Source organism: Anguilla rostrata, chromosome 6, assembly GCF_018555375.3.
Source record: "Anguilla rostrata isolate EN2019 chromosome 6, ASM1855537v3, whole genome shotgun sequence".
Taxonomy (NCBI): domain Eukaryota; kingdom Metazoa; phylum Chordata; class Actinopteri; order Anguilliformes; family Anguillidae; genus Anguilla; species Anguilla rostrata.
The window spans coordinates 23,985,719-24,044,848 of NC_057938.1; the positions used below are offsets into that span (position 1 = coordinate 23,985,719).

Sequence of the window (59,130 nt, forward strand, 5' to 3'; positions counted from 1 at the left end):
CAGTTTAAATAGCAGCCTGAACTGTGAGCTGCAGCGACTTTCGGCTGGATGCAATTTCATTAGGAGCTCTGCTACACTCCCACACACACACACACACACACACACACACACACCTCTGAAACTCCGAGGCAGCACAGCGATGACATTTTTGTAATGAGACTTCAGCTGGAGAGGCTAGCGCAACTTCACATATATGTCTGAGAAAATGTCAAAGGCTGCCAGAGTCTGCAGGCCATGTGTGTGTATTGATGTGTGTGTGTGTGTGTGTGTGAGTGTGCATGCATGTGTGTGTGTGTGTGTCTGTATGTGTGTGTGTGTAAGAATTGAATATTGAGTGCCTTCAGTTAATGTGCAGAAATGAGCCTATCAAGAGCATTTTCTAATCCACGTAACATTTAAGTAATACAGCTCGACATGAGATTATTTACCCATCGGTGTGTATCTGTATGTCTTTGTCCCAAACATCATGGCACTCTCTGTACATCAGGGACAAGACATTTACTTTGCATTTTGGCATTTAGCAGATGTTTTAACCCAAAGGGACAAGCATTCATCTGTGTGTTTCATTGTGTGTATATATGGCTAAACTGGGAGTGTGTGCATGCTTATGGGTGTGCACGTGAGTGTGTGTGTGTGTGTGTGTGTGTGTGTGTGAGTGTGTGTGTGAGTGTGAATGGAGTATGTGACAGATTTTTACAGGCAGCCTTTCATTCCTATGTGCTTTTTTGCTCAAGGGCTCAAGAGTCAATATAGTTATTGATTGCACCACTTTCACATTCATATATTTTTATTCACAAAATAATGGTTTTATACAATTCATGTCATACATGACAGACAAAATAGTTCTAAGATAAATTTGGCAGTGCTTTGTTCTACTTCTGATAGGGGTATTTCAAAATGTAGGGCACATTCAGACTGGACTATTCAGAGAGCTGAAAATGATGCCTACTGTTCCTGATAATGAGGCCGCCCTAGCAGCACTCCACACATTTCAGCGAGTCACATCGGTCCTTTCATGGCTCCTCCACCTTTTGGTTGACCAGGTGGACCCTCTTTGATGCTTTCAAATCAACTCTGGAGCCCACACCTGTTATAAGTAGGCATGCCATGCTGCACAAGAATATGTACAAATCATACAGTGTATGTGCAAACAAAAAATAAGATGTGTATCAAAATACCTTAAATTTTTTAACATAAAATATCCTGCCTCTTTCATAAAATAGTATATTTAGTCCTTCATAGTATATATTTACAATTCTCATGCTTAGAATTGCCTTCATATCATATCTGTATTTTTGTATGCTACATATTCTCCAGCATGTTATAATACAATGTTCCCTTTCGGTTAGACAGAGATGTACAATAGCACTGGTGTACTGAATGTATTTTGGTTGCAGAGGAAGCTGTGGTTTTGCACCAGAGCCATGTAACATCTTGTCACATTGCCCCCTTCAGTACAGCATTTTCTCCTGATTCATTTTTAAAAATCTACTTAAATTATTCACTGCACAATTCAATATGAACTGAATCTAACAATATGTGCACCTTTTGTCTGTCCTGTTTTCATGTTTGATCCTGATTTTTTTAAAGTCTAAATATATATTTTCACATGGTTTCCCAGTGTTCCTTAATCTGAACAGCAGGTCAGAGCTGTTAGCCATGTGTCCCACATAATAATCCCAGAGGAACTGAAGAAGGCCCATATTTCCGTTCACTGCAGTAATGAGTCACTGATAAACTGACAATTCACCACAGAAATGAGTCACAGATAAACTATAGACTATTCCATCAAGTAACAAGTCAGAGGCACCTTTTCTCTGAGTGACAGTGTAAATTATGCACTTTTTGCATTATTTGCTTTATGATAAAAGGCAGACAAACTATTCCCCCATATGTGCACTAGCCAATGTCTCCTACAGTATCTAAAATGAGTATTTTTTGGATAACTGGTACAGTAAACATAAATGGACCTGGGACAATATAATGTGTGGTTCTTTAAAAAATCACCACAAAGCTAGTTACATACATAACTGCAATTAGATTGGACACACTTTTCTTATGGCCACACCCTATTTGCTACAATTCAATATGAAGCCAATGCAAAGGCATTTATTTTTTCAGTAACCATTGAGAGGACTCCTGCAGAAAAAAGTTTTCATCCTTGTGGTACTTACCGTAAAATGGAGAAGAAGATACTATAATATGTATACGTTTATTCTGTCTGAAATTTAATATCTAAATTTTCAGGGAAAGAGGAGGTATTTCAAGGAATGGTACATACAGTAACAAAAACCAGTATATTATGATCAAAATCTTTTCCAAGTGCTTAGTCCACTCTGGATAAAGTAATAATCGGGAAATTTCTTATAGTATTTTGTTCCTGGTTATTCAAAATAAGCATTCAAAGGAAATATTTCCATAACACATCACTGTAGAAAATAAATGATTTAACTTAGATAAGATCTGGTGATATTTGTGTGGGGAAATTTGTGTGGGGAGACAGTGTCCCTGAAGAGAGTATTCCTGGACATAGTGTTCCTGGAGTTCCTGTGGATGCCATGTCTCTCAGGGGCTTGGTGCTCACTACCGCCCCCTAGGGATAGGATTCCTGGGGGAACTGGCAGCAGGCACTGTGTATGACAGTAAAGACAGCATGGCAGATACAGAGACATAAGGACATTTCCATCATTATTATTGCTTTAACATTTCATATTACACATTATACAGGATTACATACAAGTGAAATTAATATTTCTATGCCATTAAACATGATGGTTAATGCAAAATCAAGAACCTTATATTTTTCAGTATTAAACAAACGCTGAGAGACTATTCCTTGTGTCTTCTGACAAAATGTCATTTTATCAAACAACCTCCATTCCCCAAAAGGAGTGTACCTTTGCAGTTCACTTGCAGTAGAACCTCACACAATGTATCAGTAATCTTGCCCTGGGACACAACCCTCCAAAAAGCCTGTAGATCTCCCCTGTGGGCGATAATGCCTTCACTGCAGCAGCAGGGAGGAGGATGAAACGAATAATATGACATATACATATGAGTGCACATCTCTAACAGAACACAAGCCCGGGCCTATCCTCATAGAATGACACCTAGGGCTGTTCTGTTAAAAAGAAAAAAAAGAACAAAATCTTGGCAGAGGATCTGTCACATATCATACACCAGTCAGCTTCACAAGGGACATAAATACTTGTGTAATTAAGCCTGTGTTGGCTTGGGTCACTTCCAGACGACCTGGGTTAGAAAATACACCTGATATTAATTAAAGTAAAAAATAAAACAATAAAATTATTCATGTCTCCTCTCTTCCATTGCATAGGGAATTTAAACTCTTGCCACCAAGAAGCTCCTAAGGTCAAGTAAGAATATGTATAAAAAGTATTATAAATGTCACAAATTCTGTTAGGGTCCTAAATGGGAACTGGGGACCAGTAGTGGGTACCTCTATGTTTTTGCTGTAGCTCTGGCCCAATTTTTAGGTCAGTGTTAAAGTATCTGTATTTTAGGATTTCCTTGTCTTTTAAAATGTTTACTGTATTTCGTAGTTTTGTATGTTTCTTTTTGTGGAAAATCCAAAGGATAATTTCCTGTGTATGGACCATAACCATATTCGTATTTGTATTGGCTGATTCCTACACATTAACTTAAGGCACTCAAGGTTCAATTTTTACACATGTACATACAGACACATGCACACTCACACACACACACACACACACACACACACGCACACACACACAATGAAATATGTTGCATAACACTGAACAGCTTGAATGTCTAAATTAACATGACTATTGCAGTTATATTTTCTATAAAATTTATGTGACACACATGCATTCATGTGTCAACAAAGACAGTTTTCTAAACAATTAAATGTGGCAATGTGCAATTATCTTTGTTCAATAATATATGATGCCACAGTACAAGAACAGTCCTGTCCTATTTTGGTTCTAACATACTTAAAGAATAAGAATGAGCAGAATTATTTCTCACATTTCCTTCAATGACCAATTATGTTAAGATGCCTGTGAAGATGAACTAGAAACATGCTTGTTGTTTGAGCAGGGGAGAACAAGATCTGATCAGCCATGTCCACAGCTATTTGAGCATATATAAATTTTCCCTCAAAGTCTAAACTGATCAGACATAAGTTAGCTGTACTTGTACAGTACATCAATGACAGTGTGGCCTCCTTTCCTTGCCAGAAATAACTTCCTATATTTAGGTCTGGGCAAGTGTGACACACATAGTTAAGGCTGTGTGCACTCGAATGTATGGGTCCTACATTTGCCATAATACATTTTAACAAAATGAAGACAACTGGAACCTGTTCTTACAGATTAAACAGGAAATGTTCCTGGGAAGAGGCTTGGTGTACACAATCGCACATTCATCCCAATGCACCACCATGGCCTCTGACATGTTTATGTGAAACAATTACTCATTGTTGTAAATCACTAGTAGTTAAATAGATAGCCATACTAAATAATTCCACTGCATTCAATGTTAGGTATTAGACATATATCAATACGATTTTGGGCCATGTTAGTCATCTACAAAAATGTGCTATAAGGATATTTTGAAATTAGTTGTGATTATCTCAGAAATGTGGCTTTAAAAATCAAGAGGCAGCAAATCAGAATATACGCACAGGATGTTATTTAAGTCAATAAATGATATACATGTATTACTATATGGTGTTCTATATGAGACAATAAGAGACACATAGCTCATGATATCAAAGAGAGTTGCAATGAAGCAGGAATTAATAAATCTGATTGGGACTGTCTGCTTACATACTGTATCAACCCACCAGCCAACCAAATGGATATGTAACTGAGGTATCAAGTACAATTAAGCTTCACTATCAAGTAATTAAAATCCCACTTCAAAAGTCACCAAGTCATTCCAAAAAGTCTGCTTGTGACTTAGTCAACTATTCAACTGTTACTTGGTTATACAATCTACCTTGTCTCGCAACAATGTTAGTGTAAAAGAGAAATGAGTAACCTGTCAAACCTTTACCCACCCACATGCATGTTTCTCCATCACAACCAAATAATACAAAACTAGGCAGGCTTTTTTAGTGAAACCAAAATAGTAGTAACCCCCACCCCCAGGTAAATGTGAGATCCTGACGCCACACTGCACCCCTGACTCTCAGCATAATGCACGTTAAAGTAAGCATATGTGCACTCTTGCACGAGACACCATAATGCACAGTAAGCCTTTCCCCAGCAAGTTCTCTATACCCCCCCTAAATAACTCAATTCCTTTCACTACCTTGACCGTGAGATACAACAGGAGTGCCAAAACACACACACACACACACACACAGCACACACAGCTGGCCCATGCTACCCATCTTCTTGTCACTGCTGTGAACATATTTTCACATACACAAAGAGTAGTTGCTTGACAGGTCATGTATGTAGTAGAGCCAAAAATTCAGGGGGTTTTCAAGACCAGGCTTGATACGGTGCTAGATACTATCTAGTTGCAGGGAAACCGAGCAGTAGGTAGACTTTAGTGCAGGAGAATGGCTAGCATTATCTCATCATCATGTTATGTTATGTTATGTTATGTTATGTTATGTTATGTTATGTTATGTTATGTTACGTGAACTGTGTAAATACATAGCCAAGATGCATAAGGGTTACAGTGCCCTCCATAATGTTTGGGACCAACACATACTCCACACTTTTAGATTTGTAATCAAACACATCATTTAAAGTACACATTCTCAGTGTTTATTTAAGGGCATTTTTATACATTTTATCTTCACCATGTAGAAATTACAGACCTTTTTATAAATAGTCCACCCCATGTCAGGGTGTCATAATGTTTGGGACAAATGGCATCAAAGGTGCATCAGTTGTGTTCAATTGCTTCCATAATGCAGGTATAAGAGAGCTTTCATTGTCTAGTTTTGATTCTAGCCTTTTGATTGTCTTTGGAGTCTGTTATTGGCATTTGTCAACATGAGGACCATAGTTATGCCAATGAAAGTCAAGGAAGCCGTTTTGTGGCTAAGAAATATGAAGAACAGCAGAGACAGACCAAACCTTCCTCGACCAAACTTTGACAAAATCAACTATTTGGAACACGATTAAGAAGAAAAACAGTACTGGTAAGCTCAGTGATTGCAAAGGGCCTAGAAGGGCAAGGAAGACCTCTAAAGTTGATGACCAAGGTATTCTCACCATAATGAAGAAAAACCCCCAAACACCTGAGAGACAGATCAGAAACACTCTTCAGGAGGCAGGCGTGGATGTGTGAGCGATTACTGTCCCCAGAAGTAGTTCACGGAAATGAACTACACAGGCTATGCTGCAAGATGCAAACCACTAGTTAGCCACAAAAACAGGATGGCCAGGTTAATGTTTGCTTAGAAGTACCTAAAAGAGCCTGACAATATACCCTTTAACCACATGTGAATTGTTTGATTACAAATCTAAAATTGTGGCGTTCAGAACCAAATGAAGAAATATACTGTATACGTCTTTGTCCCAAACATTATGAAGCTCACTGTATATAATATATCCATATACTTAATGTATCTGTATATAAGTGTGTAGTTAATAATGGCTCATAAAAGCAGGGACACTGGGAGTGGTCTAAGTTTTTAAGCACAGATGAAGACTTTGTTTTGACTGACCCCACCCTTCTTTACTCTTCATTTGTGTTCACAACTACCCAGGGATGCATGAAGTGTTTTAATGAGAAAACACTAAGATGGTGAGTTTCTGACATCATTCATGGGAGTCTTTTTTTGGGTATAGGGGGATTTTATGGCAGAGTTCACTTGTAAAAGAGCAGTACACACATCCCTGCTGCATTGTCCGAGTCTGTGATCTTCATTCTGTAACCTTGGTCCAAGACCAGTCTGTTCTACTCACTGTGCTTTGGCAGAGGCAGACACTGTACATTATATAATATCAGATATTTATTTGTGTTTGTGAGGGAAGCACTCTTGTCATGTTTCACAGTGATGTCATTCACATTAACTGAAATACTCAGCATTCTGCTGACAGCAAAATAATGACTGTTTATTTTTGGAATTCAGGCACTGGTGGTTAGAAATGTTACAAAAACTACTGGATTGCACTTCCTCCATAAATGCTGACAACCTGGTTTTGAAAGTAGGGACAGTGTATGCCCGGAAATACAGATACAATGCCTGCTCATTTCTGTTTCCAGTGTGACCTTCACATATGTTTATTTGGCCTTATTTTGTTCACATTGATCAGTCAGAAATTATGTTTCAGTTCTGTTCAACACCTTTATAATTTTCAGGTGTTCCACTGGAAATGCATTATTGCTGGGTGAACCAGGTGGTGTCCATTTTTTTCAAGCAGTGCTGGTGTAGGTGCAAACTTTCTGTCCAGACCAGCACTTAAACACCTGATTCAACTGATGGTCTATGCATGGTCTTTATTCAATACCTTGATTAGCTGAATCAGGTTTTATAGTGTGGTTAGAAGCAGAGTTGGGTCAAATACGTATTTGTTTTGGATTGAAATACTTTTCTACACTTCACTGATCTTGTCCAAAACAAATATGTATTTGACCCAGGTCTGGTTAGAACAAAAACTTCATACTTCCATACTTTTTTAACACTGTTTTGTCTTTTAACTCTTCATTGTCCCCAAATGCTTTAGTGTCCATGATTAAGTTTCTACATTTAAGACTGACAGTTATATATATACAGGTAACGACATTCCTCTTGAATAAATATGAACTAAATACGTTGGCATTTCAGGTGCAACGTATTTATGCCCCCCCCCCCCCCAGGTGGTCAATAATAGGTGCTCTCACTCTATGTCCAGGAATACAACTGCTTCTGTTGCTTCCATATTGTTATCCTGTCCTTGTTCTTACCAAGTTGGACAGGTGACATCTTCAAGTATTTATTTTTTGGAAAGCAGAGCTATCTGTGTTGGTTTGAGCTACTGTGAGTTTTGCATTACGTTTTGTGTAACGTGGCATGGCCTTGAGAAGTACAAACATAACACATGTGAGTTTATCTTATTAATGGCGAATTACTTTACAAATTATCTGTAAAAGTAAGATGTTTTTTTAGATGAGAAATTCAAAGTTTCGTACATGTGGTTGATTACTTGTGGAAAGTAATGTCGTGGATTGGGGGGTGTTAAATGGTGACTTCGTGTCACATGGTAGTATTGAATGTGGGCTAGGCACAGTATGTTTGGGAGGAATGTGTCTCAAAACTATGGTGATATACTCAATGTACATATGTAGTGCAGTGTTACAACAAGCACGGAACTGTCCAGACCCACGGCGCAACTCACTTCCGGCAGACACGTTTTAGCTGGCAGCACCTGCACATGCGTCCCACAAAACGTCCCTGAATGGTCGTCCGTGAGTGAGTGACCATAATTCAGGTCATCCATGAGTGAATGAGTGAGTGACCACAATTTGCCATGCGTAACCCACGGTGGCAGTTCCTGCGCGCCGTGGGACAAATATGATTTCAACATTTGATACACTACCATGAAATCTTATCAATACTTGTTTCAGGATGTTTTTTTGTTTCATATGGTAGCAATTTCCAATGAAGGTTACATACATAATAATACCAAGTATTAATTAAACCTCCTGGTGTAAAAACTAAGGAAATGAATCACAAAAAACAATGTTTAAGGTGAAATGTTTGCATTTGCAGAAAGCCTCAAAAGACAAGAAATGAAATTGATCAGCCCTAATGCTAACATCAGCCTGTATACATGAAGGTGTATCAGCATATATCTTTGACAACTGCTACAGCCCTGTATATGTCCACTGTACCTCAAACAACATGTATTCATGAATGTAGTATAAATTAGGCTCTTTGAGAGAAGGCTCAAATCTGCCCAGTGGTGAGTATATGTTGTTAGGAGGCCATGGTGTCTGCTGAGGGTGGGGCAGTATAATAGAGAAAGGCATAGAGATGAGGGGAATCTGCTTCTTCCATCCATACATTATCTATATCCGCTTATCCTGGGCAGGGTCACATGGATACTGGAGCCTATCCCAGCATACATTAGGCGAGAGGCAGGAATACACCCTAGACAGGCCGCCTATCTATCGCAGGGCACGCACACCATTCACTCACACACTCATACCCATTGGCAATTTAGAGTCTCCAATCAGCCAACCTGCATGACCTTGGACTGTGGGAGGAAACCAGAGTACCCAGAGGAAACCAACGCAGACACAGGAAGAACATGCACACAGAAAGGCCCAGGCCGGGATTCAAACCCACAACCTTCTTACTGTGAGGCGACAGTGCTACCCACAGTACACCATCATGCCGCCCTGGCTTCTTCCAAAAAATTTTGAATTCTTTCATCAATTCTTATTCTAAACCAATCCTATTGGATTTCTGTTTCACTGCACATGCGATTCACATTAACATGAGGAACTAAGGTGTACAGTATGCTAAACGCAGGAGCAGTGACTTGTTCTGTCGTGATAGTACAGTGAAAGAATGCACAGTCTCACAGTAAATCAGCTGGAATCACCACCTGGAGCATAGATATAATCACTACTGAACTTGGTGCGACTGCCTTAGGACTGTATAGCTGAGAGAGGGAGTCCAACCTGTCTGTGTATCAGGAACCCCTTTTTTTACAAAGCGGTATCATAACAGGGAAAAAAAAAAAAAAAACATTTGTGATTATGGTGAGTGTGGGCTCGGCAAGTTTGTAAAAACGTGACAGAAGTGCAGGGTGCATTTGGTAGGTTGTAAGTATGTTTGTAATTTTTTGGTGTATTCTCAGACAGAAGGCTTGTTTGCAATGGGGGTCGGGGTTACAGCCAGTGTTTGTTTGTCATGATAGCTGGTTACAATTGGAGAAAGGTGACTTGTTTGTGATGAGTGTATATTTAGACTCATTTTGGATGGAGGCACTTTTGGATATCACAGGCTTATTTGGGATGGGGGCTGCAGTGGGTGACAGGAGCAGCCTGCTGAGGCAGCAGAATTTCGGCTGATGGTGAGACGAGCTCTAAATGCCACAGTTGTACGTTTCCCGCCAATCTGATGGAGCCATTGTCTGTTTTGCAGCCACAGGATCAGTGTGTCTGTGACATGAATCACCCCAGACTGCTCATTCTACACCTCTTTCCAGTAAGCAGCTCCACACAGCCCTCTGGTGGTGCAGATTGGTATGGCACTGCCACTAACTGTTCAGCATTTAGAATCAATATTACATTGCGTGCCCTCCTCTCTCATCATCCACGTTTTAACCTCTGTTCTCTAGCATCCCCTCCCCATTTCATTCATGGAAAACATCCACCTGGTTTCTGACTAATATTCAATATACTGGTTGATGAGCTACTCATTGATCATCACTTTTTTCTGAGTGTATCAGGAATCGCCTCTTTCTGTGGATACATGAGGGAAAATAGCACTGGGTTTCTGAGTATATCATAGGGATCATACTGTTGGATTTCTGAGAGTATCATAGGGATCATACTGTTGGGTTTCTGAGTGTATCAGAGGGAAAATAGCGCTGGGTTTCTGTGGATAACAGAGGGAAAATAGCGCTGGGTTTCTGAGTGTATCAGAGGGAAAATAGTGCTGGGTTTCTGAGTGTATTATAGGGATCATACCGTTGGGTTTCTGAGTATATCAGAGGGAAAATAGCGCTGGGTTTCTGAGTGTATCATAGGGAAAATAGTGCTGGGTTTCTGAGTGTATCATAGGGATCATACTGTTGGTTTCTGAGTGTATCATAGGGATCATACTGTTGGGTTTCTGAGTGTATCAGAGGGAACATGGGAGGGGGGGGGGCTACCAACCTGTTGCAGGGCACACATACCATTCCTTCACACACTATGGGAAATTTAGAGTCTCCATTTAGTTTACCTGCAAGTCTTTGTACTGTGGGAGGAAACCAGAGTGCCCGGAGGAAACCCACACAAACACAGGGAGAACATGCAAACTACACACAGAAAGGCCCAGTCCGGAATTCGAACCCGGGACCTTCTCACTGTGAGGCGCCAGTGCTACCCGCTATTGGGCCACTATGAAGAACAGCTTCAGTGTGCCTTGGCATAGATTCCACAAGTCTCCGGACCTCTAATGGAGGGATGGAACACCATTCTTCCAAAAGATATTTTCTCATTTTATGTTTTGATGATGGTGGTGAAGAGAGTTGTCAAATACAGTGGTCCAAAATCTCCCATAGGTGTTCAAATGGGTTGAGATCTGGTGACCGTGAACGCCATATCATATAATTCACATCATTTTCATTCTCATCAAATCATTCAGTGACTCCTCATGCCCTGTGGATGAGGGGCATTTTTATTTTGAAAGAAACCACTCCCATCAGGATAGAAATGTTTTATCATAGATAAAGGTGATCACAAAGAATAACTTTGTCTTGATTTGCAGTGACCCTTCCCTCTAAATGGAAAAGTGGACCCAATCTAAGCCAGGGAAATGACCCCCACAGCATAACAGAGACACCAGACCCCGTCACTGTAGGGGTCAAACATTCAGGCCTGTACCTTTCTCTTGGTGTATGCCACACATGCACCTCACTGCTCACTTGTCAAGAATGTTATGAAGAATGACTCATCTGACCATATCGCTTTTTTCCAAATCTCTGTAGACCAGTGCTTACGGTTTTTGCACCACTGAACTCTCAAAGGCGCATTTGTCTTTGTAATGAGGGGCTTACGCACTGCAACTCAACTACAATATCCCTCTCTATGTAGTTGTTGACAAACTGTTCTTGCTGACACTCTAACATGTCCTGTATTGACATTCTCAGTCACCTGAGGAAGAGTTGCTCTTCTGTTTTTCCTTACATATTGCATTAATACACAAGCATTACAGTCATTGAATGTACTCTTTCTACCACAATTTCTGACCCTATTTACTGATGTCTTTCCCATAGATCTAAATGCAGATGTTATTTTAGTCACTGTTCCTATTGAAACACTAGCCAGTTGAGCAGTCTTTGTGACTGAAGCTCCTGCCATCCATGTTCCAATAATGAACCCTCTTTCTAAGTCACATAGATCTTTTCCTGTTGCCATCTTGATACAAAATCGAAGTCAACTGGCCATTTTTATACGTGCCGTGGAAATGTGGGCATTCGTTATGCTTCTCCTTATTCAGGTTTTTCCTTTAATTTGTCACCCTTCTATGTACGCATACATATATATATATATATATATATATATATACACAAATATATAGAAAGTTTGTGAGCGTAGACATGAGAAGCACAGGGCCGGGCAGGACCGTTTTAGATTGACAGAGAAATGTATGGCTTGTGACAGAGCTGAACAGCACGGAGGTAATCTCTCAGAAATCCGCCCTTTGTCCGGGAGCTTTGTGGCACGTCAGCCGGCTCGCGCCCGAGTCGTGCGGCAGGATGCCTTTCTGTCTCTGTCAGGAGGATTACGGGCAACGCTCAATGGAGGGGTTTTCTGCAGCGACGCCAAGGCCTGCCCTCCATTCAGCGCTAATGAAACAATCTACAGACGAGTGCACCGACACCCAGCTCTCCGGACCCCAGGATTGTCTGGGATCATCACTTTTTACAGCCCGTCTTTTTTTTTTTTGTTTTGTTGACGGGGGTGCATTTATTTACGGACTAAGTGACAAGGGAGCGTGGGAGGTTAAGCTGTGATTGGCCGGCTGGGGAGCGTAGGGGATGGTGCTGTGATTGGCTGGCAGGGAGCTATGGAGCATTGGAGGCTACACCGTGATTGGGTTTCAGGGGACTGTGGAGCATGAAATGCAGTGCTGTGACTGGCTGGAAGGGGACAGGGGAGCAGAAGAGGTGCAGTGTGGGAGGACTTTACTCACAGATCTCTGCATGGCACGGACATCCCATTTAAACCAATCCCACTGTTATCCATTCCTAATGGGTTGTTCTATAGGTTCATTGAAAGGATTTTAAAAATGATACTAACAGTAGGATGGAAATATTTGGATAGGCATGGATAATAATTCTGAAACACATATGTTTTAGAAAAGTGCATTCTGAGTTTGCATACATTTGATACCTTTTTATGTTCTGTCTCTGTATGCAGCATGTCCCTCAGCAGGTACAGGTCACAAGGACATAGAGAATTTGGTGTAGGATACCCAGTAGGATGTGCTTGTCTGGTTTTCACAGCCAGTTGAGTGATAAGAGGTAACCCAACCTTCCTCTCACAGACTTTGACTGACAGACACCTCTGCTCAGCTTATGGCAGCTCAATTCTCAGTTCTTGCAGTCTAGATAAATGGCCTTTACTTCCTCAAATAACTTTTTATTTTTTTAAATATCTATTCTTGTTCTGTGTTTGATGTTTACATAACATATAATCAGCAAGGTTGCAAAACAAAACCAGTTTTGCCTGTAATTCTATTACCCAGCCAACTACATGAAAGCATGCACTCACTGACTTATTAGTTAGCTGGCTAGCTGTGTACCACAACATTGGTTGCAGAACCCTAGTAATCAGAATGGAGTCATACTCACACACAACCTCCCTTGTGTTCTCAAACACAGTACTGGGACTTAATGTTTGTTTGTTTTTGTTGCAATCAATTTGTTGATGAATTAAAAGGCCTAAAACGGTGCTCTTTCATAACATGCTCTTCCTAAAAACAGTTCTTAATATTCATAATTTCCTTAATATTTTCCTCACACTCAATAAAATATTACAGATTCAGATTATTGGATCAGAGTTTTAGACATAATGTGAAGAGGGTAAATAATTCCACATGACATGAAAAGAGTCTAAATAAAACACTAAAGCTTAAAGCTTTGTTTCCTGTTCTTAAAGTAGAATTAATTAAGCCTGTCATATACAACCATGCAGACGTATTTGTAACTGCTCTGCAAAGCCGGCCGGCTGGCATAAACAAACACAGTTTTTCAGGGCCACAGCCATCAAGGGGCCAAACAATTCAAGTTTAAGTTGTGGGCGTGATTTATGTTGGTGCACTATGGGGCCACAATAACATTCTTGTTTTGGGCCACCAATACCCTATGGCCAGCACTGCCGCTCTGCGTACTAAGTGCGATACAGTCTATGGTACAGTTGGAAAGTACCATTCTGTGTCTTGAAGAAGTGTGGCACAGCTTATGGTGAATGGGGAGCCTACCACTCTGTCCTGTGGTACAGTATGTGGTACAGGAGGGGAGTACCAGAACTCATAGAAACCATACAGTACAACATGAGTTGTATGGAATACCTCACATATAATTAATAGTCAGACTTACTAAACTAAAAATATGGAAATTCATTTATCATTTTATACCTAGGCTCACCTGAACCTTAATATGTGTTTATATGCTCCATTTTTCTTCATACATATAACTATGACTTGGACTAATTGGGTATTGATTAATATGGTAGGTGGTGACTGCCATCAATTACCAAATATGATTCACTGTTGATATTGCATATTATGTTCAGCCAAAATTGCTGCAGTCATATCTGTAATGGTATTTTATTAAACCTCGTTGTGCATCTGATTTATTTGGATAAGTGCATCAACAGGTGATGATGTGAGGAATGTGAAAATGGGAATGTTTCAATGATCTGCCCTCACTATTCTACAATTCCTAGAGGCGATTTCTCTCTACATCATAGTATTACCAACAGCTGAATATCAGTCCATATGCACAATGGCCAATGTGGATTCCCTTTCAAACCCCTTTGGATGTATTTCACAAGTAATTGAATTATTAAACGTATATTAAATGAAACATAATTATTTTCATATAACAGTGCTGGCACAAATTATAGAAATACTGTGCTTAAATTAGAAAATGAATGCTCTCAAAACTTTTATTACTTTTATCTGTGCACATTCTGTTGTTTCTCAAAGCCATTTTCATCCAAAATGTATTCAAAAGTTATCTTCTTGACCACGAATAGTAATGACATTATTTGACTACCAATTATTTGAAATAAATTACACAAGCCAAAAAATAAAGGTCTTTTATGAATATTATCATTTTATGTAGAAAAATAGTGGACAAAGAAATACAGGTTCAAGGTGATTATAAAATTTCCAACAGCAAGGTACATTAGACTGCTCAGTTATGTAGGTATGACCTAATACATATAGGAAGGTGTAACGCTTATTACTTGTTTAACACATATGCTTATTATTTATTCATTTTTGTTTTATGTACATATTGCATTTATTACATGTTACATTTATGCCAAAAACAGAAATTGCTCTAAAATATTGCTTTAATCATCACAATCACTTTATAAATGCAGTGTTTCCATAATCTGTGCCAGTACTCTAACTGTATACATTTACAGTACAATAGACAGCCTTGTATTTAAGAGAACACTGTTTAATGTAAAAATGTTAATGTTTATCCCTCGAAGAACTTGCCCGTAAAGCACATCAGGTAAAATGGGAAAAAAGTAATCAATTTTATATTTGGTCATTATATATATATATATTTAAACATATCAGCAGAGGAGCACATTCTAGAATAATCTATCTATATTTGAGTTTTTAAAAAGAGAGTAAGAATCCATAATATGCATGTAGCCTATATAAAAACAGTAACATTCTGTCTGGATCTGGAGGTTGAATCCTTCCAGAATATTAATGAATAACTCAGACAGGGAGAGATGGAGAGTGAACCAGGCTAACGTGTCTCAGACAAGGTGACTAAAGTGACATGAATACAGTCCGAGCCTCCACTTTCCTGTTCCACAAACCCAGTTTCACACACTTCTACGAAAAATAAAGCCTAAAAAAAAAACTTCAGACAGCACACGGGTAGACACATTTTCTTACAATAAACCAAAAATACAGAAAAACGTAATTTGCCTTTCAAAATGTTCCTGTTGGTAATTACTCTTACTGTCGTACCCTTATCATGAATAACACTGATGGAATAGCATTATTCCTCCACGGTGCAAACACTGAAAAGGTAAATATATATAGTTTAAAAGTCTGTTCGTGTATTGAACTGAAGCAGCAGTGCTGTTTTTAATTTAATGTCAGCTGTAGAGATGTATTCTTCCCATTCTTTCAGTACATCCACAACTGCGCCTTCATTATGTCTTTTGCGGAAAAAATATAATATTTTCCTCCATCATAAGGAGTGCCATATATTGAGTCTTGTCTTGTCCCAGCTTTCCTGTGAGTGTGGAATCCTGTGGGTTTCCTGGCCTGTTTGGCAAAGATCAATAAATGCACGCTGATCAATAAGCTCAGGGCCCACAGTTGAACAGCCCCACAGAGCACTGGGGCAAGTTCTCTTCTCTTCTGCTCCTCACAGGATTTCCACACACCATCTCTGGTTCAATTTGTGTTCATCAGCTGTATTGAGAATGACTTGATTCCTGTCGTACTGTTGACCCCCTGAAAAGAAAGGGAAAAAAAAATGAACCACAGGATATTAGCATCATCTCATTAGCAACATTCAACCTTTTTAAGCACTGCTGATGGTCATGTAAAGCAGAGTTTTAGTTGCACTTTTAAATAAAACCACATGGTGGAGCTACGGGGACAGAATGCAATTCCAGTCCACTGTATATACAGGACACTGACACTACGCTGACTAACTGGTTACCAAAGTGAAAAAAGCTCAAACAAGTATATCCAATGAGTAATACTTGACACATACAAAGTAAAAGTGACTTGAAAACATGTTAAAATGAGACAGCTGAAACACGAACAATTGCACAGCAAATAAACATTTTAACAGAACTGCTAACAATGATGACTTAATCATTTGAGAATGGAGGCACCTTTATAGAGAAGAATTTATACATTCTCCATGACCCATACGGAAGCGACTGAAGTTATTCAGGTTGATGTGTAGCTTATAAATACACTGGAACATTTAAGGTTTTTAACTTGATGTCTCGCTTATAAAAATGTTACTGGATTAAAGCTTAAATGTTATCATAAAATCATTTCACAAGTGGTGCTTATGCTCAATTTATAAAAAATAACTGAGCCTGACAAAGTTGCTTACATTGGTATATCTGCATCTTACACACGTGGACATGCTTTACCATTACCCCTTCTTGTGAATGCATCCAATAACAGCTATTTTAAATAAGTCTGCATTTCAACATTTTCTGCACCCTTCATGTCTAAAATGAATTATAAATTATATCTTATACTAATCACAGTCCACTACAGGGAATTTGCAAGCAGCCCTCAAACATACAGCACCTCCACAAAACCAGCAGGTAATTAACTTACATTAAGTATAAAGTGAATGTAAAGAGAGGACCACAGCCAAAGTGGACATGCTTTACCATTACCCCTTCTTGTGAATGCATCCAATAACAGCTATTTTAAATAAGCCTGCATTTCAACATTTTCTGCACCCTTCATGTCTAAAATGAATTATAAATTATATCTTATTCGAATCACAGTCCACTACAGGGAATTTGCAAGCAGCCCTCAAACATACAGCACCTCCACAAAACCAGCAGGTAATTAACTTACCATTAAGTATAAAGTGAATGTAAAGAGAGGACCACAGCCAAAGTGCAATTCTATAAATAACTAGTTTTTCTGTGTAAGCATCTATTAAAGATACAATTTGATCGTAAGACCATTTTATAAATGAAGCCCCAGCTCTTCAACTTGTATTATATAAGTCACGGACACTGTAAAGCACAGAACCTATTAGAGCACAAAACATGTATTTCACTAGAGTCACATTATTGTAAGGCACAAGTGTGGAATACTGGCTTTATGCAGCAGCATTGTAGTATTTTCCATAAGGACTCCACAAGGGCATTCAAAGCAAGGCAAAACTGTGGCATTACTTGAGGCAGTTTTTGTTTAACAGGAGCATTATCTGCCAGGCAGACAGGAATGGATTAGGAATAATTCTTAATCCATTCCTGTCTGCCCACAGCACCCAGAATGCACCATAAACTGAGTTTGGCATAAAATAGGGGGTTCCCCGGTGTCCTGGCTAAATTCCCAACCTGGTATTCTCAAACTTGCCACCTAATTATCCCCTGATTTAATTGGCTAAAAAGTGTTCTCTCGCTCTCTACCTTAGCTAATGTGTGGTGAGTATTCTGGCACAAAATGGCTGCCGTGCATCACCCAGGTGGGTGCTACATATTAGTGGTGGGTGAGGTGAGGTCCCACTCATCATTGTAAAGCACTTTGAATGTTTGGACAAGTTCTACATAAATGCAATAATTCATTCATTGAAAATGAGGAGATAAAATATACAGCTTCACTAGGAGTTTGTAGTCTGTATAGCAACAGCACCTTTAAAAGAGTGAGTAGCAACACATTTTGCAAATGTAATTTTCTACAGTACAATCTATGCAGACAGGCAGAAATGCATTTTGTGTTTTGTATAAAGGACATAATAAACTTACCTAGTTATTATACTATATTATGATTTCAAATAAGCTTATGATATTCGTTATGAAAACAAACGCCTTCACAACTCTGAACCCAATGAAAAATCTACAGGATATTCTGCACAGATCCGTGGGACAGCGTTTTCCACTTCCATCAACTAAGCCAGCTTGACATTCTCATGAAAAAGTGGTTTTGTATTTGTGGTGTGGGGATGGCTACTTAAAGCAAGTGCATTTGAGATCAAAAGATGAATATGAAACAATCAACTTATATTTCACAGTATTTATGTGGATATATGTTTTATCATTTTACATAAACAGCTGTTTTTGTGTTGAGTCCCCCCATTCTCAAAAAGACAGGAAGTCGGGGCATGGTTTTGACTTACCTTTGATCTCCAGCACCAGGTCAGGGTGGTTGCTGCAGCGGATAAGCCCGTCCTGAGTGATGCTCCACAGCTGCTTCTCCTTCTCAGGCTTAGACACAAAGGTGAGCCTGCTGCCTGCCATGGCGATGCTGCCACCTATCTCTAGGCAACAGCCCTCCAGCATCTACCACACAGGGCAAAGCATGAGCACAGCGGCCAGGATAAGACCCTCATCAAGACCGTTCCTCACTGAAGCTGTCACATGACCCCATCCTGGTTCTGTTCCTCACTGAAACTGTCACAGGAGCCCATTCTGTTCCTCACTGAGGCTGTCACATGACCCCATTGTGGTTCTGTTCCTCACTGAAGTTGTCACATGACCCCATCCTGGTTCTGTTCCTCACTGAAACTGTCACAGGAGCCCATTCTGTTCCTCACTGAAGTTGTCACATGACCCCATCCTGGTTCTGTTCCTCACTGAAACTGTCACAGGAGCCCATTCTGTTCCTCACTGAGGCTGTCACATGACCCCATTGTGGTTCTGTTCCTCACTGAAGTTGTCACATGACCCTATCCTAGTTCTGTTCCTCACTAAAGTTGTCACATGACCCCATTCTGGTTCTGTTCCTCACTGAAGCTGTCACATGACCCCACCCTGGTTCTGTTCCTCACTGAAACTGTCACAGGACTCCATTCTGTTCCTCACTGAGGCTGTCACATGACCCTATCATGTTTCTGTTCCTCTCCAAAGCTGTCACATGACTCCATCCTGGTTTTGTTCCTCACTGAAACTGTCACAGGACTGTAATGTCCACCCCACCTCCACCATTGTCATAAGGATGTACCTTGTTCTTCAGAAGTCCGTCCTGGTACATCCAGACTTGCTCAATTCCACCTGTATCCTCTAGTGCCAGAACACGCATCAGCTGAATGTCTTCCAGGGTCCCCGACAGTGACATCAGTAAGCCTGTCGCATTATTTCTCAGACGGAAGTACACCTTTTTCTGCAAAGACAACATATTTCACATGTTTCATCTTAATCAGTTGCATATTGTACTGCTAAAACTGAGAAAATAGCAATTTTCTCCAAAAATCTATACGGGGGCTGTTTTGGGATTTAAACTCTCTTGATTTAGAAAAATATATACTATATGACAAAAAGTATCTAAAAGTTGTGAATACAGTTTTAATACTGTATTCACAACCTAAATATATCTTTAAAGCATTAAATGATGAGGCATGGATTTATAGAGCCATTCTTTTACAAAAAAATGTGTAAGATACAGCAAAGCTAATGCTTAATGCTAATCCTGTAATTGTCTGCACTAAGAAAGTACATAAGCAAGCTATTTCTACCACACAGTCAAATCCATAACTGAAAGTTCACATGAAAATGAGATTTCAGAGGCCATAAATCATATACACACATTGAACATATATGGAGATGCTGGCAGTAGCTTTTGAGGACGTTTCCCAACGTCAGTGTTTAGTGATAGTCTAGGCTTAGCAGGGTGTATTTCACTTAACATTAGGAGTTCAGTAAGTATTGAATCTTCTCTTTTCAACAATACATAAAAATCACATTGCGTCTCAGGGTCAACGCAACTGAGTCTAAGAGCACATCACATATACATACTGGGGAAGTATTCTGCACAGAGCACATAAGTAGGGCAGCAAAAATCCAGAAAATTTCTAGATGTAAGGAATTCATGCAAATTTTGCGTATATTTTATGCACTGGGGGGGGATCCACAGAAGGATAGTGATGATTTTGCACTCATTAAACTGCTGCCCTGCCAGAAAAAGTTACATTTGATTCGCAAAGCACCCAAAATAAATGAAAAGACATGCAAGTGCTCTACCAGGGAAATGACACAATGTTCCATCTGAGACATGAAAATTCAAATCTACATACATGGCAGCAGCAAAACGACAAATTTCATGGAAATGAGGCTCAATGCAGGGCTTGTCACATTTACAAATTGGCAATGCCGATGGCAAATTACCTGTCGCAATAAGCGTGGATTTTTTTTTTAAGATGACCTAAAACCTGAGGGTACTGTGCCGCAGTCTTTTCATATTTTAAAACAATCATCACTATATAAGGTATACCATGCATACTTTTCCTCTTCCACAAGAGCACCGATCTTTGTGTAAATAAGTGTGACTGCAGCAGGTTGGATGCACTTGCTTGGCGGAAGCTAACGTGACAACAGCATGAAGCAGCATCGTCGTTAACTTGAACTAATCACTCATCTGAGAGGTCATCACGACTCAGCTTTTCATTTTTATGTGAGTATGAAAAACAAGCGGAGCATTAAGACCAAAACATAGAACAATTGTGAAAGTCTTTGAAGATTGATTTTAGATCAAAGATTATATTGTTTGCACATGCTTTTGTTATTGACAAAATTCTCAAGATCCCAAGCTAAAGTTACTGTGAAAAATCAGCAAAATGTTCTGAACCATTGCAACCCTACACACAGATACTGTCAATATTAACACAGGTAAAGTATACATTTTTGTCTGCAGAAAAACAGAGGTTTAAGGGCACAGGACACTGCATTCCATTTCATGACTCAGTTGTTTTTGTACTACACTGCCGGTGCAATATGTTGTTCTGTCCAGCAGGGGGCCCAACAGAATGGATTTTGGAGGCAGTGCGCTGTCGTGTACCTGTACAAGTGGCCGCAGGGATCCTATTCGCTGCCAGCTGCTGAACAAGCACCAATCGTTCACCTGGCTGGGATGCAGCAGGATCTGACGTCCGCGAAAGTTACACCCCTCGTACAGCACCCACCTGAGAGACACACCCACACCCATGACCACACACACGCATTTTTAGTCTGAGGTGGCATCTTCTTAGCCTCTGGGCTCACAGCCATATTTTCTGGCTCATTCTCATCATGCCAGAGGCAGGAATCTCCCATACCCCCAAGAGAGGGGTGTTGGTGCAGTCTGCATATATTCTCCACCCCCGTAACCACAGTTAGCACAACCCGGATGAATTTGGCACATCAGTGGCATGTTTCCATAGGATTCGGAGCCCTAGTGATAAACTTCCATACTCTCCTCATGTCTCAATATAATACTCAAACTGACCCAGAGACCCAGATTTCTGAAGGAAACAAATAAATTACTCATATGTTTGTCATGGGATAGCGAGTTGATATAATAATTGATAATAATATATGATAACAATTAATCAATTAAAGTTAGTAAACCAACCGGTGAATACTGTATACTAGTGGTTCTGTTATCAATCTAAACGTCCTGATTTCTACAGGTACCACTGAAATATGATTCTACCCTGAATGGTAAATGACTGCTTTCCCTTGGTGACTCCTGCTGGGTACATGCTAGCGCTGCCACCCGACTGCTGTATGTATTTTATTTTACTCTAGAGAAAAAACAAAGTCTGAAGACAAATGAGACACACAAAGGCAGCAGAATCACTCGGGGAGCTGCGATCGTCTAGTTAATGCTGCCCACAGCTACATTATTCCAAGCTGATTTCTCAAGAGAAAGACCTCAGTTACAGTTGGTTGACTTCTATGGGATCCCAAGAGGAAAGTCAACAGCTGGGTGTGGTGTGTGCTACACAGTGCGCTGGCCAACACTTTACCAACAATGCAAAGTTGATGGAAAAATTTAAATAGGACTGCGTTACTCACATCCCTCCATCCACCACCACTGACTGGATTCTGCCGTCACATCCAGTCAGCTGCAGGTTCACCACGGCCTCATTCAAAACCACCTTCTTTCCTGTGAAACTGGGCTTAGAGAAGAGTGTGACAGAGGGAAGAGAGAACTCCTGAGGGTGCGAGAGAGAGAGAAAGATAGAGAGAGAGAGGCATCATCAACCTTGCGATATTGAAGAGAAATGAACAGATAAACTCTTTCAGATATATCATTTCTTTGTGTCATATAAATGATGTGAAGAAACTTCCTGTGAGAAGCAGCTTATTAGTTTGAGCAAATACTGTGATTGCAAGTTGCGCTAACACGCTTTTCTCAATATTGATTCTGCAGTGATTCTGCACGCCTAGCCTGCTATTGACAGGGAAGTTATCCGCCTACAGAAGTAAGCTGAGATTCAGTTTATGGGTTTCTACAGTCAGCCAACATCTGAATGTAGGCAGGACTAGCGTATCTCTGAGAAGAGAGACATAAGCCAAAAGTGATATCATTGAATTTCTGAATGGTGATCAAAATCAGTAAACATACAAAACAATGAACAAATACAAGAAAAAATTAAACGACACCAAATTTATATATCGTACACATGTATTTTTGGCAAAAATTCAGGACATTCTTATTGTTAATTTCTAATTATTTTTACTGATTGGGTAATGTTAATCAAGGCTATGGAAGCATACTTGTTTTGAACACTCACTGACAATTAGAGAGGTTTAACACATAGCTTGTAAAACCAGAACATGTATGGAAAGCTGATCCTGACCCAGAGTCATTCACTATGAAACGTAACGCTTTCAAGCTGGACAGCCACACTGTTTACTTGAGACAAGGTGGTAGCTGCCAAAACCCGACTATGCAAACAGGCTCTCTGTTTGTTTTCAGTCAGTGCTCAGTCAGCTAATGTGCATGGAGGCTGGCAGCTCATGCAGTCCTTGCAATGTTGCATGAATCCTAGGAAGGCACAGGGCTGTGATCTGCACAAGCACACTGTGATTCTGCACTGATCGCATAAATAACACACAGCATTAATGCATTTCCTCCAGAATAGAACCGATTCTGCCCAAACAACGCATTGCATTTCTGAGCTTTTCCTAGTGCAAATCACGTCTGAATTACGCAGTGTTTATGTGCTTTTCACTGTAAGGATTCTACCCTGATGTTAGTTATTCCAGGCTGCCAACTAGAGGTACAATCTTTTCAATACATTTTTCAAAAATCTGTGGATTTAGGACTGCTACCTGCCATTATTGGTCTAAATATCACATCAAATGAATAAAATGACATGTTCGATTCATACTAAGTTTGTTGTTTATATAGGCCATCGTTTGACCTGCTCCATATACCTCATCGGCATTTTATGTGCACGATGCCAGCTGTGTAGCTCACCTTGTACTGTAAGACACAGAGCACCTCAGAATGGAGAGAACGGGTGTAATGTAATGTAAATGCTTTCAGGATAGCCAATAATATGCTTTCACAATCACTCAGATTATCCAAAATAGCATTTCCAATATATTTATATTATTTTGGCAGCCCCCCCGAATAGATTAGCCCCTGCCAAAAAATATTTTTTTTGTATTTAACCTAGACTCATGGCATTCCAATTTCTGAACACAAAGTTTGCAGTGTTTCATAACAACAGCGTGAGCCGTGAGTCGCACAAAATTCCCATCCTCACCACAACTCCCCCCCCAGACAAAAAAAAATAGAGTGGACCACCGCAAATAAATTCTCAACATGTGGGAAACACTGAATAGTATCGCTCAGCAGGATCACGTGGCCTCAGTGCAGCATAATGTGCAATAAATTGTTATTGCTATTTTGCTTTATACACTACATGAAATTTAAGTAATTAGAGCTCATGGCTCCGCCTCCTCCATGATGTGAAGCTGCAGGACGATGAAACAGGGCTAGGAAGGTACGTGTGTGAAAGGTGATGAGGAGTGTCTCTGTACTCACAAAGCCAGCAGTCTGCAGGGAGCAAACGGCGGAGTCGGGGTGTATGCAACCCATGGCCTTCAGGTTGGGGTAGTCTCCCTCCTCTAGGACGTACATGCCACCATCCATCTCCACACCTTCGAACCCCAGCCAGCTGGAACACAGCAGCGGTGTAATGTTACTCCGGCTGCCATTTTCACTGCCTTCAGAGCATGTATCTGTTCTTTCTTTTCTCAGGGTGAGTCAGCAAAAACTCTGAGTTCTGCAATTTGACTGGTTCTGTGAACATCACACTCTTCCTTCTCTTGTCTGCAACCAAAAGGGTGTTGTACATTACAGCTGTACAGCACTGTACGATGTGTCGTGCTTGCAACGTAAATTAACCAATTTACGATGATGTTTGTTGACAAGTTAGGAAATTAAAACACTTAAAATACTGTTTCTGTAGAAAAGTTCTCTTCCAATATTTTGATAAAAAATCAAGTTTCACAATTGCAAATGTTTAGCAATTCACAAAAACACAATGAAGAAACCAGAGAAGAGCGTAAATATCTGGGAATGGTCACAGGCATTCTTTGATAGTTGCAACTTCAGATTTTATTTTCTCATTCATACTATGCTAAATATACAAATATATATATATATATATATATATATATATATATATATATATATATATTTACTTAGCAAAGCTATTTTGACTTGCATTAGCAATGTCCTTTCATTGTCTTAATCCAATGCACTTCAGTTTAAGGCCTTGAACTGTATTCAGACATAACATTACAGAATTGGAAAATGGCATATATTAATGTCCTCAAATCAAGTGAAATGTTTCACATTTTTGTTCAACAGGGAAAGTGGGAGGGGAAAGGATATCAGTGTCAGAGAAAGGAGAAGAGAAATTGATGTAGAAAACATTCCTGTGCTACTCACCTGCCTGACAGCACTTTGCAGGAACCCACAGAGAATCCCTCCGGCAGCAAGGGGGCACTGTTTTCCAGAACATGAACATCACCCTGGAACTCAGGCTCAGAAAATAACTGCACCTGAGGCAAAAATAAAATATATTTTTGGATCAATTTGTCAACTTTTGAGTTAACTTGTCAGCTTTCACTTTATGCAGGTTTATTACAGTCCTCCACACAAACATGTGACTTCATAAAGTGGACATTGGCCATAACAATTACATTTTCTAAGATATTTTTTTGAAGAAAATTGAAAGCAAAATCAGTTTAAAAAGCAAGTTACTCACCTTAAATTTGGCTACAGCACCAAAATCATCCTGAAGGATACGATACGGATAAGAACAAGATGCATACAGGGTAAGAACAAACATAATGCCACAGCAGATAAATAGAATCAAATATAAATACCAAAAGGTAAAACACTGTACGGGCAAATATATTAAATGACTTATAGAAGCAAGAAATACAACTCTAGGTCAGATTTACTAAATCACAACAAATTAACTTGATAAATGTCGCACTCCATGCTCAAAGAAAACTAACTCTCTATCTGCAGCTATTCAAGCTCATATAAGAACAGTTGATGTTACCAAGTATGGTACCACTGCGTGCCTTTCTCTTGACACAATCTTTTACGATTTTCAAGGCCTTGTGGAGAGTAACTACCCTTGCCTGGTAACCCCAGAAAGTTAATCGCTCAATCTACAGCCAACCCATTCCAAAATATAAAAATAGATAAATACATCTTCCCACTGTCTCCCTGTGTGCAATCTTTTAGCATTAAGAGCTACACATTGGCAAATTGTCCTGAGACAGCTCCTAAATGTGTTGAGTGCAACAGGGAGGATTTTGTACATGAGGGCCAGTAAAGTCCATTTCCTATGTTGCTGGATGTACAAAATACAGAAAAAAGCTTGTCACATTATCTCATATCTGCTGTAAATAGTCAGACACAGGTAGACATTTGTTGCTTTATGATATCTTTGGTAGCTAAATACATTTTGGAAAACACAGGTTACAGCATGAAGTAGTCATATGTGCAATGAACACACTGAATTCAGCTGCTTAATTGAACTATGTGCACGTCATCACAGTGTATACCCATCTCCACGTATGGAACGGATATCAGATTTTTTATAGGACACAGACTGCACGAGCATTGTAAAGATGCTCCTTACCAGGAAGACTGGCTGTAGGGATGCGATGGTGGAGCTCTGGCCACCCCAGTCCTCTGGGCCGCAGTATTGGCCTTTCTCCAGAATATATGCTGCTCCAGAAAAGCCCAGTTCCTCAAAAGCCACCCACCTGTAAAAGAGACAATTCCCAAACAACAGGTTGATTATGAAACATAAGTGAATGAATCATTGTGTGACACTGTATTTGTAGTTCTAAAGTCCAATAACAGGCACTGCAAATGCATCATGGTATTTGTAGTTCTAAAGTGCAATAACAGGTACTGCAAATGTGACATGGTGTTTGTAGTTCTAAAAGGTCCCACACAGATACTATCCCCAATCCTCAATGGTAATTTGAGTGTAGACATCTGCAGTTCTCCACTGAAACATGTGGTGATAGCAGCCTACTTCTTTTCACGCCGCAGCCCGTAGCCAAGATAAAACGAGCGGAGTTGAAGTAAGACCTTTCATATGCGCCTTTGGCATACAGTTCATACTGAACCCTCCTGTACCCTGGATCGCCCTATGGAGATTCAATCCAAGACCATGGGATTCTCATGCTTTTAATGTCTCTCTTCTAATATCTTTACCCTGGAAAGACAGAGTCAAAATTCCTTGTAAAAATTCCCCAGAGTGCAGTGCCATCACTATTCTCTAAACAGCACCTGCCCTGACCTGAGCACATCAGGTAAATATGTCTGGCCCACAGGGGGTTAGCTGCTCCTTCTTTAATCAAGATTCATGGTTATCTTAGATCACAGACAAGCTGCTGTCTGCAAAAATAAGTCAGAACTTCAGACTAAGAACAGTGGAAAATAGTTTTTTGGCTTGAATCTCAAGTCTCAAGTCAAATGTTCTCCCAAATAAAAGCCAAGAAAGGTCAGTCCGTTCTATAGGGCCATCCGCTGAGTGCTGTCTTGGCCAAACACCTTTCTTGAGTTTAACTTTCAAATACTTGTCAAGCTTAAAAGAGAGAGATAAAAAAAAAATTTAACCTGTGCCGTTCCCCAGTGTACTGTCCTACATAACTGCACCTGAGCATCAATGGCTATAAATATTTGAAATATGCAGTGGAATGCTGAAGGACTGCTTCAAACCAACCACTCCTGGTAACGAAATACAGCAAAACATGGTTTTCAATAAACACCCATGCAGAAGATTCTATAGGCTTTCATCTGGATTGGTCTTCGCCATACCATGTGCTGACCATTAAAAGCAGCCCTGGAAAAAGCCATGGAAATACTAACCTGCACTAATTACATGATGGTAGTACTGTAATGTTCCTGTTCCCTTAACATACTCAGAGTACTACTACTATAATGTTCCTGTTCCAATAACATACTGAGAGTACTACTACTACTATAATGTTCCTGTTCCAATAACATACTGAGAGTACTGCAACTGTAATATCCCTGTTCCCATAACATACTGAGAGTACTCTTACGGTAATGTTCTTGTTCCCATAACATAATGAGAGTACTGCTACTGTAATGTTCCTGTTTCCATAACATACTGAGAGTACTACTACTATAATGTTCCTGTTCCAATAACATACTGAGCGTACTGCAACTGTAATGTTCCTGTTCCCATAAAATGCTATCATGTAGAGATGACTGCTATTGTACCATTCCTCAAATTTCTGCTACTGTTGAATAATACTCCTGTTCCCACAACATACTCATAACATGTTGAGATTGCTGTCGCTGCACCATGCCTGTTCTCATGACATGCTGAGATTTACCCTGTACCGCTCCTGCTCTCCGGCTGTTGTGTTTATGCCCAGTGGCACAGGGTGTGGCTGTCAGATGACTAACTTTGCTGTCAGAAGAAACAAGGCGTGAACATCCTGGGAACAAAAGCCCTGTCCAAACCTGTCTCTGGGCAAGGCCATCCCGCATAGCACAGCTGAGTGGTTATCTATGCAGTACACAGCTGAGCAGGCTGAGGACTGCCAGAACCTATTTTCACCAGAATGCTCACATGCGCATCCTTTTATAACTATAACATAATCTGGGGTCTGCTAGCTAACGTTGAATATCAAGTGGGCTCTGATGGCCAAAACTCCTCCCAAACTGGCTCAATTTTGAAGCCATTGAAGCCTAATTCATACTTTGTTGCACAGCACTCAAAAAATGTTGCTCGACATGAATGAAGGTGTCACATGACGTTTGCCAATTATACCTCAGACGAAGGCCTGTGGGGAGGGTTCTGTTGTCTCTATGGCAACAAGATGGCAAATCTCTTGACCATTTCTTTAGATAATTGTTCAATTACACTGCCTGAAAAGGGATGATGGTGCCTGTGACAAAATAATATACCAGAGCTGTAGAACATTAAGAAAAAATGTCATGCAACACTTTTCTCAGTTGAAAATACGTTGTTATTGTCGCATGACACTTGAGGGAACCGTCGTGCGGCAAATTATAAAAATATAAAATATTCAATGACAACCTGGCTCTGCTGGAAACTGTCCGGGCCAACTTGGCCAACAGCCAACTCGTCATAGGAACCAGTTTTTTTTCTCAGCAAAACTCAACATCATGGGCTCTGCTAACTAGCATACCATATAAATCTAGCCTGTAAAAACGATGGGCAAAGCTGCATTTCAAGCTGTTTCTGCGCTTTCCCAAACAGGACTCTTTGTACAAACTCAGGAGTTATTTAAGATGAAGGGGAAGAGGGAAGAAATGACGGAGTAAAAAAATAAATAAACGATGAGCCACAAGCTTGGCCAATTTTCCAGCTAAGCGTGGTCATGTATGAGTCACCCTGAGGTAATTAACTGCACAGTACCATTCCTCTCCTGACCACGTCTTCCAATTTAAACACACAAAACAGTCATACTCTCCAAACTAAAGTTATTGTGGGATTATAATGGAGTGAAGGAAGAGGCTATGAGAGAAATTAAAACAAGCTCACGCACACGCCCCCGATGACGTCGATGGACTGTGTCTTCAGCCCGTACGTGGTCGGCTCCATGTTCACCATCGGTCCGAAGAGGTCTATGCTGAGCGCCCTGTCTCCGAAGTCCCTCTCTCTGAACAGCTTCAGGTGCGGAGACTGGAAGTCCTGTCGTGGAAAAGGCAATAACTAAAACCACAGAACTAATAGTCCCTTTCTGAACGACAGAAATCGGTGCTGATGGTCACACTTAATCCTCTCTGAATCGCCAAAATCATAGTTATGACCAGTGAGCATTTTTGCATCATAAAAAGATGATTCAGAACAGGCACACTAAGCTGAGAGACATGTTTATATTATGATGGAGGGATTACTAGTGCCTTTACATACACAGGCATACATATAATGTGCTATCTGGATACATACACATTTAAAGAGCATGTTGTATCTGGATGTATACCTATTAAAATAGGATTCTTTTTTTTTTAAACTTCGCCCATGGTAACCCCTGCATATGTTTTTTTTAAATTAATCTTTTTTTCCTTAAATGTATTTTATCACAATGCATGTATGGATTTTTCTAACTGTAATGACCAGGTGTAGACACTTTCTTTGTATTTGATTACAAAAAACAAAACTCCCTTCTAAGATATGAATACGGGATACTTATTCTTCACCGCACTGCATTCTGACAGATTGTGTCAAATACAAAAATACTAAAGTGGGAAGAACTCTGCTTCTGTTTAATACTAGAAGTGTATGTACAGAGGCATTTGTGCTATTGGCTAGGGCTGTCACAATCACCATCTAAGCATCATACAGGTTTTTTTTTTTTTTTTGAAAATCCACATAATTAAATTTTCATCAGCACAGTCATGGCTCTCTTAAAAACATTTAGACAATTTTTCAGTTTTTTTTTTACATAAATATTGCCTACTAAAAAGCAATCTTACGTGTATTTTAAATCATAGAATTAAATATTTTTTCCTGTTTTCCATGATTTTCCATTTTCCAGTTTTCAACAACTTTACCACGACTGCTCCATGACTATATCAAATATTTTCAGCAACAAACACCCATCTTAACTATAACAATTTGTATTGCCAAGATCGCATATACGGTAATATGCTAATTTTGGCATACTTTTGGGCTTGATTTTCCCAAAGCGGTCTTTTGAGCTTGTTTTCTAAAATCTGGGTGCTTGTTTAGAAATGTAACAAGTGACCTTGTCAGCATGGATTATGGTGCCTACGTTCAGCATGGGTTACGAAACGGTTATAGTGTGGTTTACCCTTGGTCAGCATGGGTTACAGTATGTTATAGTTTGTTGATATAACGGTCAGCATGGATCATGGTATGGTTATAGTGTGGTTATGTCTACCAGCTATACAGGTTATGGTACAGAATGGTTATAGTGTGCAGATACATACGGTCAGCATGGATTACGGAATGGTCATAGTGTTGTTATATCTAAGGTCAGTAAGGGTTATGGTATGGTTATAGTGTGATTATACCTAAGGTCGGCATGGGTTACAGTCCAGTTATGGTATGGTTATACCTATGGTTAGCATGGGTTACAGTATGGTTACATTGCTGGTCAGCATAAGCGACGGTGTAGTGATGATGACAGTCGGTGTGGGTGCAGTGCTGTTATGGTGTGTGGACATTGAGTCAGTGTGGATTATGGCGAGGTCATGCTGTGGTGATAATGGATGCAATGGGGTTACACTCACAGTGAGTATGGGTCGCAGTGATAGCAGTGTGTTATTGGCACCTCCCCAGTCACCGCAGTGAAAGTATTCTCCTTCCTCCAGGATGTACTGGTGACCTTCAAAGCGAGGCTGGCTGTACCCTACCCAGCTGCAGGGCAGGACGGATGAAGTGAGTGGGTCAATGCAAAAGCTGGTGGACAGAATGCCCTTGCGCACTCATCTACATACAGATGCCGCTAAGAAGCATGTGAAAAGAAACATTTTCAAGCCTAAGTTACTCTGAAATTCATACAATGTGAAAACGGCACTCACAGTCCGCCAAGAATTTTAATGGAGCCCACAGAAGGGATTTTCCGTGTGGGCGAGGTCGGGCTCTCTGCATTTGAATCCTCGTTCTCCAGTTTTCCTCCAAAACTAGCTAGTTGGCTATCGACTTCCAAGCACTGGCCCTCGAAACCAGGCTTTTCATACAGCAGCGCCTGAAATATGAGATTAATTAAATGGAGGCCTCCGCAGAGGGAGAAGTCTTGATTCAGGAAGTGATTCAGGGCAACACGGTTATGCCGTGGGTGTGGTGTTCCTATTCCAGATACATGTTACAACAAGCCAAAAATCAACACATTTCCCCCTGAGGAAAAATGTCTTCATGCTATTCTTTAAAATGGAGGGATACCAACTCTGGGTATCACACATCAACACAAAGAACCATTTTTCAAAATACATATGACATCGTAGACCTCAGCCAACTCTGAGTGAAAAAAAAATGAATGCATAAAATCAGAAATACTATCAATAATGACATAATAGCACTGTGTTAAGAGTAGTACCATGAGGATTAACAGCCCTTATCAGGTACACTTATAATAACGTTGCAAACAAAGCCATTCACTACAGTGCTATTTTCTCCCAGAATTTCACTTGCTTTATACAGTATATATTTTGAGAGAGTGTGTATCCAACCTCCAACCATGAACTGAAAAAAAGGAATGTAATAAAAGCACTCTACCTTTATTTCAGCTGTATTTTCCACCTTTAGTCCACCCTGAAAGACACAGAGGTTGCAGATTAAAACTGTCGGAAGAGCTTTTTGTCCCACATACAGTTAATAATTGTCATAAAAATAGATGTCCCAGCAATAATTAAAAATACGCCTTAATGACACTATGTGGAAAAACTAGAAAAACAACAGACTTTGTAGTCCTGGGCAGGTCCGAGCTGTGAGAACTACAGGGCAGGTCATAAAAGGTCAGGACAGTTGAACTTGGAATAATTTGTCATATGCAGGAGGCATCAGACGATGTGAGGCAAACAGTCAGGTGACAAGGTAGGACAGAACAGGAGAACAGGAAGAAAAAACTAAAGGAGAGAGATGTGCTGAGTCAAAAAGAGAAAGGAAATAACACGAGATGCTTTGAAATAAACTTTTTGCATACTTATCTTTCAAACAAGCTTTACCTTTTTCTCAGGTGTTTAACTTTATTTTCCACTGGGGTGGAAATTGAATGTTGCCCCAATAACTCAAAACAAAAAAAAAGAACATTTACCATCGCCACAACCAAACCGTGTTCCTTGTAACATGGCTCCTGGGACTCACCATTTTGAGGGGCCGCAGAGATCCAACATAGGGTGTGGGGAACCCCCAAGCCTCCGGACAGGGGTACTCCCCAGGCTCCAGCACTGACAGCACACCTTTGAACCCTGGATCAGCAAAGACCATCCACCTAGTAACCCACAAACAGGCATGTCACTGCTTGCATCCGTTTAGCCTCAAAATGTTTTATATAACAACAGGACCCAGCAGGTGTGAGTGAACCAGACACTATTTGAGCCTATGGTCAAAAGATTCAGGTGCCTACTAAGGCTGTGTAAATTCACCATCTTATTCAGACTTGACAATTCAGGAGCAGTCACCCAAATATGCAGGTTTCTGAAAATATTGTCATTCTGGGCCTGAATTATAAGGAACCTGTCATTACAGTGTACTACAGCCGTCAGAATTTGATTTCTAAATCTTGATGTTCTTCAAATATGAAATTAAATTAATTTTCTAAGGGTTAAAAATAAGTTCAAATAAGTGCTTTTTTGTGGTTATTGAAAGGTAAATGCATGCCATGTTTCAGAACGTCATTTCTTTTACTTCAAAAGATCCCCTTTCCCACTGAAGAATAGTCAATCCAGTAATTTAAAAAAAACTACCATACCATCACTGATTCATGTTTTAGATGATGTATGGAAAGCAAGTGGCACTAGTAGTTGACTAAGTGTTTTTATGTTATGATGTGATAGTCAAGCTTTTTCTTTACTTCGGGTCATTGTTGCAAATTTGAATATTGTTAGTAAATTTACATTTAGCAAAAAATGGTTAACCTTTGTTTTGTCACAATCTTTTGTCACGTTACCTTCCTTTGCCTTGTAGACACAGCATGCATAACAGGAAGCAACTATAACGATTCTGTACATAATATGCCAACACAATAATCAATAATCAAATTTATTTTATTTTACAGAATACAATATTTACATTTTTGTCCAGTTGACAGCTATACTGTGTATAGGTCAGAGATTTTGCAGTGATATGAAGACCATTGCCAATGTAAAGATAACCAGAGGCGAGAGGTCACCAAAATCAGGGTGTGCAAATATTCAAAGGTCAACACTGAGATGACTATAACCTAGTGTAAATTGCCAGCTGAGTGCAGTAGATAAAATATCTGCCATTGGGAGTCCTGAGTGAATCATAGATATGCTGTGAGTGAAGTCCTGCATAACAGCTGCTACTGTAACATGGAGAGAAAGGGCTGCCCCTTTAAGAGTTCTTCCCTCTAACATTTAACAGCGCTGGCACAACTCAGCATCTCCATAAACAAACCCGAACAGACTGTGCCCTTCTAATGTGCACAAGCACGTGAGGAGACATCTGGAATGCAGAGTGAGATATTAGGAAACTACATTCAGACCGGCTGTGACTCTCAGTATAAACCACAGGACTCACACACATTCTGACCAGCTGTGACTCTCAGTATAAACCACAGGACTCACACACATTCAGACCAGCTGTGACTCTCAGTATAAACCACTGGACTCACACACATTCAGACCAGCTGTGACTCTCAGTATAAACCACTGGACTCACACACATTCAGATCAGCTGTGACTCTCAGTATAAACCACTGGACTCACACACCTTTGGACTGGCTGTGACTCTCAGTATAAACCACAGGACTCACACACATTCAGACCAGCTGTGACTCTCAGTATAAACCACAGGACTCACACACATTCAGACCAGCTGTGACTCTCAGTATAAACCACTGGACTCACACACATTCAGACCAGCTGTGACTCTCAGTATAAACCACAGGACTCACACACCTTTGGACTGGCTGTGACTCTCAGTATAAACCACAGGACTCACACACCTTTGGACCAACTGTGACTCTCAGTATAAACCACAGGACTCACACACATTCAGGCCAGCTGTGACTCTCAGTATAAACCACAGGACTCACACACATTCAGACCAGCTGTGACTCTCAGTATAAACCACTGGACTCACACACATTCAGACCAGCTGTGACTCTCAGTATAAACAACTGGACTCACACACATTCAGACCAGCTGTGACTCTCAGTATAAACCACTGGACTCACACACATTCAGACCAGCTGTGACTCTCAGTATAAACCACAGGACTCACACACCTTTGGACTGGCTGTGACTCTCAGTATAAACCACAGGACTCACACACATTCAGACCAGCTGTGACTCTCAGTATAAACCACTGGACTCACACACATTCAGACCAGCTGTGACTCTCAGTATAAACCACTGGACTCACACACCTTTGGACTGGCTGTGACTCTCCGTATAAACCACAGGACTCACACACATTCTGACCAGCTGTGACTCTCAGTATAAACCACAGGACTCACACACATTCAGACCAGCTGTGACTCTCAGTATAAACCACTGGACTCACACACATTCAGACCAGCTGTGACTCTCAGTATAAACCACTGGACTCACACACATTCAGACCAGCTGTGACTCTCAGTATAAACCACAGGACTCACACACATTCAGACCAGCTGTGATTCTCAGTATAAACCACTGGACTCACACACATTCAGACCAGCTGTGACTCTCAGTATAAACCACTGGACTCACACACATTCAGACCAGCTGTGACTCTCAGTATAAACCACAGGACTCACACACATTCAGACCAGCTGTGACTCTCAGTATAAACCACTGGACTCACACACATTCAGACCAGCTGTGACTCTCAGTATAAACCACAGGACTCACACACCTTTGGACTGGCTGTGACTCTCAGTATAAACCACAGGACTCACGCACCTTTGGACCGACTGTGACTCTCAGTATAAACCACAGGGCTCACACACATTCAGGCCAGCTGTGACTCTCAGTATAAACCACTGGACTCACACACATTCTGACCAGCTGTGACTCTCAGTATAAACCACTGGACTCACACACATTCAGACCAGCTGTGATTCTCAGTATAAACCACAGGACTCACACACATTCAGACCAGCTGTGATTCTCAGTATAAACCACAGGACTCACACACATTCTGACCAGCTGTGACTCTCAGTATAAACCACGGAACTCATACACCTTTGGACTGGTTGTGATTGTAAAACACCACAGGAATGACAACCTGATAGCAGGTTTCTCTATTGCCTCTGGGGCCATAACTCAAGCACATGACTTTATAAAGCCAGCTTGGAACTGCAAGCAAAAGGAATTTGGTTATTTGCAGATGGGAGACAAATTCATATTTTTAGATGTTATTAGCTCAAGCCATATGCTAACATCATCGTCTGAAATAAATAAAATAATTTAAAATTGTGACATACTACACACAAGAATTATATGAATGTTTATTGTGTGCTAGATGTGTAAAATGCATAAAATCCATTTACTTTCATGTTCACCCTTTTCCAAATTTTCTTCCAACAACAAGAAGACTTTCATAATCCATTGTTATGTCAGGACCACTGTCATCAAAGTAAGATCTTTATTAACAATAAAGGCAATACAGTTTTGTTTGGCGGTATGGCTCTGTTCTGGGAGCTCTCCCACCAACCACGCAGGCCATGTGGATAAGGCCGGGAGGCCAGCAGCCAAACCCCCCTACAGGGGTACACACAGAACAGATCCAGCAGCAATGCAAATTCTTAACACATAGGGACGGAACTGGGGTGGTGGAGGGGATTTGCAACACAACGTGCAGATAGCTGCATGCAGGAGGAGCAGCCAAATGAGTAGATGGGGGCTGTTTAAGTAGACCGCCCTGTTATGTGAATGTACTGTGATACGTGAACATCACTCAGCTGAGCATCAGCTGATTCAGCCGGAGCGGCTTGACTCTCGTGGCCTGCCAGAACTATGCGATGCTCCATTTTGGGATTAGCACCTAGCTGTTGACATGTGTTACAACCACAGTACGGCCAGGATAGATCTTTTCCTCTGACTCGTAGCAGGGTTCTCTGGGATGCAGGAATAATTAAAACTATTTCAAGATGCATTTGTTTAACTAAATTTTTAATTTTATTGCCCATGTGTTCACTTTTACACAGGTTCAGCCACATCACTGACTAGGGATCACTGCATGTAAATCAGAGTGCGAGAGTGCTGGAGTGCTGAATTTTTTAAATGTATTATGACTCCAACTTCTTCACTGAAAGCTGAAAAGCACAGTATGGGGACCAAATATTCTAAAAATGTTAAATACCAGGTAACAAAGTGAGGTCAAAGGGGTTGCCCTCCTGCTAAAGCACTGGGTTACTGCTGCTATGGCCACTCAGAGTCAGGTATTGAATCCTGACTGTGGCTGCTGTGGCTGGCAGCCCTCTAAGGAAAGTGCACAACTGGTTGTATCATTGTCCAATAAGGGAGGGTCTCATTCAGCAGACCTGTACTTGACTCATCGCTGGCCAGTGGTTCCACAGGCCGCGTGTATAGTTTCCTTCTCATCTGCTGTTTCCAGCTGCACTTAAATGACACTCTTATGCCCCACACTGCTACAAATTCAGAGTTCAGACTGTTGGACATCTATGTACTGGACTACTGCACACTTACGTCCCAGAGTGGATCTTGATGGAGGCTGTGCTCTGTGGAATTCCAAATGCGCACACCTCCACTGTATCGTCCTCAAAGGTCAGTTTCCTGCCCATCCCCTGCAGCTCCGTGAACAGGTCAATTCTGGGAATGCTGTAGTCCTGGGAAGTATATAACACACATTGCATCAGATGAACAGACACAGTATATCACACAGCATCAGGACCGTGGGCAACGTAACATGCACTGCATTCAAACAGCCAACAACATATCATGCACTGCATCAGAACAGCCAACAACACACCATGTGCTGCACCAGAACAGCCAACAACACACCATGCGCTGCATCAGAACAGCCAACAACATAACATGTGCTGCATCAGAACAGCCAACAACATATCATGTGCATCAGACTGCATCAGAACACACACTGCATCTGAACACATATACAAATGCAACACATAATCAGAACAGCCACAACAAAATATACACGTTTAGAAAAAAGGGGAGGGGCATGGAAGACCATCCATCCACCCAGCCATCCATTCATCTATCCATTATCTACCCCACTTATTCCTGGTCAGGTTCATGGGGGGACTGAAGCCGATCCCAGCATGCATTGGGCAAAGACTGGAATACACCCTGGACAGGTCGCCAACCCATCGCAGAGCACGCCCACCATTCACTCACACAATCATGCCTACAGACAATTTAGACTCGCCAATTAGCCTAAACTGCATGTCTTTGGACTGTGGAAGGGAACCAGACTGGAAGACAATGACATTTACGATAAAGTTATAACCTTTCTTCTTGCTCAAAATCAATACTTAGATGACAATTTGGAATTGGTTCAGATTTATGCAGAGTTTAGCAGCACAAAACCATAAGCAGAACAGAGAAGAGACACTCACTTTGACAACCAGCCGGATAGACCCAATCACCATTGGGACTGTAGGGACAGAGTGGGCGGACAGCGGTTCATTGGCCCACTCGTTCACCAGCTGTACGGTGCCCTCCTCCAGAGCAAAGGTCCGGCCCTGGAACCCAGGCATCTCATAGAGCAGCCAGCTGGAAGGACAGCAGAGAGACATGTCTGGAGTGGTGCAGGAGCATAGGTCAGAGGTGGGCTGGAAAACGGGTTCTAGTTGTGTGCAAGAAGATAGCAGCATTATCTAGTTACGGTCTCGTGAAAATGCAACAACTGTCTGTGTTCATAAAGCTTCCAAACTATTCAGTGTCCCCACTGACAGCATTCATGTTTATTATTTTTTTATTATTTTACCGAAAAAATAAGCATAAACCTAGATGGTTACACTCCATCCTATGAATTAAATTCATTCCAGATTGCAAGCTTGCGGTCTGAAGTCTGCAACCATATCCATGAACGGCTGTCAATGTCAAATCAAATGAAAATATTCAAGGTGAAAAAGGGAATTTAAAAGCTTTATGTTGTGGTAAGCTCTCTCTTTCAAAAATGTCAATTCCATGTCTGAGGGTCAGTTCCATCAGTGTGTTTCTGTAATCAAAGTAAAGTAAGAGCATCATTTGATGTCTTACACCAACTGTTTGTTTGCAAAGTATTCAAGGAAAGGCCAAAGTTCCGGAAAGCCATAGACACAAAACCACGTATCAAAATCAACTATTTATAAGAATCATGTATATGTTGTATATTTTTAACTGTAGGTGAAGCTCACTTCATTAAAAAAAAAACATTTGTAATTCTCAGAGTTGTAAACTTCATAACACAAAATAAGTGAAGCCTTCAGACTTACCATCCTCTTACCACTCTTACAGAAATAACAGGTGACAGTTTCAATGAGGTGGCATCTGGCATGTCCCGAAAGATCTCAAAAGCCTTTCCAGCTAACTGAGCATGCTCATGAATGACAATCTATAAAGACAGGAAGAGACTCTTGGTGAGGTCTTTCACGTGATTTTAGGTGGTCACCACCAAGTGAATACTCACATTTAGAGCATGTTAATGTTAGTGATGTCAAGCTGGGAATCTCTTACATTTAAACATGTGGACATCATTATACCGCTCTATGATATCCCATAATTCAATGCCATACCAAACATTTGAATGGATGAATTTGGTACTAAAAGACTGCATGTGCATCTTCAAATCTCGTCACGTAAGAAACTCTAGAAAACTCTACCCACCTTTCCTGGGCGTTTGTAGACTCCAGTATCCTCATGTGCCTGCAAAGAAACCACACATGTTAAATGTTAATGGTAAATAAATAAAAGTAAATACATTATAAACATTTCAGCATCATCTTCATGTAGCCCTGCCAATAGGTTCTGCCAGTTACTGACCCGAAGCATCACAATCTCTTGTGTCTATGTACTGTTTTGCAGTAATGCACCAAATAAGCATGGATTGCAGAAATTTACATATTTGCTAGACACTGCATTATACTATTATGAATCATACCACTGATAACATGACAATGAGTTGACAATGCAATAATCATTGTCAAATAATTCTCCAATGTTCAAAACAGCATTTTTTCTTGCATATCTGTCCTTTATAAGCCACTATTTACAATTCAATTAATTTATATAGATGTAAACAGTAGTTCTGCTTTATTAGGGGTTTGCTTTTGAAAATGGCATTAAACACAAAAATGTCAGACAGTCAAACTTATTTTTTCCTCTCTTCCTTTGTAATAGCACTCCGAACGGGCCACGAAGCCACTCACATCAGCATTCATGTTGCAGAGGCCCTGCAGAGGAGATGGAGCCTCGTAAAGGCATGGCCCAGGGGCAGCAGTGGGTTCCCTGTCCAGCATGTGAAGGCCTGTACTTAAGGAGGCATCCGTCCCACCAGGTTCAGGAGCACTGACCCCAAAGTCAGGCTGAAACATGTATGAAGAACCATCACGTTAGGACACAAATCATGACAACGAAACGATAAAAAGGTTTTCAGCTCAGTGAAGATTAAAAACAAGACAGTTATGAAGATGTACCATCTTCATAACAAGACAGTAATGAAGATAGTACAGCTAACGTATGGCTTTACATTTTCTATGCAATTTTCACTAAATCTTTAATTAAGAGAAAATAAAACATATCTGTAACTGTTTTATCTCCTGTACCTTTTAGTTGTTTTATATAATTGAGTTGAAATTTTTCATTATCAATAAATCATTTTTAATATCCCACCATGATGTGCTGTAGCATTGTCAGGGCAATACTGGATTACCAGTGAAAAATTTCTGTAGAAGGGGCTTAGTGATTAATGATGAACTCTGAATGAGGAGGGAACTGGTGTCTGAAGAGGAAGTCCTGTCACTGACTTTACTGCATATCTGGGCACAATGATATCTTCAGGAGGCAACCAGCAGCTTTTGTTGTTGAGTTCGGGTAGCTAGCTAAGACCCAACCATTATAATTTTTAAAAGTTGTGACCAAAGGACAGAGCCTGCTCTCAAGCAAGACGACAGCTGTGCAGTGGCTTCTGTAACAAACCAATAGGTTACACTACAAACATGTACTCACTAAGCAGTGTAACTAACTAGCTCATGATTTGTCAACTTAAATTTAACTGGATAGTTAGCTAGGAGGATTTTGACACTCTTGGACAGAAAATAGGTGATTAAATAATTTGCCAATTTCTATGAATCCACTGATAATTACCTAATAGGGGAGTAAACATGATCAAATTAATTTGCAGTACAAATCTAGTTATACTGAGTGAATAATTGGAGTTTGCAGCACAGTTTTCCAAAGAGCTTGGCACAGTTTTAAATTTATTCTAGGTAGCTTGGGGTGTGTCATGGCATGTGACACCTTAATAGTGAGATTTCTAGCTAAACAAGTCAGTGCACAATTGGTGCACAATTAATCTTGAGTCCATAATTCCCTATAATTGCTGTATGATTTTGTTTATCCTATTACACAAACATGCCTAAAAACAATCAGTTTAAGATTGAGTCAAATGCCTCCAGGATCTTCTGTTCTATTGTGTGATACAGTGTGGTGTAGCTGAAGTTTTAATTCAATAGCTTCCTACAGCTCCTTCGGTTGATTATGCCTGCACTGGCATGCATACATACTTCATTTAGATGTTACAGCTACTGAAATATGGCTTTACAAATGTGTTTGTCTATAATGTTAATGCCATGTATGTATTTAAATCATAGTAATCTGTGTGAACCGATAAGATAGTAAAACAGCTAACCTTCAGACTCTGCGGAACAGTGCCTGGCAGCAGCTGGGCTTTTCTCAGCTCTTGCGGAAGGCATTTCCCCAGGGAATCCACTGGTTGGTCATCATAGCAGGATGAGAGTGCAGGTAAAGGGGAGGGACCTTGGTCAATAGGCTGATTAGACGAATCCTTGTTCCTCCGAGGAAGGAGAGTGACAGGCAAAGTTAGTGGCACTGGCAGGAAGGGCTCTGTGGTCTCAATGGAAGGCACATCCTTGTTCAGGGTTGAGTCAACTTGATCACTGGGCTTGGGTGCCTGAAAGCGTGAGTTGACAAGGTCGAAGAGCATAGAGCGCCTCCCCAGGTGCAAATTTCCCTTTTCAGACTCCTCTTCTTCCTTCACCGTCACTTCCTCCTCAGTCTTCTGGTTCTCCCGCATAAACCTGGAGGGACTCTCGCAGGATTTGAAGATCAAACTATTTTCAGTACTGGCCCGTTTGGGATTCATCTGTCTCTTGACTTCTGCACTCTGAAGTTTGACTAACATCCCAGGGGATTGGCCCTTCCTGTTTTTCTTCAGGCCAAACTGAAACTCCTCAGGGTCAAAGTGCTTTTCAAGGAGGTCTTCCTTTATTGCAGGCATAACAAAGGGGGGAGGGGGAGCTTTCAGATCACTGTGCTTTCTCAGAGGTAAGGAGAAAGGTGCACCCAAATATTTAATTTTACTAATGAAGTCCTCAAACTCATCTGATGTGTCCAGTAGATTGTTCTCACTGATGGAGGGGCTAAGTTTGTTCCAAGGGCTTGTTTGCTTCTGTCCCCTTAATGTGGAGTCCACATCTAGCCAACTGGATGGAGCATCTTGTCCAGCTGAGAAGGCAAGAAGATTTTTTCTCGCAGGAGAACAGGTACTGGATGTTGTTCCTTCGATTTCTTTGGGAACTGATATTGTCTTTGTATCCTTAACTGAATCAGAGAGAAACAAAGCTTCATCCTTGGTGGACTCCAGGACATGTTGGTGTGCACCATTGACAAGTGTCTGGGTGCTGCTTGACTTTCCCTTTGTTTCTTTCCCCATTTTACTCTCCATCTTTTGCCCCATTTTTACTTTGGTATCAATATTATTTTTTGCAGGGTCAGGTGGGCGTAGTACAGGTGAGACAGGCGGTATAACTGCATGTTCACTCTGCTTTAAGCTTTCATTAGGTGACTTTTGTGGTTTTTCAAGTTTTTTGGACTGTGATTGACTGGCAGATGGAGCTTTGTTTTCCTCATCTACCTCTGAAACTGCCTTGGGGGTTTTAGGCAAAGTGTCAGACTTAAGGTCTCCACTTGCCTCCCAGCTCTTCTGTAAAGAACGTGATGGTTTCTGCTTTTGTGCTGGAAATGCAGTCTTATCCTGACTGCTTTCTATACCAGATATTTGGTTGTCTAAGGGGCAGCTCATGGCATCAGCAGGTACTTGTCTCAATATCTCACTAACCCCTTCTACAGGTGCAGCCTGATCTGCTGCTGCCACAACTACTGTCTGTTCAGTTGAGCTCTTCCCTGGTGCAGCATTCTCACTCTTTGGGTCAGCCTTATCTGCCTGATTCTCTTCCACCAGCATACTCTCACTCTGTGCCTTCACTAAGCCTTGTTCTTCTGTCTGTGTCTGTTTTTTTATTAATTGGGAGCTGTTGCTGTCCATAATTTTACATTCACTTGATGGTACAGTCAATCCCTTAGTCTCAGATATACTAAAGCTGGAATCGTTTATGGAATCATTTTGCTGACTTTGTGTTTCACTAGATGCTGGGGATTTGATAGCTTGTTTTGGTTTTCTGGAGCCGGCGTTAGTTTTGAGTTTATTTTTCTCAGCGTGACCTGCTGTTGGTAGCTTGTTCACATCATGCACAGTATGATCACAGCCATCTTTCAACAGGGTTTCCTGCTGGATATGTATTGCCGTTTCTGTCTCTGTGTCCTGACTGGTCTTTTCTTTCTTAGGTCTGCTCTCACTTTGATCTTCTCTTGCTTTTTCTATGGACTCTTTGGAGAGGGGTTTCTTTACCTTGTCCATCTGCATGATTGACATAGATGAATCAACCTCCACAGCTGGCTCAGCTGCTGACATTTCCTCTGTAAGTGTGTCCTGTTTTTTCACTTCATGTGGAGAAGTTAGCATAGGTTTCTTTGCTCTGGTTTCAGGCCCAGTTATCCTAATCCTATGGGTGGGTCGATTCTCGCTACTGTCCTTAGTGTTTCTAAGTGCAGTGTGTGCTTCTGGGGTTTCAGACAATTTATACTTTGGTACTTCACTCTTTTTATTGTGCAAATTAATTTTACCATCCACACTATCCAAAAACCTAGTTGCAGCTGTCACTATATTAGTCTTTGAGTCTCGATCAAGAGCTATACTGATCTCTGAGTCTGGATCAGATATTGTGCTGGTCATTGAAACTGTAACAGAAGCTGCAATAGGCTTTGATTCTGAATCAACTGGTTTACTTGTCTTTGACACAGAGTCAGACTTAGGTGGTATAATAATCTTTGAGTCCAGCTTTGAAGCTGCAACTGTCTTCCAGTTCAATTCAGGGTCTGGAGACGACTTTAATACTGGTTCAGGTGCTGTAATGGTATCTGATTCTGGTTCAAGTCCTGAAATGATCCTTGATTCTGATACAGATATTCCAATAGCTTTAGATTCTTGTTCAGGTACTGTACTAACTTTATGTTGGTCCATCATAGAATTACCACTCATATCAGAGTCAGATTCTCCTTCAGGTTTGCTGAGCCTGTTAGGACTTGTAGTCTTAAGACTATCCTTGTTTTTACGTCTGGTAAATCTAGAGGCTGACTTGGCATATCCTTTATTTGGAGAGGGTTCTCTGGCTTGTTTAGTTGTTGGAGGCTCACTGGCAGAGTCTAATCCCTTTAGGTCTTCTGTGGGTTTTGGCTCATTTATATGCAGAGAGGCAGGAGGTATATCTTTCACAGTCAAATCTTTTGGCTCAGAGGTCTCTTTGCGCTGTGTCTTTGGGTAAGGCTGATTGTCTGAGGAAACAAAGCTGGCAGTTAAAGAGGCGTCTCTTCCCAGTCCTGGTGCCACCATTATAGAGGACGTACTTTTTTGGATTCTGGGCTTCACTGTATTTGTGACTTTCTCTTGTGGGGTGACAGCACCTGTTTGTGCCCCACCAGTTGGACTATCATCTATACCAGTGTCATTTTTTCTCTCATGGGTGTCCTCAAAGGTCTTCACAAATGGTATTGCTTTTGTTGCCTTGGTTTCAGTGGGTGGAGGTGAAATTGACTTAGTTGGATCTCTTAACTTCCTTGTTTTACCTAAGGGTACAGATGCAACTGCATGCCCCTGATCCTTGACCTCTGACCTCTCATCACTGTCAACCTTGCTGTCAGATGACTGTAACTTCCTTTCTACTTTTCCAGTGTTTGGGATGTCCACGTTTAAATCTACCTTTGCCTTCTGTGCAAACGTCCTGGCTGACTTCGGTGGTCCATCCACACTCTGGGTGCCATGATAACTTTTGGCTTGCATGGCAGCCTGTCCCTCAAACATGCTGATTCTATCAGCGATCTTTCCAGGGGCTCGGATGGGCTTGACTTGTAATGTTTCATTTTTCAGATTTGTTGTACTGCATAAAACATAGAGATTAGGGAGGTTAAACTTTCATTGTAAGGCACTCTGGATATAAAAACTGATTCATTGGACAAACATTTTAAAGAAGCCTGCTTGTGGGTGGCAGTGTAGTATAATGGGTAAGGAACTGGTCTTGTAGCCTAAAGGTCACAGCTTTAATTCCTGGGTAGGACACTGCCATTGTACCCTTGAGCATTGCTTCAGTATATATCCAGCTGTATAAATGGATGCCAATACTATGTAAAAAAGTTGTGTAAGTCGCTCTGGATAAGAGCGTCTGCTAAATGCCTGAAATGTACTGCAATGTAATGTGTCACTTTATTTTCCCTGACTGTACTCAAAAAATGTGACTAAACTGGCATCATAGCCTGTTTTGCTTTCATAAACATGCCCAAATTTAAGAGTAGTATGTACAGAGAATAGCTAAAAGTTGTGTCAATATGATCAGTAGCAAAATAATTAAACTTAAGTTCAAAAAGATGAAACAATTTTAAGACTTTGTCTCATGTCTATCAACCTTTGTGTATGATATTGCAGTTTTGGCAGCAGGCCTGATGGCAAACAGCAGCTTCAGATCCCATTCATGTGGTGGGGGTGGTAAAGCTCCAGTCACCGGGATTGATTTGTATTGGCTTGTACATGTCCACCTAAATTTATCTGAAGCTGGAAATGATTTGGTTGATTTGGGTGGTATTGACGTAAATCGGTGTTGAATTCCATAGTTTTATAAGCTAACTAACTAAACACTAGTGTGAGTACCTCTAGTGGGCCACCTATTAAAAGTGCACAAGTATTAATGAAAAATTACTATACATCAAAACAAAATTATTTTCCCATTTTCCCAAATGTGCAAACAATAATTGCACATCTTCCATTTTCACATGGCTTATCATAGTGTAGCACACAAGCCCTGTCCTCAAACTGAGCAATGAGTTTAAAAAATGAAAAGTCTGTATGTTTTGAGAGTAAATAGCCTACTTCCAAGAGTGAGCAAATAAACATCTTGAGCATGCTTTGCTATTTTATATCATGATACAAGGATGAATAATACACATACAATGCCCCATCATGTATTTTTCAATCCATTATAACAATTTAGAATTTCAATGCATGGAATCTTTCAAAACTGAATATATGAAAAGATATTTTTTTATAAAAAAGTATTTATGTGAAAAGTAAGGAACAATGAAATTTTAATTCCAAGTTTTCTTCATATTGTATTTAATAAAACAGCATATAACTGAAAAATGGTATGTAGTGATTTGTTTTTGGTAGCGGGGGAGCATTGGTGATTGCGGGGGAAATACAACAAAAAGCAGCTTGATTTGCATTACTGTTTATAAATAGACTTGTTATAACTACATAAAGGTGTTTTCCATTGTGAATTCAGATAAACCTGCTCCTTCAAATTGAAATAAAAAATAATTGTCATACTCACATTTTAATCTCTGACTTCTTCCTAGTTCCACCATTTTTCCCACTCTCTTTTTTAAGCCTCTCCTCCACAGAGCTGTCCCTCTCTGGGCTCAGGTCAGAGTTCACAAGCACTTTCTTGGCAAAGACTTTCTGTGTGGATGACACCTTCATGCTTCTGCGTTTGGACTCGGCGGTCTCAGTACGTCTCTCCACCCGATCCTCAGGGGGACTCTCCTCTGCTGCCAGGCGAGGCCAGTGTGATGCTGCGCCCCCTTCCAGAGCATCCGGATCACCAGGGGCTGGAGAAATGGGTGTGGCAAGGGGGGAATCTGAGTGATGAGCATCTGCTGGTTCCCCCTTGAGGTCCTGTGGGCTACTTGGCTCAGGTAAAACCAGTCCTGTGGGGGGGCCATTCGTTGGGCTGTCCTTCTCCTTGTCCCCCTGGGAGTTCTTTCGGGACCGCCTCCTCCCTGAATTCTTCCGCCCCATGGCTTCAGTGTCTCCCTCCTCTGAAGAGACTAGGGAAACGCGATGACTTTGAGCCCCAGCGAGGCGTGTTACTGACCTGTTCTCGAGCTCTGCAAACTCTGCCTTGAAAGGTTTGGAAACAACAGGCAAGTGGACCTTCACAGCAGTCTGTATGACCTGTGCTTGGCTGTCCGTCTCTGGGCTGCCGCTCAGGTTTGTCTCTTCCAGGTAAACCTGCAGAAGCTGATTTGTAGCTGCACGGTCACACTTATGGACTGATCTTTTGCCAAAAGGGGAAGATGAAGCTGTTTTCAGATGTTTAGCATTCTTCTCCTCTGCGGCGCTCCTGTCTGCCGTGCTGCTGCTGTTCCCTGAGGGGGCCTGCCCTCCCTCTGGAGCCTCGGCAATTCCTCTGCTGCTGGTGCCCCACTCTGTATGCGGTCCGGATACACCCTGCTCCACACTCTCACTGAGGTCCTCTACAATTTCCCCGAGCCCCGTCCTCTGCTGGCATGCGAGGGTCGTGTCACTGCCCGGGAACACACGGCTGGAAGAGATAAGATGCTGACCGCTGTTTTTTCTGATGCTGTTTGACACAAAGTTTCCAATGCATGCCAAAGCCCTGGCTTTCTCCTTGTCACTCTGTTAATACAGGAAAATTAGGATTACATTATATTATCTGTGGATGAGTGTTCGCGCGCAAACACAGAGACACACGCTCACACACGCCAACCATAATACAGCCAAATTATTTTCCTTCCAAGCCACACGTGCCAGAAATAGGCTGTATATGTTTCAATGGATATGGGATTTTTGAAAGGCTGGCGGGTACATAAACTATTTTTTCAGTTAGCTACACTGGAAAACCCGGCAACCTTTTCACTTAATTCTGTAACTTATACACTTTGTTAAGAAGACGATTGTACATGGAAGGAAAACCTTACAGATCGAGTCCGACGCGAATTGTATTATTACTTATTTATTATTATATATAAAGATAATCATTTCCAAACTCCCTCGAATTCAGCCATTTCCATTGCTCTGTATAAGATAATTACACACAATTATTCAGGCAACACCTTCATATGGATTCCAAAAATACAGATTACCGCCAATAGTAAAAGAAAGAAAGAAAAAAACGACTCTGAATTCACATGGGCACTACACAGCCATACAACGTCATACAATGAAAACACTTGTACTCACTACAATCGCCAAAAGTTTTCCTTTATCGTATTCTAAAGGTCAGGTTCCGGTTTTCTCCCTTGATTGTTCAGTTCAAATAGAACTATAGTCTAATCTGTCGCGTGCAAATTCCTCAAAAAACTACAGGCGCGGCACGTTGTCCGTTACAGTGATAGGAAGTTCGCCATGTCTGACTCCGCAGGCGGCTGTCGGAGGGGAGTAAGCAGGTAAAGATACCTTAAGTGAAATATGAGTCCTAGCTATGCGACTGGCTCGTTAACAAAACGCGCGTTACTACTGCCTCACAACGAATTTCTGCTAAGCATGCCTTGGAATTAACGCAGGGCGATGACAGTTTGAATTATGCCCAGCCTTAAGTGACTCATACCCTAACTGAGAATATTCAGGAAACATTGTTTTCGCTTCACATCAAATTGCAGTAGCCTACTGTTGAATGAAACCCACCTGGGTTAACTGTTTAGGATTGTGAATTAACGGAATAAACGTAATAACCTTGAATAAAGAAAAATGTATACAATTAACCTAAGTCATTTCAGAATCTTAAGAAAGTAAATCGTGTTTAAGAAAGCGAATGTGCTCTTGACGGGTTAATTTAAAGTTATTTTAAAAGAGAAAACAAGGGAAATCACCGAGATAAATAAGGTAGGTAGGCTGCGACTTTTTGCATAAACAAATAAAGAAAGGCAATGTCTGACTGATTCAAAAACTGGCCACTCGTTTTCAAAACTGAAAGCTATTTGTATAACGCGTAAGCCCTTTTAATAAACCTGATTTGCAATCAAAGTCAAACTCCACATCAGTAGTTACATGTTCCAGACTTTTATGACGAACGTCCAGCTTGTTAGGAAAGATAATCTGTAATAATACAAATTACATAAGCAAATATATTGACAAAAATGCCAGATAACCGTAAAAGATTGGGCTTTACATTCCACGCCTATGTTTGTTTTCACAGGATCAAACGTGATTACATAGCCTATATGTCATGTCACTACTGATTAAATAAAAAATAATAAAAATAAAGAATAATTTAAAACTCCTCCTTACCATGATAGTACTCTTGTCATTTTACACATTCGAGGACTCCCGGAAACCGGTTAAATTGAATCTAAAAAAGTCCACGGTGCAGGTGCAATACCGGTTGATAGCTGGCTGATTAACACACGCCCTTTTCTATAGCCTACGATATCTACTTTTGATTTACATTTGATTTCACTCAGCTATGGATAAAAATACGAATATCAGTCTATGCATAATATTTTGATGAAGCAAATGACACATTTAGCCATTAAATCTGATGGGGTTTATACATGACACCTGATGACAGGTAAAGACGTCTGTCTTGAGCTGGATCCCGGTGACAGATCATATCTGCCGTTGAGCAGCTCTCTTCAAACACGCACATACACAAACTCTGAATTATTCATCAGCAGCTTTGTAAACAGACCCCTCTGGACCACACCTTCTTTTATATTTCCATGACAAAAAGTAAAAGCCGCATTCTCAGCGGAACTAGAGATTTCAGTTCATACATCGGTATAGTGTAGTTCAAGGAAGTTCAAATTGGTTCATAGTTTCTAGATGAACTGTAGCAGGTGGGGTGTGATTTTTTATTGGATATTTTTTATAAGTAATAGGTCTATAACTCCACAGAGCACAGAAAAATACCTCCATATCTGAAACCTTAGAACTGTTAAACTGTTTAAATCTGAGTAAATGTTAACCCTAGAACCTGGTCTTCATCTAATAAATACTCCACAAGGTGGTACTTTTTTTGTATAACACAACACTAGACATAATGCATGCATGCTTTCAAATATATATATATATATATATATATATATATATGGAACTCTGTAACCTTAGGTTACGAGTTCTGAGTCCTTGGATCCTATAATGCTGCATGCTTACATTTGGACTAAGGGAGACAGAGATGAGTCATGAGTAAATTTCATTGCAATAGCACCACAGCAGACATTGTGACCCATTATTCCGAAACCACCGTGGTTTTCTGACCTACTGCTACAGAATGTGTCTGTAAAATGACTGAGTGCAGGAGTTGAAAAAGACCAATTAAAAACACTTTTTTCCTGCCATTTTGGAATATACCGTATATGAAATTTCCAATCAAACCTTTTCAGGCACATTTGGGCCAAACAGTACTGCAGGAGAGCCAGTGGCTATTTTAAAGCTTACAAGCCATATACCACTACAGGAGAGCTGGTGACTATTTTACACATTACAGTCCATACATAGTACTACAGGACAGCAAGTGGCTATTTTACACCCTACATATCACACATAGTACTATAGGAGACCTAGTAATATTTGGAGATGAGGGGTACTGATGACAGCTGGTAACCTTTGGGGAACTAACATATCGTTGGAATTGGGTAACCCAAGGAACCAAGCCTACTCCTGGTGGGATGAGGTCAGGTGTGTCCCAAACGTATCACAGTCACAGACAGCTATTGACATTGCCCAGGCTTCCAACCCCTGATCATGAAATAGAAGTTGATGAACGATCAGTGCATAAAGTTGGTGAGAAGTCTTTTTTTATGATTTCTCAGTCAGTCATGCAAACATTCCAAGTCACAGATAGTAAAAACAGAGCTATCCCTCTGCTCCACCCTGAAGATCCTGCCGGTTCTGTAGGTGGAGGGACCAGTTTAACCAGTGACTGTCGATAAGCAGGCGGAGCACTGAGCTGAAATCAACAAACAGCCAAGACAAAGAAGATGGGCAGGGAAATGACTTGAGTCATGTGACATAACTTTTTATCATGCATCATCTTACCTGCTAATGTTATATATCTGATGCAGACTAGAATTAAATAAAAACAATAGATTGCAGATATGATTCTGCATGAATAGTGTGATATTCATATAATTTTTTTTTTATTATGCTTCATTTGAAAACCTTAAAACTTGCCTGATGATGTATTCATTTGCTTGACAGAATGAACTACAGCTTTAACTGTTTGAGCTACAGCACACTAAAGAAAACTCATATAATGTGCCAATATTAGTGTGAAACATTATTTAGATTTTACTGGTTGTCTATTTGATATTTTGAACAAGATCACGACATAAAACCACCCATTAAAAAAAACGCATTGGTTTATAATGTGTTCTGTGTCAAGGCTCCTTCTGTCATTACTGCAAGGTTAGGTCAATACTGCTTCTCACCTTGGCCTCACTCAGATAAATAATTTAGATGTCATGCTCAAATAGTTTGAATAGGATCTGTATAAGTGCTGAAAAAGTATGTAACTCTGCTGCTCCCAACTGGAGATGTACTTACATTACACCTTTCTGAGATCTGTCCTGCTCAAACCCAGTAAATTATGTGTGTGCAGTCATAAATGAAATATTTCTACGTTTCATATCTATGAAAAATATGTTTGTTCCAAGTTTATTTTTCATTCAATTTGTTTCCTTTTTTAGTTTTTTCCTTTTAATTTGTTTCCCCGATTTAGTTAGACAGACAAATTCATTCCGATCTTAAGATGACTGCCACCAATTGATATGCTTCTGTGCTTTACAGAGATCAAGGTACTCAAGTGGGCCAAAACAGCCATGTTGCTGCAAAGTGGGGGCTGCTTGCAGGTTTTTTAAAAAATAGATAATTGCAGGAGGAAAACACTACAAACATTGAGCTGGTCCTGCAACCTCTCACAAGTTCGTGTTTGCGTGTGCTCAAATTTGTGTATGCAAACTGATGCACTTCTTCCCAAGACATACATGATGAGTACATAAAACCATAAACTTGTATGTAGTTCCACGTTTAGTGTCATGGTATATGTAAATTGATGAAGACTTAGTCAATAAATATATTTATTAGTTGATCTATACAGTAAGCACTAATGTACAATACATTAATCCTGGTTAAGTGTTCACATTTGCAACTTGGGGACTAAAATTTAACTGTCTCCTAAACTTCCCAGACTTCCTGCTGTTATGACTTCACTTTGTAGTTTGTATAGAAAAAAATCAAATCTTATATAAAGGAAAAACTAAAAAGCCCTTCACTTTTGATTTATTTAGAATTTTAAACATGTACATGGGGGGGGGGGGGGGTGAGATAAGTTGGCAGTCAAGACATGAGCTGCAAAGTGAGTAGGACTCTCATGCACCAGCATTAACTGTAATGTTAACAAATTATATTTTGTCATGGAGAGTATATAGGTTTTTATTTTGGAACACATGAGTCAGTGGTTGGCAGTGCTTGGTGGCTCTTCCCTTGACAGGAGATGATGAAGCCTCTTCTCCCATTTAAAGTCCCTGGCAATAATGAGTAGAACTTACAGGTTTACTGCAATACAGAGGCAACCCAGACAGACGCTCTTAGTCCAGGCACTGATCATTTCCTGTCTGGACGGCTGCAGCTCTCTCCTTTCTGGCCTCCCTGCCTCTGGCATCAGACCTCTGCTGCTCATTCAGAATGCAGCTGCCCATCTGATCTACAGCTCCACCAGACTCAGGCATGTCACTACCCTTGTCATCTCCCTACACTGGCTACCTGTATTAAACTAATTTTGATGTTGGGCTAAGCACCATAGGCATAGGCACCCAAATGTTTTCTGCACAGATGAACTATTTTGGTACCTATTGGCCACTAGCAATTCTGAATTTAAAATTGCAATCTTGAAATAAATCGTTTTGACCCAGAAGTTTGACTCCAATGCCACCAGACTGTACACCCTCAGAAATAAGGGTACAGTGGAGGTGCCTTTTTATTCTTTAACAAAAAAATTTCCCGAATATACCTTGAAAGTACAATAATATCTCAATATTCTATATGGGTATTAATACAAGCAAAAAAGGTACAAATTAATTATGTACTGAGAGCTCCGTTATGTTTTGGGGAAAAAAATAAGCCATATTTTTCTTGATTTGGCCATGATCTACACAATTTTAGATTTAGAATCAAACAATTCACTAATGGTTAAAGCTTTTTTATTAAAGGGTATTTCTATACCTTTTGGTTTCATCATGTTTCATTATAAAATATGTTCAAAATTACAGAGGGCACTGTACATGGGGCTGCTGGCAGTTACTGTAAGTATTTCATATTTGAAGTCAAACAGACTTCAAATTTCACAAGTCTTTTTTCTCAAAACCACTATTCAGTTTTAAGTTTCAGCTCTTAAGCAAATGATGCCCTAAGCATCATTTGCTTAAAGCAGAAAGATGAAGTCTGAGTTGTCAGAAAGTCAAGTTTCTCTTTATTCAACAGTAAAATTCAAAGCATGTCTTGGGGTGTCTTCGGTTGATATATGTAGAAAAGTATCAGCCAAATTTTTAACTGCTACGTGTGGCTAGCATCAACACCATTGACTTGGACTACTTCATATATTAATTTATATTGTCATTCACTGTATTGTCTTTTTATTACAGACGCTGAATGGCAATACTATGTCCCTCAAATATATGACCCTGCCCATCAGCAAACATATAAACTCACATACATGCACATACAATATAAATCTCAAACCTGCTTGAAATGGCTGAAAAGTCTTAACTGTATTCATGATCTGCAGGCATACCTGAACATCTACTCCCACTGGAAAGACGTGTTTTTCTTTGTACTTGATATACTTTTCATTTCATTGCTTACTTCTGAACTTTGATGTCACATTTCTATACACACACACACACACACATGCACACACACATGCAGTGGAGACCAAATGTCTGAGGATGGGGGTGACTGTATTAAAAAGGGGCTGTTATTTCTAAATGGATCACCCGATATGGATGTGAATTCCCTAAAATTAAAGCTGACAGTATGCACTTTAAATTCATATTTATTGTTTTATTTTAAATCCAATGTACTCGAGTACAGAGCCGAAAACAACAAAAAACGTGTCACTGCCACATGCACAAGAGCAATTTGTCTTTGGCATAAAATACTATCAATGACTATAGGTGGGCCTTTTTTGTCTTCTTGGTGAAACTGCACTTCTGTTTTCCTGAGTCTAACACTGACGTTCTCCACTTTTATAAGTCACTCTGGATATGGCATCTAATAAGTCACTGCAATGTAATTACAGTGTATTAAAGACACGTGACAGCACAGCTTGATTTATAGTTATGCCTTTGTTTATGAACAGAGGATCTGCCTGTGCTGCGCATGCATTAGTGATCAGAGTTCATATCACTGCTGCTGTGGCAGTGAGCCTCTGGCAGCCATAGTGGAGAGAGAGGAAGATGAGAGCCGCAGCTACGGCTGCCACAGTCAAACTGTACAGAACCATGTCCCTCTGTGTTAGATAGGAATAGACAGGCTCCGGTCCTGGTCCTGGATTCAGCCTCTTGTCTGTGATATCCCATTGGCTGAGGGCGTTGGTAAAGTTCAGGCGTATTACATCTGGGGGCAGGACCTTAACCCCGAAGTAAACCCTTTTGACCATGCGGTGGGTGCTGTCCTGCACGTCACAGCGGTAGGTTCCGGCATTTTCCTCATGCAGGGGGTCCAGCGTCACCTGATCCAGCACCGGCGTGTGCCAGCGGGCAAAAAGGCTGTCATCGGTGGTGACCACTCCACGGGCATAGCGCCAGGAGAGGAAGAAACCAAACCTGCCCTGAGCCTGCGTCACCTCGCCCAAACAGTCCAGCACCACAGCGCCCCCTGTGGGTGCGGTGAGGGTGCGCAGGCCACACTGCCAGGTCAGCAGGCACCGCACCTTGTGCTCGTGACAGTCCCGGGGAGTCCCACCTCCTTCCAGTAAACACTTCTCCTCTGTGCGGAGCCCCAGCCCACAGGTGGCGCTGCAGGGACCCCTGCGCACAATGACCTCTGAGCTGATGGACTGCAGGTCCTCCAGGTCAGCAGAGGGCAGTGTGGGGGCACACGAGACAGGACCGCTCAGCAGGCACCAGATACCAACAAACAACCAGAGCCACTGACACCTCATCACAATCTCCACCTAAAATGGGAAACAGCAACACACTTCTAGAAATCCCTGCCATGGTCTTCATTTTATTTTTAAAACTTTATGTAACCAGGAAGACCTCGTTGAGGTTGCAACCTCTTTTCCAAAGGGGCCCTGACAAAAACACAAGTTACAAAGACAATTGACCGAAACAAAGATCAGAACTATTGTGTTAAACCAGAATGATAAACTTTGAATGCTTTGCGTTACATGTTACATGTTTTAAATTACTTAGGTAGCACAAGAGAGAGTCGATAAGGTAAGAGTGCCCTACCTAAGGTAGCATTGATGATATAACCCTGTGCTGTTCTCCTTTTCTGGCTGAGAAAGTTTGGTAATTCAGTCTTCCCTTTACTCTAATCGCAATCCAGGCTGCATCTTTAGTTTGGTTGGTGATTGGAGGATACAGTTTTTGTGTTGTTGTGGACAATTGGCCAGTGCTTCTCTAAATAGCACCAGTTTTTCCTCACCATTCCTTTATCTGAATTAAACAATAGAACATACATTTCCCTGTCATAGTAATGTAAAGCTAAGGCCTTTATTGACGTCACAAAACTGAGCAGGCAGAGCTTACGGGAAAGCAAGAGCTGATAACAATGGACTGCATTCCGTGATTATTACATCACAGCACCTGAGACCATTTTGAATACAATCATTCTGATTCTGCATCATGATTCCATTCTCAGTTTTTGCATAATTTTCAGCTGTTCCTATTAAAAATATTATATCATTATTTACGGGAAGGAAAGCCTGCTGCTAAACACACAGTAGCAACATTAAGATACATTGGCAGTGACATTAAAAACCTGCTTAATAATAATAATAATAATAATAATAATAATAATTTTCCTAGGGTGAAGCAGCTAGCATAACATTATTTTTCCAACTTCAGGTGAGGCAGCTAGCATACAAGAAATAAAAAAATATATATATAAATTGTATTTAGAAATAAAATTATAGTAATTGAATTTAGAGATTCCTTAAGTGCATTGCTGCTATTATTGTTATATTATTATATAAATTGCTTCCGATCTAGAAACACTAAAATGCATTCTGGACTATGCTGAATCAGAAAATTAAATTAAACATTAGAATTGAGGAGGGCTGAGTCATTGATGAGGCAATGTGTATGTTGGCACAAAGCTGTTGGGTCTACTTGTTTTAAATTATTGGGACCGACTTCTTTCTGACAGCAAGGTCTCTGTGAGAGAAGAATTTTTATACTTTGTCCTTTCTTGGCTGCCTGTTTCTGATGGTTCGTCCCTAATGGATCTCCCTATGCTCTTACTACTCAGTAATGTTACTTTCTTCACCTCCGGTTTGTTATTATTTAGAGAGCAAAACCAAACTGTTAGGCTGGATTAAGGTCAGGGTTGTTTCAATAAAGCAGGTGTAAAATGCTACTAGATACTGACAGACAATTTAAACAAGTTTGCAGAAGAAGAACTGTCTGTACTGATATTTGACATGCACTTGAGGACAACTGGCTCCAGTTTGCTGTCAACAATGGTGCCCATATATTACCCTCTTCTAATCTATTGTTTTTTCTCCAATGGCATGGTGTATCACGGAGGATTGTTTTTTTCTGAAGTCCATGACCATTTCCTTTCTCTTTTCTGCATCCAAGTGAAAAAAAAATGTTTCACCCCATTGTTTGGACTGGTTGATAATAGACTAGAGTATTTTCTTAGTTTTGGTGGTGTCCACAATCACAGTGTCATCTGAATACTTAAGAAGATTCATCTAATTTACATAAAGATTGATAGATAGTGATAAAGCATTGGGAATATTTCTCATTCACCAAACTTCTTAAATTCTTCTTTGTTTTGTTTGTAAGATCGCTATGAAAACAGCTTGGGATTCATGAAACATTCTCAGACCATTTGTTTGTATCAATGGTGTATTCGAGTGCCTGTTCATGTGATAGCATAACGAAACGCTCGAGCAATCCCATAAAAGCCCAGGTTGACTTCAGATTTGTGTGCAGACATCAGCCATCCATTGCTCTCCGTAAACATATGTATGCAATTACTAAAGATGTCCTGTCTTCTCCAGGGATCGTTAGCCAAGTTATCCAAAATTGTAAATAACAGCTGTGTTGGGTTTGACTGCTAGCTTGTGGATCTTCATATATACTCATAATCATCAATAATGTTTGTCAATAAATTAAATAAATTGCATATTACCAACAAGGATATTATCGTGAACTGAAATAAAAAATAAAAATGGAAAAAACAAGCATAATTAGAACTAGCAAACCTGCTCTTAAAACAGGAACTAAACTGAAACTGAAATCAAAATTGAAAACCAAATGAAAACTTAAACTAGTGAAAAATGTATTCAGTTATTCAGATAGGCTAGTTAATGTAGATAATATAGTGTATTTAGGCCTAAAAATTGTACTGAAACATTTTATTGTTAATATGAGGCCTTTAAAAAAAAATAATAAAAAAAATATATATATATATATATATATATATATATATATGTATATGTCTGTATAAAAAAAGGAATATACATTGTTGAACATCTCATTCCAAAACCATGGTCATTAACATGGAGTTGGACCCCCCTATTCTGCTGTAACCCTCTTCTGGGAACGCTTTCCGGTAGATTTTGGAACATGGCTGTGGGGATTCACTTCCATTCAGCCACAAGAGCATTAGTGAGGTTGGGCACTGATGGTGGGCGTAAGGCCTGGCTCGCAGTCAGTATTCAAATTCATCCCAAAGGTGTTTGTTGGGACTGAGGTTAAGGGTCTGTCCAGGCTAGTCAAGTTCTTTCCCACCAAACTCAGCAAACTATTTCTTTATGGATCTTGCTTTGCGTACGAGGGCCTTGTCATGCTGAAACAGGAAAGGATCTTCCCCAAACTGTTGCCACAAAGTTGGAAGTGCACAATTCTCTAGAATGTTATTATATACTGTAGCATATCCGCATCCTGAAGATTTCCTTTCACTGGAACTAAGGGGTCTAGTCCAAACCATGAAAAAAAGCCCCAGACCATTATTCCTCCTCCAGAAACTTTACAGTTGGCACTATGCATTCTGCCAAACCCAGATTTGTCCGCCAGACTGTCAGATAGTGAAGCGTAATTCATCACTCCAGAGAACACATTTTCCACTGCTTCAGAGTCCAATGTGCTTTACACCACTCCAGCCAATACTTGGCATTGCAAATGGTGATCTTAGGCTTGTGTACAGCTGCTCGGAAACCAATTTCATGAAGCTCTTGACGAACCGTGCATGTGCTGATGTTGTTTCCAGAGGTAGTTTGGAACTCTGTAGTGAGTGTTGCAACTGAGGACAGATAATTTTTACATGCTACGCGCTTCAGCACCGGGGGTTGTATGACCTACCTCTTTGCGGCTGAGCTGTTGTTGCTCCTATATGTTTCCACTTCACAACAACATTAATTACAGTTGATTGGGGCAGCTCTAGCAGGGCAGGAATTTGATGAACTGCCTTGTTGGAACGTTGGTGTCCTATGACAGTGCCACATTGATGGTCACTGAGCTCTTCAGAATGACCCATTCTACTGCTTCTTCCCTGGTGGCTTTCCATCATCTGAGCCGGAGAGCACACAGTGGAGTTGCCTGCAATTGGGGGAAAAAAGTCAAGTAAATGGGTATTTAAACCTAAGTGGGGTTATTTCATCAAGCCTACTGTTTCTTGTCAATCAAACCCTTAGTTGGTTGAGGTGTATTGTCCTTAGCAGGGCAGGAGCACTGACAGAGTTCAGGTCTCTTCTCTAGCACTGGCTTGCTGCACTGATTGTAGAAACTCTTTGTCTCCATTTGGCTGCAAGGTCAACTATTAATAACACGATGGCGATGATGATGGTGATGTTGGTGTTGGTGTTGGTAGTGATGGCAATGATTAATAACACGTCCAGGTAAGTTTCCTTCTATTGCAGGTCTATTAATCTGGACTTCTCCCAACACCACCTCAAAAGATTACTTCAAAAGATGACCTCCCTGACCAATAGCCACACCTTTAAGCTATGAAAAAAAAGTAGAATGGGGAGTTATCCTATTATTATCAGGTATTCAAACTGCAGAGAATAATGGTAATCCTTCATTAGGGTGCCTAAGATGATGCAGTATCAACC

The 59,130-nt window shown here is 40.6% G+C and overlaps 2 protein-coding genes across 2 annotated transcripts; both read right to left on the minus strand.

The window, feature by feature from the left end:
* Window positions 1-14,970: 14,970 nt before the first annotated feature.
* Window positions 14,971-49,456, minus strand: LOC135256876 (beta/gamma crystallin domain-containing protein 1-like). The gene is made up of 22 exons (XM_064339115.1): window positions 49,131-49,456; window positions 46,432-47,519; window positions 41,385-44,988; window positions 39,904-40,059; window positions 39,362-39,400; window positions 38,971-39,089; window positions 38,110-38,266; window positions 37,220-37,359; window positions 32,706-32,832; window positions 32,118-32,153; window positions 31,424-31,590; window positions 31,133-31,259; window positions 29,422-29,567; window positions 26,502-26,628; window positions 25,611-25,640; window positions 25,292-25,404; window positions 24,380-24,512; window positions 22,396-22,535; window positions 21,398-21,521; window positions 19,568-19,726; window positions 18,744-18,906; window positions 14,971-16,372 (listed from the first exon to the last, which is right to left on the minus strand). The coding sequence occupies exons 1-22, from the start codon at window positions 49,131-49,133 to the stop codon at window positions 16,284-16,286; spliced, it is 6,987 nt and encodes a 2,328-aa protein (XP_064195185.1). The 5' UTR covers window positions 49,134-49,456; the 3' UTR covers window positions 14,971-16,283.
* Window positions 49,457-53,937: 4,481 nt separating this feature from the next.
* Window positions 53,938-55,682, minus strand: tmem81 (transmembrane protein 81). Its single transcript, XM_064339116.1, has one exon. The coding sequence runs from the start codon at window positions 55,000-55,002 to the stop codon at window positions 54,238-54,240; it is 765 nt and encodes a 254-aa protein (XP_064195186.1). The 5' UTR covers window positions 55,003-55,682; the 3' UTR covers window positions 53,938-54,237.
* Between the last annotated feature and the right edge of the window lie 3,448 nt (window positions 55,683-59,130).

Excerpts from the sequence above, each read along its gene's own strand:
- LOC135256876 (XM_064339115.1), bottom strand. Across the intron at positions 39,090-39,361 it reads TCTACAAACGCCCAGGAAAG|ATTGTCATTCATGAGCATGC; the intron begins GTGGGTAGAGTT and ends CTGTCTTTATAG. Across the intron at positions 21,522-22,395 it reads GTGGTGGTGGATGGAGGGAT|GTGGGTGCTGTACGAGGGGT; the intron begins GTGAGTAACGCA and ends TGTGTCTCTCAG.
- tmem81 (XM_064339116.1), bottom strand. The coding sequence starts at position 55,002 with ATGAGGTGTCAGTGGCTCTGGTTGTTTGTTGGTATCTGGTGCCTGCTG.